This window comes from Cyclopterus lumpus, chromosome 8, assembly GCF_009769545.1.
Source record: "Cyclopterus lumpus isolate fCycLum1 chromosome 8, fCycLum1.pri, whole genome shotgun sequence".
In the NCBI taxonomy this organism is placed as follows: Eukaryota; Metazoa; Chordata; class Actinopteri; order Perciformes; family Cyclopteridae; genus Cyclopterus; species Cyclopterus lumpus.
The window spans coordinates 18,526,240-18,587,187 of NC_046973.1; the positions used below are offsets into that span (position 1 = coordinate 18,526,240).

At 41.6% G+C, this 60,948-nt stretch overlaps 6 protein-coding genes across 9 annotated transcripts in view; 3 read left to right on the forward strand and 3 right to left on the reverse strand.

The window, feature by feature from the left end:
• Nucleotides 1-2,097, reverse strand: part of asf1ba (anti-silencing function 1Ba histone chaperone) — a 4,197-nt gene extending 2,100 nt beyond the window's left edge. Inside the window, exons 1-2 of the mRNA XM_034540334.1 lie at nt 1,696-2,097; nt 697-812 (exon numbers count right to left, since the gene is read on the reverse strand). Of these exons, the coding sequence (XP_034396225.1) occupies nt 697-812; nt 1,696-1,804 (225 nt within the window). The 5' untranslated portion in view covers nt 1,805-2,097. The remainder of the gene's footprint in view (nt 1-696; nt 813-1,695) is intronic.
• A 1,776-nt stretch (nt 2,098-3,873) lies between these two features.
• Nucleotides 3,874-6,860, forward strand: crb3a (crumbs homolog 3a). Its single transcript, XM_034539198.1, is given in 5 exon segments — nt 3,874-4,016; nt 4,330-4,417; nt 4,419-4,539; nt 5,883-5,929; nt 6,013-6,860. Coding segments are annotated over 4 exon segments (429 nt in total). The 5' UTR covers nt 3,874-4,016; nt 4,330-4,366; the 3' UTR covers nt 6,223-6,860.
• An 890-nt stretch (nt 6,861-7,750) lies between these two features.
• tubb4bl (tubulin, beta 4B class IVb-like) lies at nt 7,751-10,435 on the reverse strand. Its single transcript, XM_034539197.1, has 4 exons — nt 10,264-10,435; nt 9,336-9,444; nt 9,078-9,188; nt 7,751-8,983 (listed from the first exon to the last, which is right to left on the reverse strand). The coding sequence occupies exons 1-4, from the start codon at nt 10,318-10,320 to the stop codon at nt 7,926-7,928; spliced, it is 1,335 nt and encodes a 444-aa protein (XP_034395088.1). The 5' UTR covers nt 10,321-10,435; the 3' UTR covers nt 7,751-7,925.
• A 1,536-nt stretch (nt 10,436-11,971) lies between these two features.
• On the forward strand, nt 11,972-15,355 carry LOC117734874 (zinc-binding protein A33). Its single transcript, XM_034539196.1, has 6 exons — nt 11,972-12,560; nt 12,749-12,844; nt 12,929-13,159; nt 13,268-13,290; nt 13,365-13,483; nt 13,589-15,355. The coding sequence occupies exons 1-6, from the start codon at nt 12,171-12,173 to the stop codon at nt 14,125-14,127; spliced, it is 1,398 nt and encodes a 465-aa protein (XP_034395087.1). The 5' UTR covers nt 11,972-12,170; the 3' UTR covers nt 14,128-15,355.
• Nucleotides 15,356-15,513: 158 nt separating this feature from the next.
• On the reverse strand, nt 15,514-16,482 carry LOC117734809 (G-protein coupled receptor 183-like). Its single transcript, XM_034539077.1, has one exon. The coding sequence runs from the start codon at nt 16,480-16,482 to the stop codon at nt 15,514-15,516; it is 969 nt and encodes a 322-aa protein (XP_034394968.1).
• A 12,500-nt stretch (nt 16,483-28,982) lies between these two features.
• Nucleotides 28,983-55,949, forward strand: gcgra (glucagon receptor a). 4 transcript variants are annotated; one of them, XM_034540474.1, is made up of 15 exons: nt 29,003-29,349; nt 40,753-40,804; nt 46,777-46,924; nt 47,386-47,482; nt 48,609-48,716; nt 48,824-48,918; nt 49,054-49,148; nt 49,490-49,679; nt 50,470-50,629; nt 50,794-50,854; nt 51,184-51,253; nt 52,865-52,953; nt 53,059-53,203; nt 53,915-53,956; nt 54,052-55,949. In XM_034540474.1, the coding sequence occupies exons 3-15, from the start codon at nt 46,871-46,873 to the stop codon at nt 54,415-54,417; spliced, it is 1,572 nt and encodes a 523-aa protein (XP_034396365.1). In that variant the 5' UTR covers nt 29,003-29,349; nt 40,753-40,804; nt 46,777-46,870; the 3' UTR covers nt 54,418-55,949. The 4 variants fall into 4 exon arrangements, with proteins under 4 accessions (XP_034396368.1, XP_034396365.1, XP_034396366.1 ...); XM_034540477.1 differs by lacking the exon at nt 40,753-40,804 and having other exon boundaries at nt 28,983-29,349; XM_034540475.1 differs by lacking the exon at nt 40,753-40,804 and having other exon boundaries at nt 46,781-46,924.
• Nucleotides 55,950-60,948: the final 4,999 nt, after the last annotated feature.

Genomic DNA, 60,948 nt, shown 5'->3' on the forward strand with positions numbered 1-60,948 from the left:
AAGAGACTGCTGGAGCCGGCTTCTCTTAGTCGGCTATGAACAGTGTTTTTAAGACACTGAAACGGGTTTTGAAGAAATCTGATGTTGAGATTTGAGATTTTAAAAATTTATAAAAAGGTTTTGACACGGTTACCTAAATAATTGTTGTTGAAAATATTTTTTTTTTTTACCAAGATGTCTACTGGGCAAGACTTTATATAGTAAAACAATAAACTTGTCTCTACTCTCTGAATGACAAACCATAAAATGGCAATGCATTTTCAAATCATATCTTTTCTACTCTTTAATTTCTTTTTCTTTATTGGTTGACATGTTTCCCGATAAAGATAAATCTACAACTAGCCAACATAGACTAGGTTGATTCTCGTAGTCACTTTCTTTACATGCAGCATATCAACATGTTTTTATGGGCGAAATAACTACTCAAAGTGAGACATTTCTAGTAACAGGTTGTGATCGGGGAACTGCAGTATAATCTCGTTGTTGAAAGATGTAAAATTGTCTGTTTTTAATTCAACTTGCAATGTACACATAGAAAAGCTATGTGGGAGAAAAAAATAAAATGTTTTTAAAAAGGCAAGGATACAAATTTAAATTTTCTGAAAAGTGTAATAACAAATTGTTATGAAATTACTGATCCCATGGCCGTAGCAAGACAAAGCACTATTTCCGTTAGTATACCGGAACCAAACACACCTGAAACACGAACATGTGCCTCCCAGCAGGCACCGGGCCGACCAAGACTGAGTCGAGGATTTGATCGTACTCTTCACTCTCTGCCGAGCCAACGTAGATGATCTTCCATTCCAGGTCTACAAAAAAGAAATAAAATGTTTTCATTTATTAGTAGTGTGTATTGAATGTAGTGCTGAGACAATTAGTTCATTAATCAATTATGTGATGAAGACAAGTTATTGATAAACACTGATCATATTTGTTAATCTAGTAAAAATGTGCTTATAAAATACAGTAAATAGGTAAATGCTTTTTATCCATTTTTACAAATCATACCACAAGTGATTTTGCTTTCACTTTCCATGGCAAGAGGTTGAAATACAGAAATGTGTCCAAATACAGTCACATGTACAGAGACAGATCAACATCTTTAAGGGAATGCATTATTTGTGCAAAGCAATTGTGTAACATTATACTCAATATGCAATTCATGTATGAATAATAATCTACATGCTACCATGAGCAATAGAGAATACAGCAAAAGTTAAACACCAACAACCATTGAAACAAAGTATACTGTACACCAATTTATGGACTAACGTTACGTGTAAAAGTAATCATGCTTATTTGTGGGATGTTTATAGTTGCATTTAACCCATAACAACGTATTTAGTTCAAATCGAAACGAGTATTACACACCTAGAAGGCACAAGATGAATGAACTTCATGCGTTTATGAGAATTGTAATAATCTGCACAAGCATATTTAGCTAAATTTCACCTTTATTAAAACCGATAAGTTTAAGATTTGTCCACCACAGAGACCAAATTACTTAAAGCCGTGTGAAACTATTTTAGCTATTACCTTGTAACGTGACGTTAACTTTCACAAACTCAAATTAAGAGTCAAGTTAGCTAACGTTAATGTAGCCAAACTACAACACCTTCGGATGACGTGAGCATTTAAGTGTGGTTACACTAACACAACTAACATTAGCAACGGGAATGTAACGTCGCTTACCTTCGGGAAGGTCCTCCATGCACTCAAACGTTATCTCAAACTGAAAAGGGTTTCCAAAGGGACTCGGGTTATCCAGGACAGCCACATTCAACACCTGTACCTTCGCCATTGTTGCTAAACGCTAAAAAAAAAACGGTCGCACCAAAAACAAACGTTCACACCAGGTAACTGGGAAAGCTTCAAACGCGACGACACAACAAGACGTTGACAGAAAGAGAGCCCGCAGTTTTATCTACCAAACAACTCCGGTTGTACCTAATTTAAGCCTTACTCATACCCCTAAATGCAGACTGCTACGGGCTTAATTAAAGTTAGGTATAACTCGCGGACATTACATTTGAGGATAAATATGATGATCCCGCCGCTTTCACTGTTCAACTACCCAGGATGCTTTGCGGCTACGGCAAGCAATAGGTATGCGCGCGGAGAAGGAGCCACTTCCATTCAGAGGAAAGCAAACCTGCCACAATCGCCCCCTAGTGGCACGCTACATAAACCTGGGTTTAAACAATCTCATTTACCTACATTATCGGCTGTAATTAATATTTTTACTAGACAATTAACAGATAATTCCTGAGTAGTAAAGTTAAGTTGGCGGCTTTACTGTAATATGGAATACACCTTTAATCTATCAACTCTCAAAACTCAGTCAATATGTTGCAAGTATAGGTGTGTGCAAATATTTGAGAAGACATGTACACATACTTACCTTGAGGTACAGACACATACACATCGTGGTGTCCCACCCAAGGAAAGGTGTACACTAGGCACATTATACAATACATCCGGATACAAGGAGATACAACAGTGCCACAATACAACCTTGGAAATGATCCTTGAAACAGTTCTCTACTGAATAAAACATATAGTAAACTTCACAAAGATATGATTTATTTGCAAGACTATATCTTCAGTTTTAGGCACATTTCATTGTCCATGTGATGTATACACGAATATAAAACACACTGCTAAAAATGTTATGTTTTACATGGAAACTGGTCCATACAAATAAATAAGTAAAAAAAACAAAACAAGACAGAGGTCTACAACTTGCGCATAGCTTTTTTATAGTGAAGACAATTATCTTAATTTTCAATTAATCTATGTTACCATGAATCTTTATTACATTTGATAATCATACTGGATAACATATACAATTAATTATTTGTATCACTACATATTAGCATCTGTCACTACCCCATTCCTTATCCATTAGTTACCCCATCGCTTTTTCAATTATAGGGTTATGTAATTGTCTGCCTGACATAACCTGTCTACTCTCATGAATAGAATATAAATCACACAGAAAAAAAAACATTCACAAATATTATATTGCTAAAACAATGTATTAGATCGTAGATACAATTTTTTTTTTAAACACACACACAACAATGGCATGTGATCTCCTCAGACTGCGGTGATATAGGAGTAATCTTTCTCTGCTTCTCAAGAAAGCCTCACTATATACTCTCACACACTGTCCAGAATGAAAACTATTTGTCCGACACAGATTAGGCCTGAAGCAGCCTACATGTTCGTTGCCCCTCTGAGGCTGAGAAAGGGAGATTAGGTGAGGATTAGAGCCCACTGGACCAGCTGGCCGCCGAATTCATCCCCAAAATATCTCAAGAATGTCGATACCCTTTCTCATGTGGGGTAACATGAAACCTGTTGGAGGCGCTGTTTCATGCCACCACCACCAGCAGCAGCAGCAGCCAGGTTGCTATAGGTAAGACCTGTAACATTGTCCTCCAGCAGGTTGGTGCAAGTGCGGGTCAGCCTGCCCTTTAGACTCCGTTCAGAGGGAAACAAAGTTCAGTTTAAAACAAGTAGTCTACCAGGAGGTAAATAGGCATAAAGTGCCACAGATGTGATTAAAGTGATCTTTTAGATAATATAGGGTGTTTTTTTTTAGTGTTAGGACTGCTGTGCTTCAGTTGGCTGAACTGCGGGTTGTTCTTCCACTGTATACAAAGGAGTATCTGTTCGCTCTGCTGCAGGTGGATAGCTGCTGCGCTCAGGTAATGTGACACGAAACTCAACCATGTGACCAATGGCGATTGAAGAGTAGACGAACAAAAAAAAAAAAAAAGAAGAAAAAGAAAAAACAACAACAACTGCTTTACATAAAGCACCAACGAGTCGTGCAGTCGATGATGTAGATACGTATCGGACCCGAGCAGCGCGGCTCGTGTCTGGAGACGTTTCCTGGCGTTTTCATTGGACTAAACCATCTGTCGCCGTTTCATTTTTTGACAAGGTGAGGCGGAAGCGAGGAATCCACCTGCTCGATGGTTCACCTGAAAACAACCTAAACTATGGTATGCCTCTAACACAGCTTGTGGAAAAAAAAATGTACCCGACAGAATATTGTATTTTCTACTATAAGTCATAATCGTGATAATACTGCTGCAAATGAAAAGGTCGTTGAACACTAAAGTGCTTCAATGTGCTATTCATAGCTTCTGATGTTCCTGTGGTGTGAGCAGGTTTAATGGTGATTCAACAGCAGGCTGAATGTGTGACTCAGTGGCTGAATGGTGTCCCTGACTCAACCTGGGAATAAGGATTAAGAGTGTCAAAGAAATAAAGGACACTTGGCCTTTTACATTTCTGACATTAATGTGTTTTCAGCTGTTCAAGATGCATGGGAAATAAAGCCACGCAGTGAATGTTGGACCCAATGAAATGGACCCGAGTTGATGCCCCAAAGCCAGAGTCCTGCCCTCACTTTGCCCTGCTGGTCACGGGTAGAGATGGCAGCGTGTCTGGATGTGCTGGTCATGCCTGGAGTTTTGGTCAGGAGTGTTTTACTGCTGGTACTGAGCAGTAATCCTGTGTGGGGTGAGTCAGTACCCATCCCTTCATCCTCAACACAACCACACAAATAAGACATCTGACCACACCTACAGCACACACACACACACACACACACACACACACACACACACACACACACACACACACACACACACACACACCATTATATCTTGCAATGATAAATAAAACAACAAAAAGATAGGGGACATTCCAGAGCAAATCTGAAACATGCACACGCTTGTCATCATGTTGGAAGAACATTTGACTTAAAACTGGCTTAAAACAGACACATTGAGTTGAGAATATTTACATCAGTCAATCATCAATACTTCAACATTCAAAAGAATCCAATTTAACAATCCTTTCTCTTTTGAGCATGGCGGCTCCTTCCTGAAACCCATGCTTCTTCTTATCAAGTTGTACTTGTGTCCTTGCAAAGTTGACTATTTGCCCCCGGTGAATGATTGACTCATCAGGTCAAACACACGTCTTTCTTAATAAAAATGATTTTCGGTGCCTTTTGTGATGCTGGAAACGATTTATAAAAAAACTAAACGAGACAAAAGTACATTTTTTACTTTTTTTTAAATCCGTATTTCAAAGAAATGTGTAGTTTGACTCAGCTGACTGTGTATAGCTGCAGCACACTGCATGCCTGAGCTTCTCCTCCTCCTCCTCCTCCTCCTCCTCCTCCTCCTCCTCATTCCTTCTCCTGGTCAAGTAGTTACTATTTAGTTTCGTGATGTCACTGCATGATCACATGGCTGGTCAAGGATAAAAATGGCCGGGAACGGCAACAGACTTACGAGACATCTGGCGAGTTTTCTGTTTGTTGCCTTCAAAGTGTGCTCTAGGCAAATAGCAACTTCGGTTTTTCCGTTTGCATTTGCCGGGTTTTTTTTTATTCTACTTGTGTGAAATAATGTTTTCCATTGCATACAAATAGTTTAAACGTTGATATGAATGAATCACACTGCCTCCTGTTAGTTTGTCAACTCAGAAGGTCAGTTCAACCTTTTAGTCTTATGATCAGTTACAGTTAAACCTCACTAACATGCAAACACATTGTGCGCCTTCATTCATCTGTGTGTGGATTGTTTTATTCAGCGACTGTGTTCAAATGCGCTGAAAGGAAAAGTTTAACATTTTTGAAATATGCTTATTTGCAGAGAGTTAGAAAAAACTAAGGTTTACATGTGCTCGTCAATTAAAACAACCGGTCAAATAAGTCCTAGATTATCATTGACCATTTAGTTAATATGTTACCAGTTACCAGCAGTTGGGGAAGCCCATACTCAATTATGTTTAAACTGCAAAGAGAATCCATTCTTACTTCATTGTTCCTGATGTTTCTGCTCTTTTCACAGGGAACTATACTACGCTTACAAGTGACACCCGTTCTAATAACACTGCTGTGAGTAAATCTTCAGAAAATGCTCCTTATTTTTTTTTAAATTCCACCAGAATGACCACTGTCCGGTAATTTTCCACTTGCAGGGACCCAACATCGCAGCTATCGTGGCCCCCACGGTGACGCTGGGTGTCCTGGCCATCGCGTTGGCCGTGCTCGGCTGGCTCCTCTGCGTGGTGAAAAAGAGGAGACAGACTGAAGGGACGTACAGACCCAGTGCGGAGGAACAGTCTGGTGCATGCAGCATGGCGGCACCAGATGCTCTAAAGTTACCAAAGGAGGAAAGACTCATTTGAGATTGTGTGCTTTTTATGTTTTTAGAAAATCCCGTACGGACAAAAAGCTGCACGCGTTTGCATAGCATCGCTCCCTGAGCTGGTCAAAGATAGAACAATCTCAAAAAGGTTGAAGAGAGGACAGATTTGAGCTTTTATTTCAACAAGCACTGAATAGTTCCTGCATGGCACCATGAAAAAAATGCCTTTGGATGTCTGGATCGAGCCCATTTTAAGAACAATTGAACATTTCAAGGAGGTTTTGAACATTTCCTCCGCACCAATGATGCTTCAGTATTTTATCACCACTAATAATATTAGTTTAGATATGTTTATCTTGTTTCAGTTGCCACTTACCATGTACAAGTACTTGATTTGATTCAGTTTATTATGAAATACTCTTCACTGACAAAATCAATACCAATCTTTTACCTCAAACTTATTTTTTGTTTTTTCTACTGAGTCCATTGTATCTTAAATCAACACGTTTCTCAGCCTAATGATGAGTGCAATTAAACATATTACAGTACACAAACTCAATTGATTTTATAAAGACAGATGTACGTTGAAAACAAGGTTATACTGAGCAATTGTTTACACTTCAAGTACTCTAACTAATTTAAAGTCACGTTCTTTTCAGCAGCACTGCATAACATGAGCTCAAGCAGATGTTTTACAATGTTACATGTTTATTTATGCTTTTGTAAAATAAACTTTTGAAATATAGTTGAATAATTAAACTTCACCACTTCATTTCAAAACCATTTAAAGCATCTCTTGAGGGCCTTTTAGAATTGAAAGTTTTCTTTAAAAAAAAAAAGCACAACGCTACTAAACGTATGATTATAAGCACAGTATGAAGTTCTAGTCAAAATACAATTTGGCTATGAAGCAGGAGAACACTTAATAAACATGTTTATTCATCATATCCCAAATAATCTATCCATCGGGAAAATATGGAAAAGGTCATAACGTTGTACTTTGTAGTCTTTGGCTGATAAAACCGCTGAGCAGATAAGGAGTCCCGGTACTCCGAGTTCTGCTTCTGCAACACTGAGGCCATTGTTAGTCTCCCTGGAAAAAGGTGTATTTATAATGTAATGAAGAACTGTAGACGGACTAATGTGTTATGTTCACACATTTTTATGAATCAAAAAATATTTGGAAATTGGAGAACACTTTTATCATTGAGTTAATATACCCATAGTTATTCTTTTGATTTGAGATAGCTATCAAAATCCAGTTTCATTTGTACGGTCATGGTGTCAATAAATTTGACCACACATTTATATAAAAAGAGAGATGTTGAAATTGAAGACTTTTTTTTTTTTGAATATTGGATTGACAATTAGAATTCTGGTCTGACTGAAAAGATGAAGGCTACAGCTCATTACAAGATTAGAACCCGTGGCTTCTCTCTGACTATGCAAATATGCCATTGATAAATTGTTCTTACATTTGCATTGTGCTTTACAAACCATATTTAGATTTCAGCGGAACGTCAGATCACACATGTGACTCAATAAAAACTCTGGAGGCAGTAAAAGTGGCCCTTTTAATACGATTTTATTCACCCTCTAATCTCAAGGCTTCACAGTTAAAATCACTTCCGGAAAGGCAGTGACAGGACAGATGCATTCACAACATACAAAAAAACAAACACGGTTTTAATTCATGATGGAGTTGGGGGATGGATTAAATTAGCAGCTGGGCAGGCAGAGGTTTTAGGCCAATTCCTCCTCTCCCTCTTCCTCAAACTCTCCCTCCTCGGTGGTGGCATCCTGGTACTGCTGGTACTCAGACACCAGGTCGTTCATGTTGCTTTCTGCCTCGGTGAACTCCATCTCATCCATGCCCTCGCCGGTGTACCAGTGCAGGAAGGCCTTACGGCGGAACATGGCGGTGAACTGCTCGGAGATGCGCTTGAACAGCTCCTGGATGGCTGTGCTGTTGCCGATAAAAGTGGCGGCCATTTTGAGGCCACGGGGTGGAATGTCACAGACGGCGGTCTTCACGTTGTTCGGGATCCATTCAACAAAGTAGCTGCTGTTCTTGTTCTGCACGTTCAACATCTGCTCGTCGACCTCCTTCATGGACATGCGGCCCCTGAACACGGCCGCCACGGTGAGGTAGCGGCCGTGACGTGGGTCACAGGCAGCCATCATGTTCTTGGCGTCGAACATCTGCTGCGTGAGCTCGGGCACGGACAGGGCGCGGTACTGCTGGCTGCCCCTGCTGGTGAGAGGGGCGAAGCCTGGCATGAAGAAGTGCAGACGGGGGAAGGGCACCATGTTGACCGCTAGTTTACGGAGGTCGGCGTTTAGCTGGCCGGGGAAACGCAGACATGTGGTCACCCCGCTCATGGTGGCGGACACCAAATGATTTAAATCTCCATATGTAGGGGTGGTGAGTTTAAGTGTGCGGAAGCAGATGTCATAGAGAGCCTCATTGTCAATGCAGTAGGTCTCATCTGTGTTCTCTACCAGCTGGTGGACAGAGAGCGTGGCGTTGTAGGGCTCCACCACAGTGTCGGACACCTTGGGAGAAGGCACCACGCTGAAGGTGTTCATGATGCGGTCGGGGTACTCCTCGCGGATCTTGCTGATGAGCAGAGTGCCCATGCCGGAGCCAGTACCGCCTCCCAGGGAGTGTGTGAGCTGGAAGCCCTGGAGGCAATCGCAGCTCTCGGCCTCTTTCCTCACAACATCCAGGACGGCGTCCACCAGCTCGGCTCCCTCTGTGTAGTGGCCCTTGGCCCAGTTGTTTCCAGCTCCACTCTGACCTGTAGTCAAGAGTTTCACAGTTAATCGATGTAGGAAACACAAAAAGAGCTATTTTCATGGATGCGAGAACGGGTACGTGTTCACAGAGCTTACCAAAGACAAAGTTGTCGGGTCTGAAGATCTGTCCGAAGGGACCGGACCTGACTGAATCCATCGTACCCGGCTCCAGGTCCACCAGGATGGCTCGGGGAACATACTTTCCACCTGAAATCAGGTCGAATAGCATGTCGTCAAGCATGTTGAGCACGATGAGTATTAATGTATATCACAAACGTAGATGGAAATCAATTATCTTGGAAGCAGAGCTGGTTAGAAGAGAGATTGTTCAGGTCAGTGGATTCTGTCACTTACCTGTGGCCTCATTGTAATAGACACTGATTCTGTCTAGTTGCAGATCGCTGTCTCCATTGTAGGAACCAGTGGGATCAATGCCATGCTCATCACTGATCACCTCCCAGAACTGAGGCGTGGAAGGAGACGGATGTTAATATAGGCCAAGAGCTCTTTTTTTTAATATATATATATATATATATATATATATATATATATAGATATATAGAGAGAGAGAGAGAGAGAGAGAGAGAGAGAGAGAGAGAGAGAAAATAGGCAACAGTTCCCGGATTCCCCGAAATGGCACATAGAGCTATTAATTCTGTAATTAATGCAGGTCGGAGGAGCAGTCTTCTAGTCTAAGAGGCAGATAGTCTCTGGAGTAATTCAAACAGATGGCAATAATCTGACAATATCGTCGATGCTTTAACACACTTTAATATACAACAATCTTAAATCTACTATATGTAATTATGCAAATGTCAAAATAACATCACGAAGTGGTGTTAAATCGTGAGTTTTACCAATTATAGGTCATAAAGGAGGAGGGGGAGGGGAGGCTGCTCCCAAGATTACATTACTACTAAGGTTGCATCACTACGACCGTCAATCCGTCATATAATTGCTTGCAGCAATCGACAAAAAAAAGAGTGGAAAACACAAATTGTTTCCATTCAATTACTAATTAATTTGCGAATGTGTTTGTCTGCTTCTCAAAAAGCAACGCAAATCAAAGCGTGCACGAATATTGAGTCCAACGTAAGCCCCCCCTGCGCAGAATAATGACGCAATCGCAAAGTTTACTCTTTGCACGACATTAAAATCAAGAGGTCGCATGTATCGGGTTTATTCTGGAGAAATTATTGGGAGGAGATTCTCGTCTGCATGCGCAAGTCTCACGAGAATGACAAAGCAAACAGAGAAACAAAAAAGGAAAGAAGAAGAGTACCTTTGCGCCGATCTGGTTTCCGCACTGACCGGCTTGCAAATGCACAATTTCACGCATTTTGGACAAATGTGGACAAATGTATGCGAGGATCGTCGAGTCGATGGCACGCCGAGCAGCAGATATTCACGGGACGACGGATGCTGCGGTCGATTGTCCGGGATCAGTTGGCACCGCCTCTGAGAGGCGTCTACTGGGCTATATAGGTGGTGCAACGTGACGTCATCGCCATGGTAACCAAAGACCGGAGGAGAGAGGGAGGGACCAAGACCCGTGGACATGGCGGATAGGGTGCGAGGGGCTGCATCAGTCAATCGATAAGACTCTCATTATTCTCACGAACTGAGTGCACTCACACACCCTCCAAAACACACACACACACACACACACACACACACACACACACACACACACACACACACACACACACACACACACACACACACACACACACACACACACACACACACACACACACACACACACACACACACGTGGTCCCACTGATGTGCAGTTTTTTGACACCGGCAACATATGAAATAGATCAACTGGAGAATGAGGAATTCTTCTGAAAATACAAACTTGATATATCATATCACTGTATGCATATGCGAATGTTTCGGTGTCATGAGGTTTGCATGTTCAAACATGTGCTTCCAATCCACACCTTGTTTTGTGCAATATTAATCCAGAGACAGACTGCATCGCCCTTTTCAAATCAAAAGGATATCTTTCAAAGTTACAGGCTATTTAGTACAAACTTCCCTATTTGTGTTACTTCCTCTCGACTGCAGCTTAACAGGGAAACCTGTGTGAACATATCCTTTCAGTCATTCAACCGGTTTTTAATGTTGGCGATGTTTACTTTGTACTATTTCCAAGTTACCACCGCAACCTGTTTTACTAGGAACGCCAACAATTGTATGTGAACCCTGCACTGCACATTATTTTTAAGATTTGGGATCAAGAACACCTCTAAAATTACATTACGCTACAAACCTTTGCAAATGCAATGTCACTTTCCTTCAGAAGAAGTTGGCTTTCAGGTCAGATTTTCACCGTTGTTCTATTAGTTCACATTCCGCGTTTCTTGGATTGCATTCTTTCTGTTATAGAGAAGAAGACGAAAATAAATCCTATGGTGCATAAATTGTGTGTGTTGTTGTGTAAATCGTCAATAAGGCCATAAATAATGTGACACGCGTGCACATTCATAGTCACATAAACATGTATTATCACAACCAATATGATCAATAACATGTCTTATATACAATGCAGTACGTTAGCAGACGTTTTGATAAGTTAAACATCCTTTCTTCCCCAGCTGGTTTAGCCAGTCTGAGTAAAAACTCCCTAAAAGACAGAAACCTTACTGTGAACACAGTTGGGCCACAACGCTGCAGTCACTAAACTCACTGATGTATGAAATGACCTGCAGTACATTGTTTTTACCTGACCGACCCCTGTTTAAATGCTAAATTGCTAACCGCACAGTAAATTATTAAGTACATAAATAAACATTTGCTAGTGTGCTGCTCACATGGATGTCACTGGAACATTCACACACATATCCTGAAATATGACATTCCAAACATGCAGTTACCAACCAGTTTTAAGCTCTCCAACAACTGGCCAATAGGGCTTTATTTCCTGTTTGCCGACACAGTGTTGTTTCACAGTGCTGCGTGATTTGAGTTACTCCCACAAAAAAGTCATGCACAGGAAAACCAAGAGCATTTGCCACTTTGAGTCAGGAACAATAGATAGGCTGTCTGTGTACTCTGAGGCTAAAGTTTAACGAGGCACGCTGAATTATTTGATGACGGAGAAATCACTAATGGCTTTAACTTGGAGACTTCTGCTGCTTTGAACTGTGGATTACCGACATTGTACATGATAAGCTGACGATCATGTCGCTCCCGGAGGAGGATCTCACATGCCCAATATGCTATGACATCTTTACAGACCCTGTTTTGCTGTCATGTAGCCATAGCTTCTGCAGGAGCTGTCTGAAGCGCTGTTGGGAAACAGGGTTACGTGAGTGTTCTGTATGCAGGAAAAGAGCCTCCAAGGCTAGTCCTCCCACCAATTTGGCTCTGAGAAATGTCTGTGAAGCGCTTTTGCAGGCCAGGAGGACTTCAGCTGTGGTGGAAGAGAAGATGAACTGCAATGTGCACGGGGAGAAGTTAAAACTATTCTGCCTCGTTGACAAGCAGCCTATCTGTGTGGTGTGCCAGACCTCCAAACTGCACAAAAGTCACGACTGCTCGCCCATAGACGAGGCAGTGCTGGACTGCAAGGTAAGGCAAATAATGATGTCAACGTGTTGCCTGACTGAGTGTTCAAGGTGACGCCTAAAGCTAGAATGCTGCCCCACTGCTCTGTCGTGATTGTGATACACAGTCGTATCTGTATCCAAAGCACTCAAAATACTGAAACATTGTGAAGATATCTGATCTTTGCTGACTGAGGCCTGCTTGATTTCCAGGAGGAGCTTGCTTTATCCCTCAAGAACCTGCACCATAAAGAGGACAGCCTCAAAAGAATTCACATGACCTCTGCAGATATGTTCAAGTACATCAAGGTATAACTGTGATGAGACGACAGGAGTTTTGGTTATGAATATGAAAGAAAAAGATAAACCACAATTTGCTATTATCTCACTCAGAGTCAGTCTCTGGAAACGCAGAGACGGATCAAGGGCCATTTTGAGCAGCTCCATCAAGACCTCTACCGAGAGGAGTCGGCCAGGATAGCTGCTGTGAAGAAAGAGGAGGATGAGAAGATCGCAGGGATGAAGGACAAGATGAAAGAACTTTCAGCAGAAGTGCTGTCGCTCACAGAGACCATTTCAGTCATACAGGAGCAGCTGAACGAAGACGATTTGATCTTGTTGAAGGTTCGCACAGGCACGCACACATCAACTTTTTAATCTTTGTCCCCCACCCCAAAAAAGCTTCCCACCATGACTGTGTTTTTTTTGTTTTTTTTTTCTTCTATTTTCCAGAATTTCAAAGCCACTCAGGACAGGTAGGTCAACAAAGTTGTGGATTTATACACTCTTTGTGTTGTATTCTCAGCGTAAGGTGTCTCTTCCATCACAGAGAAAAAAGCATAGCTCTCGGTTCAGACAACATGTCCGGGATACTGATCGATGTGACCAAGCATCTCTGCAACCTCGAGTATAAAGTCTGGGAGAAAATGCTGGACCATATTGATTATAGTGAGTGCATGCTATATGACTTCTTCAAGTTCAGAGGCCCGAAAGAGTAGAATGGTACAACCCTGTTTAATACGTCAACCTTTCTGCTCGCATCCTGTCTCGTAGCCCCTGTGACTTTGGACCCGAACACAGCGCACCCCTGCATCATCCTGTCCGACGACCTCACTTCCCTCCACTACTCAAAGGAGCACAGCTGTTGCCCTGACAACACAGAGCGCTTCCACATCAGCGCTGAAGTGGTAGGCATGGCCGCACTGGGCTCAGGAAGCCACCACTGGGTCGTGGAAACCGGAAGTAATCAGGACTGGCTCCTGGGAGTGGCCTCTTCCTCTGTGTCCAGGAACTCTGAGGTCTCTGCTCGACCTGAGAACGGCTTCTGGACTTTGTGTTTCCGGGACGGAGAGTTCAGGGCAATGACCTCGCCCCCCACTGCAGTTAAACCTACACGAGTGCCCAAACAAGTCAAAGTGCAACTGGATTACGACAAAGGGACGGTGTCCTTCTTTGACCCCGCTGACGACGCGCTCATTCATGCATTCACACACACGTTCACGGAAACTTTACTTCCATATTTTTATACACAGAGCAGTCATCCATTGAAAATAATTCCAGAGAAGGTACTTGTCACAATGTTGCGCCAATGAGTGGATGTATTAATTATGTAAGGGAATATGATCCCGGTCCTATTTTGATGGATGCCAAACAATTATTGGTTTGGTTGGTTTGTTATCGTGCTGCTTTCAAAAACATTTGTTTTTGTTATTTATTCCTCCTTTAAATAAATATTATGCTAAGAGCTAGATAAGAACATTAAAAAAAACTCACATAAGCTAAGCTAAACTAAGCTACACAGCTGCTGCCTCTAACTACACATGTACTGGTCAGTGGCATCAGGGTAATGTGTTGTACAGATGGAGGCAGGTTTTGTTTTGGGCTGTATTAATATTGACTTGACATCTAAATTAAAAGATATCAGCACGTATCCCAAAATGTAGAGCTACCTCATATAAGTGGGCTAGTATACATTGCTCACTGTGGTGGAATAGAGGAGAGCACATTTGTGTGGGATGAAAATGTTATATCAAGAAGTTTTAGCTTGGTCCATAACTGGGTTTTGGTGTGTGGGAAGAGCTTTCTTTATTTAATGGTCTTTTGAATTGTCTGCGACTTGCATCTAAATGATTGGTACTGCTGTGCAGCACCTGTTTAGCATCATGAACTTTAGGAAATGCACGTTACACACATCGCAATGTGTCACACATGGAGGGATTGGACCAAAGGTGGCCAAACTTGTAAATGTGTAGTTTTCAACCAGCTGCACTGACAGAAAATGAGTGTTAACAGAAGTTAATTGGAATGTCCATATATTTAAAAAAAATATTCCTTTGTCTGAAGAGCTTAGATGTAGCCCCACGCCCTAGTTATCCATAAAATATGATGGTGTCATGTGGAATGCTGTTAATAATTTTTAACTTAAACTTAAATTGCCAAAAACTGGTTTCTGTTCATGGCCTAAGGACCCACATAAATTATGCAAATGTTTATTTAAGATATATATTTGTCTAAAATGTAAAATATTGGTTTCTGTGCAAAGAGGTGAAGACAGAAAATAATGTAACTTTTTTTCAATTTGGTCAACATCTAGTGTTTAAACTACAAGTGTGAAATACAGCGTATTTAAAAAAAACAATATGGTCAAGCCATCGTCTAGTTTATTAAAAAAAAAATATAAACTCTATGATTATACTGTACTGCGCAGTTCAGTGTGTTGTTCTCTTGTACACATGGTGGCGCCAGAGTCTAACAAATATTTTGAAGGATTTCATCAAACTACTTTCAACCGTGTCAGCACTTTACGAAGATCATGTGGAAAAGGCAAAAATAATGAAATTAAAGACAAGTCACAAAAAAAAAAGGAAACATAGCATTTACAGTTGTATTATATGACAGTATTCAGTTGCCTCTCTCACAACTCTTCTCTATAGACACACACTGAACATCTACAACGTTTAATATGAGGTCTTCTTAACTTAAGCAGATATGTTTTCTGCTGGATGGGTTTTGTTGTTTTCTGCCGAGTCACCGTTGCACCACTTCTTAAAGCAGGTGTCTGAGAGGAAAGGCAGCTTCTCCAGTCGAGAGAGATAAACAAGCGGCTGGATGGTGCTGCTGATATTGAGGAAAGCGAAGCCCACGGGCTGCACGTAGCAGCGAAACATGTCAGGGGAGTAATAGTCTTCAAAAGGAAACAGCGCTACAGGTGGCAGGTAGTTAAACACAATGATACAGTTGAGAGACAGCACCATATTGAAGGCCTTCTTCTTCATGGGGTGCATCTCGTCTTTCCCTGCGCCGCGGGACTTCTTCAGGGCCCACAGGATGCACACGTTGCACAACACCATCCAACAAAATGTCGCCAGGATCTCACCTGTGAACACCTTCTCGAAGTTCGGGAGGCCTCCCACCGTTTTGGCTGCAGAGTATGCAAAGGTGAGGCATAACACCAGCGCTGTGAGGCTTAACCTGTACTTGACGGGTTTGAACTGCCCAAACATAACTGGGAAGAGCACGGCCACAAAGCGATCGAGGCAAATGCAGGAGAGGAACAGTGGCCCGCTCGTGTCTTTCACACCATAGGAAAACTTAAGTGCGGACCACACCTTTTTGCTGTGCCAGTAGTAAAAGTTAAGGAAGCTGAGGGGGGTCATGGTACCAAAGTAGAAATCCATGAAAGCGAGGAAGCCCAAGAACATGTCAGAGGTCGTGGGATTTTTGCAATTGCGGATGAGGATCACAATGACGAGTAAGTTGGCCGGGATTCCCACGATTACGTTGACGCATTGCACGGTCAAGTCGAAGAGAATGCCTTCTACCTGATGTTCGCACCCCTCGAACACACTGAAGGGCTTTTCTGTGGCATTGACGTGGGCGGCGATATTGAAAGGGTCTGGCGTCGGAAGAGAGGTCCAGTTGAGTGGTGAAGATACGTTTGCCTCCATGATTCTGTTACTGCAAAAATAGATCTGACGGGAGAAGAATAAGAATGGTGGTCAGGGGGTTTAACACACACACACACACACACACACACACACACACATACACACGCACACGCGCACTTTTCCTTTAAAGGCCGGTGTTGATCAAGGGGACTCGTACTTAATCTTGTTTTCTAGCTCGGTACAAATGATTCAGTCTGTGTCACGTCAATCAAAATGTTCATCAGAGGCCTTGTTTCTAATCTGCTGAGCAGTGTAATCTCAGTAGAGCTAAACTAGCCCCGGAGTAAATTGAGACGGTTCACAGAGAGCAACAAAAACACGTAACAAACACCCGTCAGGGCTTCTCTCCAGGCTGTTATCTTGTTATTGTTTCTGTGTGGACCTTCCTCTGGGAAGAGTGGCTCCCTGTATGCAGGGACATCTAACTCGCTTAAGGGACTAATAGTAAAGGCCCCGCCCTTTCACAGCAGAATAAAAGGGCAGCTGATCCCAAATGAAAATGGTAAGGTTCATATTACGCACGTAGACCATTACTTACTGCCTTCACGAAGGGGACGATTTGGTAATTTCCTGGAGCTCTTAAAAGCCTCTTTTTTTTGCTGTTGTTGTTGTTGTTGTTGTGGTTGTTATTTCGAAGGCTAATTTCTGACCTGAATGAATCGGAAAGAGAAAACACAACGTAACATCTGATCTTGGATGAAGCTACTTCCATTTGATATTTAGGATTCAATCAAAATACAATGGAACACTCTCCAGTGGGTCATCTAAACCTCTCCCTCTTTCTCCATTTCATGTCTCAAATGTATTAATGTGAGCAAAGGGGCACTGCTGCAGGAGGCGGTATATATATGAGTAATAATCAGGCATTTGCATACTTTTCCCAGTGAGTTTTATTTTCCTGTGCTCCAGGATTATTGTCAGGCTGATTTGTACAATCTGCACGGGTCAATGTTTCACACTCTGGTAGTATCAGTACTTAACTAGTCGTGCATGTTAAGTCATATTAAGTTCTGTATTAATACATTGTTAGCATGAAATGTGTTCACAGTACAGGTTTGACCCATGAGAGCGGACCAGAAAAGGACGATGATGTTGGAAATAAATGCATTAATGTCTGGATTGATTGGAATAATAACTGGAGTCGGACATGAAGGAGATCATTAGAGAAGTCCTGGGCCTTGAGCTCAGGGTTTCTGTCTCTAGAGGAGGACCGCAAATGGAAGCTTTTTATAATACAGACCCAAAATGAGATTTTTATTTCCCCCCTTCTGTCCTGCAAGATTATTCGGTTATGAGTCAGGCTGATTTGCATGGTTTTTCTTTTTACATGCAGTTCCCCTGAGCTCCCTCCGCGGAATGGACTATTGGACCCAGAGGCTGTGATTGTTCCTTGTACAAGCCATCAAGGGACCTATTTTGGTTTAATGTGGACCTTTGCTCCCCTCAGTGGACGGTGTTTCTAACCTCCCCCTGCTGACGGCTCCACCTCAGGCCACACACACACTCCTGTGGGGCTAATCACACTGACGGAGGAGTGAAGCTCTTGGCCAAGATGATCGTCCCTGGAGATGGCAGACTGAAATCAATTGTGTTTTTCTTCAGGCATATCAACTGAAAGTGAAGTCAACAAAACAGAACGATATACAGAGGTGCTAAATATATTCATCAAAGCAAAGTTTATGTTTGGAAAAAGTGACGTCAGAACACATATACATGTATATACACATATACATATATACAAATACATATACACATACACACATATATATATATATATATACATATTACCTGTTATTAATAAACACTTAACTAAAATAACATGCAACAAATAACAAAAATGATTGATCTGATTTTCTTGCATTTGGATTTGAGTAATATAAATGTGGATACATTTCGGCATAAACATCTTTGCAGATTTTGTAAGGTACTTAAATTCAAAGTGCATTGACTTCAACGACTGCAGACACATTGGATACTCTAATTTTCGACTCAGTATAAATGTTCCATGCATGAAGATTTCAATTTTTTTGTTCAATAGTGAGAAAATATTTCCTCGTCAAAGTGGAGTGGAACAAACACTCGATTTTGGTTTTCGTTCATCTCAAAAAGAAAAAAAGTATTTTTTATTAATCACAGAAAAATCATGTCAAACGGATGAAACTTGAAATTCACAAATTAAGCATTCCTGTCTCTCTTTTTAAGGTCACATATTGATTGAACTTTGCAAAACCAAAGTGATAAAATATAGTTAACCTGTGCGCGTATTGTTTCGACTCACCAGTGTGGACGACTCTTCTGCGCGGCGTAGCAATGCAGTGTGTGTTTCAGGGGTGCATTTATAAGTTATCCGAAGTGTCGTGACTTTGATGCTCACCGGGAGGGGAGGATCTCCACGAGTTTTTGATGTCATGAGGGAATATTGACTCTTCATTAAGAAGGCCCGATGCCCCCCTTACGGCCATTAAATCCTGAACCCTCAGAGACGTAACTGACATCTCCAGGAAATATGTGTGAGTGCGAAAGGCTGCAAGGGCTTGAAATGGTATAAATATGAATGAGACAGCACTCTGTAGTGACATATAATGCTTCGTCTCCCTGATTTCAACATTTTCCAGGCGTTTGCCTTTACAAGACAGGAGTTTTTTTGTTTTTTTTCCCCCAATCCATTATCCGAACCGCTTATCCTATTTAGGGTCGCAGGGCATTGGAGACGACCTCAGCTGACATTGGCCGAAGGCGGGTTCACAGTTTTGAATAAACCAGTAATATAGCTATTCCTGTAACAGCCATGTATAGCAAACAGAGGAGGACGCGCATTTGGTATTCAAATTTGGACAGACAAATTTTAGCATTTGTTTTTTTTCGGCAACAGTTAAAAAATGCTTAACAATCTTATAATGTCATATTACGTTTAGGGACGTTTAGTTTCTGCACAACGTGCACTTTTAGTGTTGATGCTTTGAGTACATTTTCTTCTGCGTCTATATTTTTCAGTAAAGCGTGATTTTAAATGTAGAGCTTTTACTTGTAATGGGGTATTTCTATATATATATTTTTTGTTACTTCTAAGGTTGTATTAGACCAGATGCTACTGATATGTTTGCCACTCCTTTCATTTCTTGGTCTCCCAAATAATAAATATTCAGGATTTCCTTGAGCAATATCCTCCCTCAACCCTCCATCCGTTGTTTCTGTTACTGGAGATGCTGAGCATGTCACCATTAATGCATGAAACACTGATGAGGAGGCGGTGTTCAGTGATTTAATGGTAGGAAAAATAACAAACATGGGCTGGAGTCCAAAAACAGCCAGACAATAGAGAACTTCACACAATTGAGGGACCGCAAACTGACAATGAAACAGGCAAAACTAAACGTAAACACTCAGAAGCAGGGTGACGTGACGCAGGAGGAACAGGGCGGGGTAGACACTCCCAAACGCGGGAAAACAAAAACTCAGGAAGTGCAACATGACACACGTGGAGTGAAACTACAAAATAAAACAGGAAACAGACTAAACGCAAATGAATAACACGAGACGAATCCCAAACGTCTAGAAAACTGATCACATAAAAAACAAAGATGGAGTCTTAGAGTCTCAGGGGGCTCCGGACACAGAGCCAGACTGTTGCTGACCAACCAGGTGCAAAAGAATAATATCAACAGCCAACGAGCAAATTATTTTTTTAATTTATCAATTCAATTTCAATTCAGTTTATTTCGTAGAGCCCAATATCACAAATTACAAATTTGCCTCAGAGGGCTTTACAATCTGTACACATACGACATCCCTGTCCCAGGACCTCACATCGAATCAGGAAAAACTCCCCAAAAATAACCTTTCACAGGGAAAAAAGGGAAGAAACCTTCAGGAGAGCAACAGAGGAGGATCCCTCTCCCCGGATGGACAGAAGCAATAGATGTCATGTGTACAGAATGAACAGCATTTACAAAGTTACATAAACACATTACATGAATATGACAATGTGATGCAAACAAAAACATCGAAGCTATGTCTCCTGAAGCCTGTCCGAAAACCAGCCAGTAAAGACTTCCTCCGAAGTGCTCATCAAGTGAGTATGTGACAAGGTGTGTTGGGATCGATGCTTTCGCAAGGTGGTTAATCGCATTTCAGCCTCCGCTTGGGCGGGTGGAACCCAATGTTCCGTTCCCTTGTGAACGCGAGACAAAAGCCAGGAGAGATCCTTTCGTCGCATGGACGTCTGAGTTACCAGACCACGGGCAAAGTGTCAGCTGTGTTACCTCTTTTCAAATCGAGAGGGTCTGCACTTCGCGCGGGATGTTCAAAGCCAACGCAAAGCAGAACACGAGCGTTTTATCGACATGACACGATGTCGACGTCATCTCAGCGATGACGTCGACATCGCCCCACGGTGTCGACGTGTGGCCATAACATACAATGGATATGAAACACAACATAACAAACTATAATCTTGGATACATCTACATCCATTTGATATTTAGGATTCAATCAACTATTAATATTAAAAAAATACACTGGAACACAGGATACATTCTGGCCATGCTCCAGTGGTTTATATAATCATTATGGCGTTGGATCACATCTTACATAAACACATTGTAAAATCATGCGGTTAGGAAACCTCTCCCTCTTTCTCCATTTCCTGTCTCAAATGTATTAATGTTAGCAAACGGGCACTGCTGCAGGAGGCGGTAATAGATCAGTCACGATCAGGCATTTGCATACATTTCCCTGCCGCAAAATGATGTATTTTGTGACTCTGTAATAGAAACCGCACGGCACAAACTGGAACACCACACCGTGACATGTTTTGTTTAGACGGAAGATATCATAAAATGCATCATGAAATACACTAGCACACACACACGCACACACACACACACACACACACGCACGCTATTTAATAGATTTCCATGACATTTTTGACATTAAGGATTTCGTTGATCTTTTGCATTTTGGTGCACGCAGTCACGTTCCCTCCAGGGTGAACTCTAACCACTTGATGATCCTTTACTTTGTTATCCAGCACCACGGTGAGGTACATTTCTTTTAAAACTTGATGGTTTATGACCAAATGCCCTTGCATTATAACATTCCCCACAATAAAGTAGTGTCGCAAACCCAATGTGATATGTTTTGAGCAGGCCTGCAGATTCTAGACGTAACCCACCATACTGTGTCCTACTGTAGAGATGAGGGGAAGTTCAAGGAGTCCGAGGCCAAAGGTCAGCTGTACCACCGGGTTGGTTGCTTCCTCAGTCCATGAACTTGACGGCCGTCCTCTGAGCCAATGCAATGGACCAGGCTGGCAACAGGCCTCGTCCTCAAGGAAGCACAACTCGGCCTTCAGACCGAATGCTGATGCTTCATGGTTTTTCCTCTGAAACACTGTGGCTGCGATTACATCCTGAAAAGACAGAAAGTTGCCGTCGTAGAGTATGCGGCTCATCGTCTGTCCAGTGTTTATTAAAATCACATGTGTGAAGGAATCCAAAGACAAAATTGACAGAAACGTGGAAGATAAATGATCCCGTATGGTCAGATACAAACAAACATCGGGCCTCATCCACCAAACACATTTAGGACGATGTTGCTGAATGAGGCACAAAGTTACACAGCTCTTCTGAGTTTTTCAGCCCCCTCTCTGTAACGGTTGTGAGAGATGAATTTGTCTGTAACAGAATTATATGTGCGTCATGGCAGAAAGAAACAGACAGCTGGAATCAGAGACAGAAGAAAACTGTCAATCAGAAACCTTGCTAATTATAATAATAATAATAATAATGCATTTTATTTGTAAAGCACTTTTCATTCAAAAATAATCTCAGAGTGCTGAAGCAGAGAAAGAAAAGAAACAAGGAGATCTTCTTTTCAAACAATTTGTCCAGCAATTGATCCCACGGCCGCAATTAAAGCTTTAACGTTATAGTTTATGTTTCGTCGTCGTGCGTTTAACAGATTCTCCAAAAAAATCAGTGCAGCTTTTTTTCGCTTTCATTTCGACACTCTGGTGAATTTGAGCATCAGCTGCATGTGCCGAGCTCCAGAGGACGCATAGACATTCGGGTGAGCCGACTCCTTTAATGGGATTTTTTTCGACGTAAACATAAACAGAGGAACTGACTGACTGGCGTGTAGCCAAAATACAGAATGGGCATCCAGTTTTCCACCCATTATTACAATTATGGCTTTCTAAATATGCAGTCATCATCATAATCATGGCCTTTAGTTAACCTTTTGCTAACAAACAAACAAACAAACAAATGAACAAACAACCCAGCGTTTCATTTAGTTCTTAATGGATTTAATGATGTAATCAAACAACAGGATGTCATTAAAACATGTTCAAAGAGCAAGAAGACAAGATTGTCAGTGTATCATGATAACAAGTTATTATTAAAGCTTAATCCAGATAGCCATTCATGTCAGAGGAATATACACAAGCACAGTTTTGTTTCAAGCACTTGAGAAAGACATGGCCCTTTTCAGGATGATTTATAGCATCATTAATAACATTTGCTAATTTAGAGACGACTACAAATAACATTTCTACTGAAGAGCAGCATTAGTCAGATACCCTAAACGTGGAATAGGGATTGGGTTTCAGTATTTTTATTTCTTTGACAGCATCAGCTTTTTTTTTAAGGACATGAGTTAATTGGTTCATTATGCAATTAATGATCAGTATCCTACATTTCAATTAGTTTGTGCTTTCATCTACTCTTACCGCTTTGCACACATAATGACGTTCTCAGTAATCACATTTACACGGAGCAGTGGCTCAACATGGGAGCTGTGGTTTACCTTTCATGAACGCAAATGTGCAAATCCATCCGAGACTTTAATTAACATCTATGTTTAACTGGTCCGACAGCCACACGTTGATGATTTTACACCAACACATATTGGCATTGTGGAATAACGAGACGTCAACTCTTGGATGTTTTTTAAAGATATTTTTTAACTGTGCTGTCGAGGAAAAACACTTAATATCGAGGAAAAACACTTAATATCACGGAAGTAAATTATTGGAAATATAAAACAAGGGTTGTTGTTTACTGTCTTTTAAAAGCCTGAACTATTCGTTTTTTGCTGCAACAGAAACACGACAGAATGTTTGATGCATATGATACAAACCACACACACACACACACACACACGCACACACACACACACACACCTGGAATATATGTGCATTTCTAAAGTGAATGTGGCCGTTAATGTTTCCTTTTTCCAAAAGTACATTACCTCATTTACATTTTGTTATATCATTTGCACATAATTATTTTTGCAGTTGTCTGCAATAGACTACTGAGATTTTTAAAATATTACATTATGGGAGCTTTTATCATCATTTACATATCATTTAAGAAAAATGTTGTTGTCGGAGGACTTTTTTGTATATATTTGCAAGTGCAAATTCTACAGGGCTGCTCTCCTGTCTGTGTTTGTATTGTTTACTGGAAGCTAAGGAACAGCTTATCTACGGTTGACTTCTTCTGTAATGTGACCCTCGCTGGATGTGAGAGAGAGTTGGTGAAGCTTTAAGTTTACAAGATGAAGGAGGAACAAGGGGGAGTCAACGATAGGAAGAGGGAGATAACAAATGACTATTTTTACACTCAGGGACATGGTCCAACTCTGGGACAGGAGCTGCTGGGTTCTATTGTACCGCCTCGGTCCAAAAGGAATAAACACCTCCCGCTGTTCTCAGAATAATTATACACACTGTTCGAGAGCTCAGAGATTTTCATCCAGAAAAGAAACCTTGTTTATTTCCAAAAGATGCTGTTCAATACAGTGGATCCTTAAAATGTTAACCGAAAGGTGAACATTAACTTTGTTTGATCTGAAAGTAGACACGTGGGTCCATTTTCTTGAGCGATGCGATCCTATAGAAACCCAACAATATTCGGGTCTGGTTTGTTTGCTTCTTTTGCCAATAAAAACACAAAAGCACTGTCTTGGTGTTAGACATCTCTACAATAATGCGACTGAGTATATTGTTATATTCCACACTGTGAAAACCCATGTTGTACGAAGAAACCTAATGGTTGTTTTATTTATTAGAATACTTTGTTCTAAACTCCACAGTGTGGCATTTGTAAACAATATGTAAACAAGTTTGAGTATTTTTGTGTTGTGTTCATTGGTAAAGAATGTCAACAATTTTAACTCCTTCTGTGAAACATCCTTTTTTTACAACTACAATGTAATGTGTTATAAGCTATTTATTCTAATGTTGTCTTGCTTTCAAATGACAAATAGGGCGGTTAAAGTGATGTGTTCCAGCTGCTCGATGGGTATAAGTGCAAAGTCAAACAACGATGACCCATTTCCCATTTTCAACCCTTTATTCTGAAGGGGTCTTGCAGTAAGTGTAGCGGCCTCCCCTGGGGGTGAGGGGGGGGGGGGGGGGGGGATCACGCTCCAGCCAGCTAGCTGTCAGAGGTAGCAGGGTGAGAACAAAGCCAAGAGCCTTTGGGCATGACTGTACATCTATCAGCTGCTCTCTCAACACCCTGCCATTACTGCTGATAGAGATCTGGATGAAAAACACTTAGGCCATCAGCACGTAAAGGCTTGAACGTGCGCCGATTGGGGGTGTTCATAGGTTGCCTTGTTTGGGAATGTATGCACGTTGTCGTTACATATTGCTCAGCCACTTGCATAAACTTACCTCTTTGCTACTGCAGTTGCTCCACTACGAACTAACTATCTTTTCACGTCAAACTGTTCATTTTGCTTTGTAGCTTATATGCTTCTGAATCTGTGAGAAAGTTTAAAAGCAAAGGAAATAATGTATCTCAAACGGGACATTGTCTTAATGCTGTATTGTGCAAAGCATCCCTTCTTATGCAGAATATTAGTTTATGTAATGGAATATTTTTCTAAACTATGTGGTGAATAATGAGGGAGTGAAGCGTGAAGCATCTATAGGAAGGTATTTACTTGTTCCGGATATGACCCGTATTTACTGCATGTACAGTAATTGCTCTGCCCAATTATATTATGAAGAAAAACAAGCCATTATATCAAACCGCCAATCAAAAAAACTAATCTATGAAAGGATTTGTGTATGTCGCGGCGCACTGACCTTACCTGACCTGCCAAATGCCAGTCGAATGGCTCAAAGAACGTGACCAGACTCTTCAAACTCGCTTGTCTCTGAGGGACCAGAGGCTAGTCCACAGCTGACCCAGACCCACAAGGCCCTGCTACACTGCACCGCCACCTGTCTGTTCCAAAAGCCCAGCTTTCTTTTATAGAACCTTTTCACCTCATCGCAAGGCGCTTCCAACTAAATTCAGCTAAATAAATAATGTGTAGAGATTTAACTACAGAAATTTGCACGAGCTGTTTATTCTGATGAAAACAAATCCCTGACAAACATGAGAAGGCATTATTTATTGACTCAAACTGTTGCTGTTGCAGCCTCATAAAACCCGCAGCGGACTGCTCTGTTATCCCGGCTACTCAGTTTGTTTTTGCAATCTGTTGCAAAACCAGAAAGCCATATAATTATCTCAACTATACATCCCGTGTTTACATTACCTTTTGCAGTATAGGACTAATCTCTCTCTTCAAACATTAACAGATGCATGTGCTGTAATGCGCCGAGATAGTGGTCCGAACATGTGGAGACAGCAGCCCGCAGAGACACCGAGAAAAATAGAAAGATAGAGAGTCATCTTTGTGTATGTGAGTCTCTTTATGCACCAGGAGCCTTATTTTAATGATATGTGTCTCATTATCAATTTGAATATGTCTCTCTGTGTTGCCATTGTCCCACTGGCTCCCTCTGTTGGAGGACCTGGGGACTGCTGCCCATGTAGACTATAGATTGCCTCGAGAAAAAAGATACAGATGGTGTCATGATGGAATTGTTGTTAAGCAAAAGGCGTTTGTTGTTGAGAGTCAAACAGAGTTTATACATAGGAGGCTTATTCAGATGCTGGTATTCATAATCACTCAGGAGTTGGGGGGCATCTGTCCAGCTCTTTGCTTCAGCGCTGCAGACTTTATTGACATATGAAGGTCCTTGGACCCTGTTTAGGGGCAAAGTTCGTGTAAAGGCTGCATGTGTATGTGTGTGTACGTGTGTCTGTGTGTGTGTTTTTTTTCAAGAATAAACACAATGTTTTGCTCAGAGAGTTACTGCAACAGCATGCAGCGTCTATGCCCGATATATCTTATTTGGATAAGCAGTCAGTTAACTGCAAGGCGAGGTTATTGATTACCACCCCCCCCCCCCCCCCCCCCCCCCCTCGCCCCCAGACTGTGTCTGTTGATACACTGTAAGGCTCTGGTGTGGGAAGCTATACGATTTCTTGATTAAGTCTGGAAATGCTGGTGGCATTCGATTAATTCTTAGTAGCTCTCCCATTTTGATCCTTTGTAAACACATCAATCAAACCTTATAGTACAACACAGTACACCATTATTGTGTGATGGATTATGTTCTTAAAACATGAATTCAGATTGAGTCTTTCACTGAGGAACACATTGATTAGTTCAACTTGACCCAATTTGCAATAAGGAACTATTCCTGCCCCAAAGCCCCCTTATTACAGTCTTGCCAAAGGTAAAAATGCACAAACATTTTTGCAAAATGAAAACTGAGTGCAGATTAGAGATGTGACTGAAACCTATTCATGAAATTGATCAGGAACACACAAACACACCCAATCAAATGAGGTATTATATTAGTATATTGAAGAAAGATTGTTTAAGGAAGTCACAAAATACAAACATTAGAAGTAAAGAAATAATATACAAATATTGTGGATGTCTCACAGACACACATACAACATTTGACCCACTCTGCTCAGTAGTTTGACATTTTGGGAAATAAATTTCTTTACTTTCTTGCCGACAGTTGGATGAGAAGATCTATAACTACAGCTCTCATGTCTGAACTGTTTGACACTCCAGCAAGCAGCTTACTAACTTAGCTTACATTACATTTTACATTACATGTCATTTAGCTGACGCTTTTATCCAAAGCGACTTACAATAAGTGCATTATTGTAGCTTAGCACAAAGACTGGAAGCACAGGGTGAAACAGCTCGTCTTGCTCTGTCCAAAGGTCATAACAATCCAGCTACCAGCAACTCTACAGCTTAGCATCTGTTTTTTTTAACAATGCACACAAAATGTACGCGACGTTTAACGGTAACACCAAGCTACTTCTTGTATCTGCTGCTGGCAACTGGTTCTGGCCAAGAAATTTAGCATGTCATCTTTTACTAAACAGCTAATTGTCTCTATAAATGTCCGTTGTTGTACGGATTGAAAAACAAGATACAAGACATTGATTAGTCTTTAGAGGTGCTGATGCGAGGCAGCATTTGAGACCTTTGGGCAGAGCCAGGCTGTTTCCCTCTGTTCAGACCTTATGCTAAGCTACATTAACTGGCTGCTGGTGTTACTCTCTGTTCAGTCCTCATGCTAAGCTACATTAACTGGCTGCTGGTGTTTACCAATGTTCAGTCCTTATGCTAAGCTACATTAACTGGCTGCTGGTGTTTACCAATGTTCAGTCCCTATGCTAAGCTACATTAACTCGCTGCTGGTGTTTACCAATGTTCAGTCCCTATGCTAAGCTACATGAATTGGCTGCTGGTGTTTCTCTCTTTTCAGTCCCTATACTAAGCTAAATGAATGGGTGATGGACATCACATTTATTGAGTCCCCCCTATGCACATAGTCTATCGTTAAGCTGTAGGCTACCATCCTCAACAACATTGCATTGCTAGGCAACGGCTTGGTCCATGTTTACTTCCTACCAGCTGATGTCATTCACATAAGCAATGGGAAATACACTGGGACAAATCTGGAATACTTACTTGAACTTGTCTGCAATGACAAAACAACTAACAAGTAAATAAACAAGACACATTCTACAGTGAATATTAATGAGAGACCTTCAGGCAAAACTGTTTTTCACTGATCAATACAGAGATTTTGGGCAACTTTGCTTCCATAACATCTTCTTTCAGGCTAGTGAAATGATAACAACCAGAATACAAAAGTAGGTGTTTATTTAATTACAATTTGTCTATTTGCATCTGTAGATATTTCCTAAATTCATTAAAAGAAGTCCATAGCATTAAATAAAACCTAATTTGAACATTTTTTATTGCTGTTGACAGTATTTTGGTAATGGAAATGGTTGCAAATGTGCACGTATTTAAAAAGACAGGACTGACTTTCATAGGTACACATTTTCATAACACTTGTAATACCAACAATGTCAGCTATGAACAAAGGGAGATTCATGGTGACATCTATTCCAAATTTGACCCTCTCCACCTGGGGGGTGAAGTCGAGCAAACATGGTTGCTTTCAATAAATTATGGTGGTCAGAAATCTGTCAATTTGTGAAATAAACACACGCAGACACACACACACACACACACACACACACACACACACGCGCACACGCCATACCCCCTGGTCTTGGGTCCGCTCTAACCCCCCACCCATCCATGTTACATCACACGGGTACAAGGAGCGCACATTAGCAGCGGTGCGGCTCGCGCTCATTCAGACCCCGGTTCCAAATACGACCAGAGTACAAAACGTGTTTTTGGAAACATTTCATTTCCATTTCAAACCGTTTTGTTTTCAAACGCAAAAAAAAAAACAAAAAAAACCAGTGAAGGTGTTCACTGCCGCTGACAGGACACACAGGACTTCCTCCTTACGTGAAGCATGAGCGCGTGCGGTCATTTATTTTGAAAAGTTGGATTACAGCGGAGTCACTTATTGAACTGGGAGGAAATATCTTTCTGCCAGATGCTGCCCAGAAGATGAGAAGTGCAGAGTGGGCACATCAGAGGAATCCCGTGCTGTCAACGGTAATTTTGCTTTCCAATTTTTTTTCCAATTATTTTAATCTGATTGATATTTCACACGAGTGTGCTTCAAGTGAACAGAAATATGACTTAACTTTAAAACAAACTACAAGCTGTAGTAAACCTCTACTTTATAGGGGGAATAGTAAACGATTTATTGAGTGGTGCAGAAGACGTTTTTGGTCACTTAAACTTGTGATTTCTTTTCACATTTTGGCTTAATTTCTGTAATCAGAATTCCAGCAGCTGCATGTCATGTCATTTATCGCTGCTGTTGAAATAGCTGTTATCTAAAGCAGCCTCTATCTGGGATCTGCACTTGGTCACACGTGTGTTTGAGTTGGAGTGGATGTCAAGGTACAGCCTACAATAATGCACTGTTTGCTATAATATCATCACATTGACTGTTTGTGGGATGAAGCACCCACGGAACACAACTGCACCACCTCTTCAACTATTTTAATTGCAGCCTGTGCTGCAAAAACGAAATATGGTTTGCCATTAAACATTTACAATGTAGCTGCTTTAACGAGGAGCAAACATGAATCAGGCTGTAAAGGGATGAAAGCACTTTATTACAACACGGGAAAATGCTACAAATACTAGGATGGAACTTTAAAGTGATTTGGATGCTGAAAACTTTGGCTGTTGCATTTTATTCTGAGGTAATGGGTTTATTTGACTGTGTAATGAAGGCTCTCGTTAGTTTGAATAACTCATTTTGTTATTCTGCCCTCTTTGTGCAATTAATGTAATTTCTTACACAGAATGATCAAACATATTAAAGCCTAAAACCACTGAGGATGTGTACAAGCTCAAGACTTTCAACAAATATTTAACAAAACATATTTACATTTCTTATTTATTCTAAGGCACATTGACCATGGGCACCCTGTGCTGTACATTAGAAACATTGTGCATAATCATGTACTGGGCAGAACAAACACATTAGTGCTTCTCTGAGTACACTTGGTACACTGAATACATACAAATAAAATGTTACGGGAGGGGATTTTTATCCGAATTAGAGCCGCTTGTGCAACATCAGATAGAAAGAGAACCACATGCCTCAGTCCTTCGTGTAACTTGTATTCCACCTCACAGAGTGTAGTTAACACATATGCCTATTGTTAGGTAAACACCTCTCACAGGCAGCTAAATAGACATATGCATCACCACCCTAACAAATATAGGAGATGCACATCAGCCCCTGTGCATACATATGCATTCCATGAATGAGTGATGCCTTCGCTGTATGGTGTCAAGGTAATTTACAAACATTAGTGGACGGTACAGGCGCTTCAATGCATACAGAATAGGCGTCAGTGCAGTTTGGGGATGCATGAAGTAATCCTTTGCTCTCTAAGTGCGACTTCAATCAGCACGGTGAACTTTTCTCAGTCGTGAGTCGTTCCATTATGCATGATGTGGAAAAAAAAAATGCAGATTTTTGGGGTCAGGGGTTGCATTTGTTCATTTGACCCTCATATGCATGCACAGCGCAATGTGCATCGGAAAAAAGCTCGCCGGCTAGATGACTGAGACTGTGATGTGGAGCAACGGGATCAAACTGATAGCAGTGAGTGCTTTTTGACCTCTTCACAAAATAGAGTGCTGTATATGTATCTCTTTCTCACAGAGTTCACTGGAGAAAAGATACACTGATACTCAGATGACTCTCCTTCCTCACTCGTTCTGTGTAATTTTGCACCTTAAGCAAAACAGCATCGGTATCATATATTGTGATCTCGGTTGTGATTTGTCATAAGGTGCGAATGCTTCTTATGTGCTTCTATGTGTTCTGAGTAATAACAGTTGATTAAAGTTGACGGACGTGACAGTTGTTGCACATGATGACGGAGCAAAGGAACCGCAGTCTAATCATCAAAGTGAGTCATGTCGTCTCACATTGAGACACATTTATTTTTTACGCCTCAAGAAATGAATGTTAAAATCTTGAAGAATCACAGTAGAATCAAGAAAATGGCACTTATAGAAACATATTGAAAGGAAGTGATTTGCATAGGACTCATCAAGGAGTGAAATAGTCGTACCCAGCAGGTGGATTTGTGCCTGGCATCTACTTTTACGTAAGCAATTGAAAAGGAAATATTAACTTCACATACACTCGTTTATAGAAGAAGAACATAAAAAAAAAAAAAAGATGGAGAGGCATCCAGATCCAGGTCCAACAGTACATCTCAGCGCTGTCTGCGGAGCACTTAAGCTTCCCTTGTCCACCAGCGTGTGCTTGTTCTGCACATCTTTGATCTGTAACTCGCTGAGTAGAGCTCTCAGGCTGCACAGACAAGAGTCTCTGTAAACATTGAGCTCGGTGGCTGCTGGAGAAATATGGGGAAGACGTGCAATGAGGAATAAATTAAAGATGGGGAGGACACGTGACAGAGATCAATGAGTCTCTGAACTCGAGTGCACATCTTTTGATTGCGGCTGTTCGAAACGTCTTGTCAAAGACTTTGAAATGCTTTTTTTTGTCGGCCCATGAAGATGTTATTGCACGTGATGATTGGCATCCTTCAAGATTGAGGTAAAAGAGAGGTGACCGTTTGAGAAGGGAAGAGAGACAATAGTTACACAACAATGTATTCGAAATAAAAAACAAGTGTATGAAAAAGTTTTGTTGGGTTAAATATAATTTTGATTCAGTTCTGTTTTTTTTGTTGTATTTTTATAAAGAAATAGATTTATTTTCATCTTTTCAGTAGCAGATTTTACATTTTCAACTTTCAATCCTTTCTTTGCAGTTTGGAATCTTATTTTTTCGGGGTTCAAATCTTTTTTTTTCAAACCAACAAGACTATTGGATCTGGATTTGGCTCCATAGGAGAGAGAGAGAGGACGTGTCTCTAATGTCTCCGGACAGTTTGAGCCATCAAACAAGATGATAGATGAGAAGAGAGAAACACTGCAGCTCTGTGCTTTCTCTTTCTGTCTTCCATTCGACTAGAGAGAGCTGAGAAAGAATGAGACATGAACATAGAAACAAATTAGGAAAGAGAGAGAGAGGTTCATGAGATCCTCAGCTGGATCATGGCCTGTGGTGGTGGACAGGTATGATGAGGGTGTCAGCAGCCGTCAAGTGCGTATGGATGTCCCGTGCGGCTCTACAGGCTCCGGTGCGAACGCACCCCTGCGACAGACCCAGGAGGGCTAAGAATAGCTTCCATTACAAATCGCTGTCACTCTGGATTGTAACCGAGTGGCGATAAGGGTCCGGCCGCTGGGCTTCACTTAGCCACGAGTGCCATTCAGCTCGTCTTTGTACCTCAGTAAACACACTCGCACTGTATGTGTGTACACATGGGGGACATCAGAATCAGATAATAACATGCAAAGACATGCACAAAAGTCATCACCTTAGAGGTGATGCGTGCACCTTTTTTTTGTTGCAGGGGACAACAATCTGACAACAAAAAAAAAGTACATTCAAGTTTTAGAGAGGACTTAATTCAAACCCTTGATTCAACCAATATTTTGCACTCTCTTTATTTCCTTCACACTCTCATACACACACGTGTACTGTGTGTTCATGTGCACAGTGTCTATGGACACGATTGAGCGCGAAGAATCAGAACCAATCCCTTCCTGTTCGCAGCAGGAAACATTATTAAATAGAAATCGAGTCCCATGTTGCTCGGGGGCCACGATTTTATGGCCGATTTTGGTGTCCGACTTTCAGGTGCGTGCTGGGTTAAACGGATACATTAAGAGTTTATTAAATCACACCCAACAATGTGCCAGTACCGTCAGTTCCTCTAATGAAACCTCTTCTTGCAAGGAGCTCTTTACCTCTAGACGGGAATCCAATTACCTTTTTTTTTGTTTTTTATTGAGCAATAAACAGACCCACTTGCTATAGCAACAGAAAACCACTTGTGATAATGGAGGACGCACACAGCGGTTAGATAACACCATTGTTGTTGTTTTGTTTTTTTATATATTGGGATCGTGTCACACTGGCTACAGGGGGAACGTGTCCTGGCTCGCTGGTCTCTGGTCAGCGTCTGTTGCTTTTTTTTCGTTCTCAGAAAATCAGATATGAAGTGCAACACATTCCATCACTTACGTTGGTCTGGGTGTCTGCCAATAAGCTTACCTTCCTGCCCTTGTGAACAAAATCCAGACAATGTTTGAATGCTGCTGCTGGCACTAAAGTGGACAAAACGACAAGATTAATCAAACTGGCTCAATTGTTTCTGCAGCGCCGATCAAAAAGGAATACGCACTTGAAAAAAAAACATCAGAAGACATCGTGTGATTCCTTTTGTTCCACTTCCGCCGCACGCTAAACATAAGAAACCTATTTTAATGTCATGAACAAAGTGGAAGAAAAAAAAAAAAACGAGACGCAGTGCTCTGAAGAAACCCAATTATTCGCTCTTGGTTTTGTTAACGGTTTGCTTTCAGCCAGACACCGAAAGCGTTTAGACCCTCAATCAGTTCAAAGATAATCACACGAGGAATAATTTGAGGATTATATGCATCCGAGAGTGTGTGAGCTTCACTTAAAGATTCATTTGACCATTATCTTAACTCGATACCCGCTCGCTCTTAATGTTGGCGTCATTAATAATGACTCATTCTGCAAAGAGAAGTCCAGTTTATTCACTAGTTGTTACAGAGAATGAGTTTCTGGAGTCGGTATTATTACATGCAGCACGATATGGTTCAGACATACAGTTAGTATTACTTATTTGTTGACATATTTGTTGAGACGGGTTTCCACGGTAGCGTTGGACTGACTTTTGAGGCTGTTGCTCGGACTGTAACGCCTCACGGTTCTTGTATAGCCATGCAAACGTCGAGTTAAATAGCATCGGTGATGTACGTCAGGCTCCTCTACACCAAACACTTGGCAGGACGTGCTAGTGTGATGTTGTATTTCACTCAGTCAAATGACAACAAACAGCGTGCGCAGATCACAGATGGTCATAACAGCAAAAAAAACTATGAACTATTTTTAGTGCCCGCCTACACAGACATTCGACCTATCGCATTACAGTACCAGCTTTGTCAGCCGGAACAAGAACATTCACGCCCACCTTTTTCTGATTTCTTCAGGATTTGATTTCTTTTTCTTAATTTCAGTTTGACTTCAAATCTGAATACACAACTCCGTTTTGGAGTTTGAAGATCGCACAGAGCTGATAGGAGTGAGATGTTATTGCAGGACATCATGCTCCAAAGTCTGCGTTACTTAATTTAATGGAAAATGTTTGTTTAAAACAAGACATTGGCTTTCTTACGGGTGATCTCAAACTACCCGGCTAGGGTTGCATGATAAAAACTTATAACTTATTTATGAAATATTTGATCTTGAAGTCTTCTATATTAAACTGTCAAACACCGTTGATTATATATAATGAACAAAGTATGGCACTGAGAGGGGAGAGCCAGAGGTATTTGATATTTTAACTCAATGCATTTGGACCAATAATAATGTAATTCTCCCCATATGTTAACACTTAACAGGACTTGTTGGGGTCTCTGGTAAATGTCCCTCAACCCATCAAATGATATCAAGGATAAGGTTTATACTTCATACTCTGGAGGTCACGACTGGACATGATATAGTCACGCTGACCTGGGAGCAGCCGGTGGGCTGTGATGATGACTCATCACTTGTGCTATCTTGTGCTCTACAATGAATCACACAATCAGGCTCAACGTGGCTTATGCGATTTCTCACTAATGAGCGAGCTACACGCTCCAGTGTTGACTGAACAAGGCGCGGGGCTGTTCCCGGGTCATTGTTGGTCAAGTCGTGGATCAGATTTGAGAGTTTGAAAAGGGGGCTCATTTAACCTGCACAGTCTTGTGGGATGTAAATTCCTCTTCAGTGTACACAGAAACATTTCCATGCAGGGTGGAGACCTGGGGATAAACATTTAGCGCAGGGTAATCAATAGCAGCAGAGGAAGATAAAAGAGCACAAAAAGGCTTTTTTCTTTTTCTCTGAACTGCTTTGTAAACCCCCGGAGGAGGTTACGGTATCGAGCCATTTTCTGTTTGCTCAGATCCACGCTGTGAGGCACTAAAAATAACCCCTCCTCTCTCACAATGTGCATGTAGGTCGAGGGTCAAGTGTAGCTCCTTTTTGCTCCCCAACACGGCCTATTATCTCAGTACAGAGCACAAACAAGTCGCTTTATCTCATCAACTGCTCAACTGGAAACTGTTGCAGCTATGTTTTTTCGCCATTTTGGGTCGCACGCCGTGCACGCGACAACTTCTCCTCCAGCCACAAACAAAATGATCTGTGAATTCTGGTCCACCGCTTATTATGGAGAGAACCACGTCTATATGCCGAATTGTGATTTTCCCTTTTTTCTTGTGAAATGATTACATATATGACTATATGGTATAGTCTGACTTAAATAGCAGGTGCTTCTGTCCCACAATTGGATGTGTCTAATCTTGATCACGCACATAAAACATATTCATTTGTGGTGAGGCTTCACAGGAATAAAAACACACAAACGAGGGTGTAAGCAAATAAAAGCAACAATAATAAATGTACCAAAAATTATAATTAGATTATCGTGATTTACATTAATAATACAGAGAAAGAGCAGATTGACATATTTCATGTAGTAGTTGTGTTTCCATCTGAATGAGTGAAGAGACACAAATCAGTTGGCAGTTGGCTCTAAATGAGGTCGTCATGCGACAACCACAGCTCAGGAGAAGCTTCCAGTAAAAGAAACTAAACAAGAAAAGAGGAAAAACATAAACAGAAAATAGCTGCTGATTACATCCGTGTAGTCAGAAAGAAAAACAATCTTTAAACTCCGAGACAAAAACATTAAAGATACTAAAACAAATGGTCTGACAAGGGTGATTGCTGCATAGTTTGGATTCTCTGACCTCAAAGGTCTAATCACAACTGTGATCTAGAACAACCACAAAAGTATGCAGCATATTTACTGTTAAGTTTCAACATGTTTGCTCGTGAAAAAATGGACCACGACTATATATATTATATGGTTTTGCTTCCGACTGAGCTCCAGAGACCTCAACCAGAAGATGTGCCAGTATAAAATGATGGTTTTGTCTTCCAGCTGCGAGGAAATGTGCGTTGAAAATACACACAAGCTGTGCACGGTCGCAGGAGTAGCGCATGTGAATTTAAATAAAACAAAAGCTAAAGTGTATGTGAGCGCAATTCATGCACTGTGAGCTATGCAGCATACAGTAGTAACAAGAGTGGAAATTAGTCCCACTGTGGGAGAGATTTCTTTTCTGAAACTTCACAACACTGCATAATAACTTCAGAAGTATGCTCTACATACACATATTGAGAATAGATATCTCACATGCCATATATGTGACATTAATTGATCATGTAAAACTGTTAATAACACTGTAACTTGACCTTTACCTTTAAGACCTTTACCAATCTTCAAGGGATAGTGTGATATTTTGGGAAATGCACTCATTCATAATCCTTTGAGTTCAAAGAGGACCCAAATGCAGAACACCAGGCATGCGGGTTGAATTGAACACAATTGGCTTTAATAACAAAAGCAGGCTGAAGCAGTATACAATGTACAAAGGAAATATACCAAAATGCAAAGCTGATGACAAACCGGTATGGCATGAGGAACACAGGCAGGACATCCAACAGGCAACAAACGCAGACCACCAGACGAGGGACGGATTATCTAATGAAACAGGGGAGATGGGACATGAGGAGAGTACATTTCAAAATAAAATAGGAAACAGACAAAACTAAAAGGAGTTTCAGGAGTTTCTCCACAGCTGAAGGGCTGCTTTTATAATTAGAGCTGCAACAGGTAAACGCTTCGGAATGAGGGCGGGATGTAAACGAAGGGATTTAAACTACAGACAGTGTCATATTAATGGAGTGTTTTTGTCTGTGTTGACTTTTAATGAATGAAGCTTTTTTTTCTCTTCGGTTTTCCTTTGGTGGTGATTGTTTTGGTCAGAGTTGAAAAACAACATGTCTGCCTGCATGCGTCACCGAAGAGACTGCTGATTCAGTGTGTTTCGGGGGCTCGGGGGGGACGGGGGGACGTGGGCTTCCACATGTTGTGTACACAGCGGGAGACATTGGCCTCCATTACACACACACACACACACACACACACACTGCTGAGAGGAGTGGCTTGAAATATTGTTTTCACTCACAAAAAAAGTCAAAAACAGGAGGAAGTCATTTATGTCTCCGTCAAAATTTCACGGCCGTCCATCCAATAGATGTCGAGAACACACATGTAAACATCGTGGTCGAGGAAAGGTCAGGGGGGGGTCACCGCATTCAGCCTCCGGGCACCATGAGTCCCATTTCATGGCGATCCCGTCTCATCCGTCCTTTGAGCCGTGGTCAAAACCAAAATAGCTTGTGATCTTCTTTTCGGGTCAAGAGGCAGTAAAAATAGGGTATGAAAAAACAAAAAAGTTCTTTCTGCATGTGAACAACTACAAAGAAGTGACACCAAGAAGCAGCTAAAAAGGTCACTTTGAATTAGAAACACAATAGATCGTTTGATTAAATACCAGCATATCGAGCTGATAAATAATTAGGCCAAATCCACGGGTTTTCTGTTGTGCATGCTCTAAAATGTGGTGTGTATTAAGTCTGAACTGGCTTTACATGCAAGACAGAGATACTTGTGTCTAAGTTATACAATCTGCAGAAGGGCATTTGTTCTTCTCTCACCTCTCTGTAGCTGCACGGTGATTCATGCCTGTCGGCTCCACAGCTCTCTCCTGCCAGACCTCATCTTCTCCCCTCCTCCAAAGAGCTGCCATTAGAGATGCTGAGTTGATGTAAGCTAAACACATCCAATATTCATTGCACACCAGCACGCTGCTTCTATGGAGTATTATTAATGCACATACCGCTGAGGGTCTTTCAAGAGCTTTAAAAACAGCCTCACACGACATCTTATCCGCAAACACACGAGTGGAAGATGGGACACGTTTAAATTAAATCCACCTCTCTTTGTAGTTCCCTTTTATAGTGTTTTGGTTATCAGGATATTATGACCCAGAGAAGATGCGTATACATCCAAAGTGAGACGTGCCGAAAGCTTTGCTGTCTGTGACTCGTCCTGTCTGTCAGAACCAGTTTGAGTTGGTGGGCGTGAGTGCAGTCAATTTAGGGTCCTCGTGAAGATGGACAAACAGGACTATGTGTGTGCATGTGTTTTACTGCCTAATTAGTCTCTGTTTGCTGATTGCATTACCTGCATTACAGAACCACCCACATGTTGTTAACAGGCGTGTACTGTTTTATGTTCTACTTGTTAAGCTGCTGTACATCATCCAGGGACCATCTTTTATATCTAAAATGTATCTGACTCTTATTTTGATAATCCGATTTTGAGTTTTTTCCTTCATTGATTTTTCTCTCGTTTCTTTGATGTTCTAAAGCAAATAAAGTTAACGTCTTGGATTTTGTTTTTGTTCTTTTTTTTAGGTCCTAAATACAGATAAATAAATAGAAGGTTGACGTCATTTTTTGGAGTTTTTTTTTCTACGATAGTAAACAGAATATATTGGTATTATAAAACCAGACATTTGAAGACATCGCCATGGGCATTTTCATTGGGATTGCTGACGTTTTTAGGACTAAACGAATCATCAATAATACAGATCATGGTTAGTCACACATTGTTGTGACATGACTGTGTTATAGCAGCACACAAACCCACAGATGGAACATATATACTAGAGTAGGAACAATGTTGACCTATATTACATCTGTGATGGGAGGCAGGATGTGTTGTACTTTAATTAAAATGTGCAGACGCGGGTAAAATGCTAAAAATGTGTGTATGTATTAAATGACATACAGTCCATATTCATGGGTCAGCTTTCTGTTTGGCTATTTACTGCATCTGATTCGTGGTCGTAGATAACGTCGGTTACAGCGACCCGGACTGTTTGTGTGGTTAATTCCTTCATAAGTGGGGTCATTTGTAATAAGTGAACCCTTAGCTCTTCATGGGAGAATACATGACACTTAAGGGCTTTCTGGGCATCTCAGAACATAACTGAAACGTTAGCATAGCAGCCGAACAGAGACGTCTCTTTAAGATTAAATACACCGAGGCACCTTTGATTTATTTTGTAGCCAACAGGCAGCTGGAGACAACAACAAAACAACAACTTAGTATGCATGGGAAAAAAACAGAATACAAACGAGACTCCTCTGGCGAGCCAACATTATTTTGGGAGCATGACAGAGCACTTGAGCCGAAGTTTACATAATGATGGCTTTAAGCATCTACTGTAAGTGTGCGTCTGAGAGGTGAGTGAGAGCGAGTGGCAGAGCACAGTGTGTGTATGACTGAGAAGATGGATAAGTTGCTAAGAGGTTGTGAGGAATGGAGTTCATCGAGATTGAGGGTGATACAGATGCAAAGAGGGGGAAATGGAGTGAGATAACGCAGATGAAGCATACCAGCGATAGAGAGGAGGAGGGGCCTGAGCTGTGGGAGCCGAGTGAGATAGAAACAAATCGCCACAATCTACTTTATGTTTCACAGTCGGAAATATAAATCTAGTTCAGAAGGTAATTAATTCATCAATGTGCTCATGTTAATGCCTCTCGCTGAAAACTGCATGAAAGCAATTTGTCATCCAGTGCAACGATCTTATAGCGATAAAGTTCTGGTGCAGAGGGCAAACCCGTTAGTGGCATTCATTCACTGTTTGTTATGGTCTCCTCAGAGGATTTTGGCGATAACAATAACAACATAAAACAATACCGGCCGTATCTTCTCCATCACAGCAGCGATTCAAGCATAATCCACTCGATTAATGCTTTTACGTCTCCTTGTTTAAAGCTTCTGTGGCGTAAAGTCTCTCTTTCCTGCTGGTTCGACAGAAGTTAGAAGACACCTATGAAGCCGTTATTTGCACCGGCTGGCTTTATGGTTTACTTTATTACCTGAACTGATGGTGTTGAAGATAGTGAAGTGCACCGACTAATAATTCCCTCTTTTTAAAGTCTGTGTTTCCAAAGGTCGTCCCCGCCCTCTTCTTCTGCAGCTTCTTCTTTGCAAGTTATGGTTTGTGCTGACTTGCGCAGCACTTTGAATAAGGGTTTAGCTATTTAGTATATCTATGTATGGGATTATTGCAGTTTTGCCACACTGTTTATGACAAACCAAGTGTTTGATAAATGTTAGGCTTATAGCGGACTGACGGAGGTGCATGGAGGAGCTCGGGGATTAGTGAACATAAACACTGCCTGCCAGCATCCATAAGGGGCTGGTTGTACAATAGAGCCATGTGGATACACACATAGGTCTATTTGGAGTTACATTACAGAGGGCATGAGGGCCTTTTGCGAGTTCTTCTTCTGAACATATTAAACATTTAGTAACATAGTTTCTTTTTGTGTCTGACTAGAGAGCAAAAATAAGGATTATCTCTGAATGTGGCGACATCGGAAGAAAGTCAAGTAAGTCACTGTACTTTGTTGTCTTCCTTCTCTTTTGCGTCTCCTCTCTCTTGTTGGTTCTGTTCTGGAGACTCATCCCACAGGCCATGCATCATCGATCAGCAGCAGTCTCATTAGTGTCCTCATGTCTCCGGAAAGTGTTGATTTCGTCTCTTTGAAGTTTTCAGATCTGCTTTGTGAGTCTGCCAAGTCGTATTTTACTCTCGGGGGACAAACTGTGTCCAGAGACGGGGAAAGGCATGCTTTATTTTTTTCTCTTCCTTTTAAAATGTGTATTTGTTTATCACCCCCTTAACAGATCCAGTCCCCATCAGACCTAATTACGCAGGTTTATCATGTGGTTCTGATAACAGCGTTTGTTTTTCAAACAGTGGCCCCTGTCCCTGAACTCCAGCCCTTATTAAGACTAAACGATGTCGTACAGTGTCAGAGAATCATTACAGATGTTTACTGAAGTGTCATTGAATCTCTCAGCTGATGCAACATTTATCAAGCGACATTTGTTCACACATAAAAGGCTGTTGTGTGAACCCTCAAATGATAATCAGGCGGGTTTAGCGTGATTGTTGGTGAATATATATCTGGTTGCAGTGTGTGAAGAAATATTCAGATGCTTTACTTCATGCATCTATTCAAAATAAAATTCAAAATAATAGTGAGCCGTCAGTGTCATATTTGTATTACTACCAATGAATTAAAGTATAGGCAGCATGTTAATGTTGTATAAGGTTTTAATAAAGCGCATTCTAACTTGGTTGGTAGTTTACATACTAATGTTGCATCATATTTTATAAACACATACAATATGTCCATGTTAAAGTTGAATATGTCCATTGTTAAAGTGTTAGTTAACAGTATGGCCATAACACAAGGCAGAGAGGTTAGATTATAAGAAGGTTGGAAAGCTTCTTAATAAGATTAAATGACGTGTTAAAATCACAAAATTAGCATGACAGCCACCAAAAAGGATCTGGTTTCTTCCACCTAAGAAATATTAACAAACTAAATCTGTATTATCAACAGCTGAACCACATGCGAGTATATCTCTTCTATTATTGACTATTGTAATGAACTGTTATTCTCACATTCGCAATATTTTGGTTTCTTAACAGCTAAAATTGACACCAATATATCTGCAATAAGCTAATATCAACCAAAATAGGTTTTTAAGACAATTCATCTACCCCTTTCTTTTATCTTCAAAGAGTCCAATGTGGGTTTGTCTTCTGCAGTGATGATTACGACAAATACATCTTTATGAAATGTTAAAAAAGTGTGTAGGATGGTGAACATGGTAACTGATAATCAAAGGCTCCCTGTTGGCATGTTGTTCACAGCGGGCACAGGTCAAAGGTTCAACACACCTCATAAAACAGTGTATGAAACAGCATCCAAATCTTCCCACACACCCGTACAACACAAAAAAAGCCCCATACACACTCACACTGATGCAAAACGGGTACATCTCAAACGTTACACAACCGTGTTGTCATTTTTTTCTCCCACCCACATATTGCAAACTTGACCTCTGAATATGCGAATGTTGTGAATAGCCTGCACTCAGACGATGCTGCGAGCATCCAGCTGCTGGGTCACTGGAGCCGCGACGCGGCGCAGGTGAGTCCCACTCTGCTGCTTCGCGCTGTCACCGGGGTCAGTGACACACGTTTTGAGCAGTTCAGAGGTTAACCACACAACCACGTGTGCTTTTGGGGCTCAACAACACCATCTCCGACCATGTGTCGTACACACACTATTGTTCCCGTCGTCCACGTTTAAATAATGAAAATAGTTTGAAAAGTCCTTTTTAATTGGCTATAAATACGGTATGTTTTTCTCTCAATAAAACGTCGCTGGAAGCTGAAGATGAACAGGTGATGAATAATCAGATATACTATTAACAGATCAAGATTCCCTGTATTTGTACAAATTGTATTATTTCATAAACGTTGGATGAGATGGACAGTGAACTACTTTCTGGATAGTGAAATATGATATATATGATTTCTCTGCAAATACTCTAAAAACTAATTGACTGTTTTTATAATCAAGTGAGACAAGTGTTGACACATTTCGACTTAAAATATTCAGTGGAGTACAAAGTCCCGTTGACCCGTTTGAGCACATGTCTAAAAGGCGTGCATGTAAGAGCAGCTCGCAGGGTAAAAAAAGGAACACTTTAGCAAACACTCACGTTCAGTGAGGCGTGGACAAAGTGGATGTTAAGGGAAGAACATGTTTTATTATGGAACGTCGCAGTTTTGTTCTAAATAAAAAAATCACAGAGACATTCACTCGTCACAACTTGGAGGAACCCGTTGCACGGAGAACACTCCACAAGGCACGAAACGCTGCTGCTCTCAGTGTGTGTGCACGTTTAAGACATCGACACTGGCAAACACTGCGGATACAAATGGGCTTTTGTTGCCGGTTAGAGTTTAATGAGCAGCTGAGGCAAAGCTTCATCTTTATTCTGTGCAATTGCTATATTTACAGCTCAAAGATTTTCAGCTACAAAAAGCCTCCTGCGAGAACTGAGATTCTTTTGCGGGTTTTTTTTTTTGCAACATATTTGATGCGATGCTGTAACTGCAAATCAAACCACTTTGATTTATTTTTTGCTAATGTGTCTTTCGGTTAAGTAGAACATCAACAGGAAGCTTTCGTCAGGATGAATTTCCTGTTCAGTCACACTGATCTAACTTTGTGAGGTCCTGTTGATTTTGCAATTTAAAAAAAGGTACTTTTAAAGAAACATCCTTCTCATAAACACTTTGCTATTGGCAATGCATCTTGTATTTTCTTCTGCTCAGAATGGATGCCCAATACAAAATAAATAGTATTACAACATATAAAATACAAGCAAACAATAGGCAATGTGTGGGGAATGTTTCGAAATCACATTACTGTAAAAGTAAACAAGGCAGATTAAAAACAAACAAAAAACAGCTGAAATGCAAACAATAGAATGGTTGCGCAAACGCTGACACAGAAAGAAGAAAAAAAAAGACCAAGACAGAGACTGAAGTTAGTTTTCTGGTCATCTTTCACTCAACTACTGCAAAGAAAAATACACATTCCAGCAGTTTTACCGTCAAATAGCGGAAGTTGACCATTTCCACAAAAATAAACGGATACGAGTGCTATCCACTGATGATGCACCGGCTTCCCTGCACGATGGCTGGTCTCCTCTGAACTCTGCTTCACCCTATTATCAGACAGTGAGGCTCTCATTCAGTGCGGTTTCTGCTCGGTGTAACATCAGCAGCCTTTACGGTATATGCTTTTCCATGGATTATTAATCCAAACACGGGAAGCACAGAATACAGTTTTGGAGTTGTGCTGCGTCTGTTCGGTGGATGTCTCTGTCAGATATTTCAGAAACAAAGCTAGATCAGTGAATGTCGTGATAATGAATGCCCGGAGGCCTCGTTCGAGGCACGGGGAGTTGTGTGAATTGGTGTGACGCAGGAGGGGTAAGACAGTTATTGTGTTTTCCAAAAAGGTTTGTTTTTTTAATCCTCGCTGCTCTCCCTCAACCTGCAATCACGCACGCAATCCTCCCCTTTTGTAATTGTATTTGTTAGACAGTGTAATCCAATGAAAGGTAAGTACTCTTGAACAATCACCAGTAATTGTTAGTGGTCATTGTATTGGGCCATAAAACATGCACTCGAACAAAGAACAGTTGTTGTGTTGTTTGGGACATGCAGGGAATTTGCGTCATTCATTTGAGATCGTCAGTGTATTTTTCTTTTTTACTCAAATAGAAATAAATGACGAGGCATCAGTCAAACAAATAGCTGTCTGTCCTTGGAATCAAAGGGGAGCAATGGGCATTTTGTATTTTCAAAAAGCATTATGTCATATTTCACAGACGCCAGGCAGAGGTGAACCATTTTGTCTGGTTAACTCAATGAAAAATCCTAAAAGGAAAAAAGGCCCAGACGGCCTGAGAGGTCCCTCTGGCTCTGCCGTCTATGTCTCTCGGCAGTCACCTCTTAAATCAGATGTGCAGCAATAGCGATAAGAGCTCGAGGTTATTTCCTGGAACAGAGAGCTCGCTTCTGCAAAACAACACGTTCTAGAGAACCTCGGTGGGTCTGAATCCAGAGCGGGCCGAGCGATTCACAGCTTCGTGGGAGCCCAGAGGCGTAGCTCTTGCAGGATACCGTAACCGCAAGTTAGTTCAACTCCAGCTCTAATCTCGATATCAAGATTCTGCAAGATTTTGGTATCGCAAGCACTCATAAGAACCCCAGAAATATAGTCTGTGTGACGGCCCCCCCCCCCCCAAGGCTAAATTGCCATCAGTCCGATTGTCCAGCTTCGACCAAATGGGTGCCGTGATTCCCATCGTCTTCCATCAAACACATCCAATTATAATGCACGAGGAAACGTACGAGCACATGTCCTCAGGGTTTATAAAAAATAATTCCTCTCATGTCTTTTTGTTGTTTTCTTTTAGCGTGCTCGCTTTAGGAAAAAGACGGATTTTGTGTTCAGCTTTTGGGGCTTCTGAAAATACACAAGAATCAAAGCATGGACACGTCCCCCATCTGTTACGTGAGACGGGAAAAATTATGTAGGATGGTAAAGGTCAAGAAAGGTCAAGAGAGGGGTCAAGAGAGGTGACTTCAGCGTGGCGTTAACGGTTAGTCACTGTGGCAGTGGGGTGTGGTTAGACTCAGCCGTAGAGTGGGTGGAGCGGGGGTGTGGCTCAGGGAACAGTGCCGGACTGATGTCTAATCAGTCTCAGCTGGGGCTAATCTGTCTGTCTCTTCCCAATAAAGAGCAGGAGGGACTGAGAGGCGAGAGGGAGGAGGGAGGAGGGAGGACGGAGGACGGAGGACGGAGGAGCCGTCACTGAGCCCGTATGGTGATTGTTGCAAATAAAAGCATTGTGAACTACATCGAGCCGTGTTGCTGCCTCTGTTTAAGTCCGTGACTCACCGGGTAACAGGGAAACTTGTTACACTCACCGAATTGTAAAAGATGCTTCACTTTAAGAAATATTGTTTTCATATAAAAATAATTTCATGTGGGATCTTCACCAAAGTGAAGGCCAGTGTTATGAGTTCAGTTATGAGTTCAGTGATATAAAAATGGGGTCAGCAAAAGTGTCTCGCTCTCTCTCTCTCTTGTCTTTCTTTCGTCATCCCTCCTGAAAGACTGATTTCGGGTAATCATTCCTCCTACTTGGTGCTATGTTGCAGAACATGATGCATGTGGACTGGTTTGTTAGGAAATGAGAGAGAGAGAGAGAGAGAGAGAGAGGGAATCCCATGGAAAACCACCACACAGCATGTCCTCACCCACATGTGTGTCAGCCTCTCTGCTGTACCCTCAACACATGCCTATGATGCATTGTGCTCTTATCACAAGAGCGCCGGTAAAAAGAAATGACAAGCGCGTCAACATGAACCCTCCTCCTCCTCCTCCTCCTCCTCCTCCTCCTTGTTTTCCTCCTCCTCCTCCTCGCTGCCACGAGACTAGAACCGAATGGAATTTGAAACGTTTTAGCCAAAAATGTTTCCATGGTCAACGTTGTTTTTTGCAGAAACGTTTCAGATTTCGTTCCGTTCTCTGGCTTCAAACAAAATCTCTCGGGGAGGGGGGAGGCGGGGGGCGGAGTTTGCGGCGTGAATCGATCACACAGGTGAGTGACCTCTGGCACACGTTGACGCGGCGCCTCGATCAAACGCTCGGAGATGACTTCCTGCATGGCTGCAGCTCTGCTGAGCCACAGCAGGTCTTATCGGCGGGACAAACAGCATTCTGGCCACGTGTCTGACGTTCTGGACACGTCAAGTTATGATTAGTCCACTTTGCTAACCCGGGGCTCAAATATTTTTATAATTATGACCCAACCCTTTCCTGCTTCGGGCCTCTTGTTTCTCGTGGAGCAGAGGGTAATAAGTGGTGTGTTTGCAATGAGCTTTTGATGGATTGTGTGTCTTTGTGTCATCCAGGCAGTGTGGCGAGCGTAGATAAGCCCCCTTATGAGGTGAAAACCCTTCCCCGTCCTGCAGTATCCCCTCCCAGCACCGACAGCAGGAATAAGGGATGTCACGACTGTTCCTCTTTTCGGCAATGCTGATTGTCTCCTGCAGCATTGAGGTAAGTCCAGAGAGAACACAAACACACACACACACACTTATCCCAGCAGTAAACAGCCTCAAGGTAAGTCTGCCAGTAGTCATTGGCCTTCACAGTGTGGGGGTGGGTGTTGTTTTGTTAGCTCTGCTGCCTTCTGAAACTAGCCAGAGAGTCGTGGTGTGGAAGGCTTAACAAACTGTCTGTCCTTGTTGATTCTAATCACACACATTCGTCCACACAGGCGCACAAGACCCCCCCCCCCCCTCCCCCCGATGCAGACAACACATTAGAGTGGGACACACACAGTGCCGTGATAATGGGTGGTTTACGGCTACTGTTTATATGAAGTGAAGTAAAACAAATGAATGCCAATTCACTTAATGCAGCCACTTTGTCTTCATGGTTTTGTATGCAGTTTCTCAGCATGCCTCTTGCCCAATTGCTTCATACATCAATGTGTTGCATGTGCACCGTTTCCTTAGGTGTCTCCCGCTGCTTCCTTGGATAAGCTGAAGGAGAGTTGGAAGTTGTACATGGAGGAGTGTGATCGCAACAACAGTCGAGACCCGCCAAGCACTAGTGAGCTAAAAAATAAATAAATACTGTAACTCATTATTTATGTTTAAACCTGCAATAACTGATGACTTGGGGTCTGCAGAAACAAGCTATAAACACAACGCTAACATACATTGTTGTCTTCTACAGTGGATATGGCAAACCTTTTATCCTACAGTTGTTTATTATTACTCATCCAGCAGATTTGGGGCAATTTATAAACATTAATTTGGAGTAGCGTGTCTAGCAAATTAAAGTCCAACATTCACTCTACTTTTAGTTCTGTTTTTGGTCTCCACCAAATAATTGTCAGTAGGTTACAATAAGGGACGACCGTCATGTGAGCGTTGTAAAAATTAAACAGTTGCTTTTAGTTGCTTTTACAACACTGGCATCCAATCCCCAATCAATACAAATGGTAGGTATTAAGGTTCTTATCCAGAAACAACAAAGTGCAACATTATAATAAGCTATGATTCCTTACTCATCTTTTGAAATCTGTTTTTTTTATATAAAAAACAACATTTACCGTCCTCTTGCGATGCAGTGTGAACTAGCTGGTAATGGTTAGGTCGCGCTCCCTGCTCCAAACATTGAATAATCACTCTGCTTGCAGCGTCTCACAGCTTATTTGCTGCACCACACTCTCTGCCTTCTGGCTCCGGCTCACTCCATCAACAGCGTTTTTTTTAAACTACATGCTCTTCAGGTGCATTATGGTCTGTTAGCTCGTGGAATGGAGATGGAGACGCTCCAACTTTCAAAAAGGTAAAATCACATATCCGTTGCACTCCATCCTCCGGTCCCGTCACCCCACCGAGTGTAACGGCGAATTAGCAGGAGCTGAACATCCACCAGTTCATGTCCACTAACAAACCGCACTGTTAACATCCTGTATTGAAGAAGATGAAAGCTGTGTGTAAGCAGAAGGTCACATTGATAGAGAACTTTTCTCCGAAGACGAGATGAAAGATCGAGATGTGTACAGATGTTGGCCACCAGAAGCCATCGCTTCAAAGACGTTACTCCATGACTTCTTAGACCTAGCCAGACCATACACACAGACCTAGATATAGCTTGTAAGATAAGATAAGATCTGAGATAGTATGATATTACCCATATTTCATGTTTGTTTGTTTTTTATTCCCAGGCCTCGTGTGCAACAGGGAGTTTGACAAGTACGCCTGTTGGCCTGATGGACTCCCCAACACCACAGTCAATGTGTCGTGTCCTTGGTACCTGCCGTGGCACCACAAAGGTAAGAGACACAAGGGTCAGCGGATACCAGCTGTACTGTCAAGTCGCTGCGGAGTACTTTGAAATGTCCGACAGCTGATGGAAACATGTCCGTCTGTGTTTGCTTAGTTCAACACGGCATGGTGTATCAGGAGTGTGATGCGAACGGCCAGTGGGTGACGATGAAGAATACCAGCGAGTGTGACTCTAATGATCCAAGTCTGGTAAAAAAAAAAAAAAACATCTCTCATAGTAGAAAATAGACAGAAATAATACACTAGTAACAGTTCAAACGGAAACCTCTCAAATAAATGCAACAAATCTAAAGTCTATGTGTTCGTCTGCGTTGTAATTTGCAGCAGTACTACGGCCATATTCGGATCATGTACACTGTGGGCTATTCCTTATCACTGGTGGCTTTGGTGTTGGCGCTTGGCATCCTCATATTCTTCAGGTAATAAGGATTTAATTCAAACACAACCGTTGACCTTTTGGAAATACACGTCTTCGCTCTCTGGTGGAGATTTGGATGAAATGACGGATAACGACATTAACGTCTGTCCATCAAACACAAGGATTCAGGGACCATGGCTCTATCCGATGCTCACAAAATGAACTAACTGTAGATTCATATTTGACATGATAAAGTATCTTCTCATCCAACGCAGGGTAAGAAAGTAAATAACCATATAACCCTAAATCTCAAACTGCTACTTTAAATAGAAAGCCCGCGTTGCAATTTTGCTGATGCGTGAATGATTATCTTGGAGACAATGACAGCCTCTCATTCATCAGGAAACTGCACTGCATGAGGAACAACATCCACATGAATCTGTTTGCCTCCTTCATCCTGCGAGCGCTGTCCATCCTCATCAAAGACGCGCTGTTGGAGGCCAACATCACGTCTCAGGACCTCAGCAGTGACCAGGAGCAGGGATTCCCACGGGCATCCATGCCTCCAGTGGAGCTGCTGGTCAACAATGAGGTCAGTAGGGATCGAACACGTCACAGAGTGATGGACTTTGTCTTTAGGTAGTCATTTTTTGGGAAAGTAGAGAAGGGTACTTTCTTTTCTTTCTTTTTTTTCAACAATCCAAACGTTATGGTGCAGTGGACCGGACAGGCAGGGAGGACCCATACGCAGAATGCAGAGACATGTGATGATATTTATGATATTTAAATAGCACAAAACGCTTCCCGATTCACACATGCAGGTGTAAGTAATATCAGCTGGAAGTAAGGGAAGTAAGATCAGCTGAGCAGGAGGTGATGTGAATGCAGGACTAACGAGGAACGAGTGAAACTGAACTCACAGACAGGATGTAGAACCAAACTTTCAAATTAAAACAGGAAACAGAAAGACAGTCTGTGCGGTCCAATACCCATACTACCATAATAGAGTATGTGTCCCTACACATAGTGTGTCAAACACAGTGCTGCAAGCAAGCCTGCTTTTCTGGCCCTGCTGACCCACAATCCTCTGAGCAAGAGGGTCAAAGTTCAAGTTGCAATGTTGTGACCAAGTAGTTTGTCCTAATTGAATGCATACTGCATGCATCAGTACGTGCCTCGTAAAAGGTAAGCTGTAGTATGTGTACTACCACCACGTGGTTGAGTTGTTTGGGGGTCACAGCTGGCTGAGGCTGGGTTAAAGGGGCTCCCATCTGCTGCAGCAATGATCTCACCATCCACATCACGCTGACTCAAACGGTTTCACATCAGACTGCTTGATATTTTATTCATCTGTGGACCAAAACCTCTCTGCTGTCTTGCAGACAGCGGTTAACTGTCGCATCGCCATGGTGATGATGCAGTACAGTATCATGGCCAACAGCTACTGGCTGCTGGTGGAAGGCATCTACCTCCACAACCTCCTGGTCATCACTGTGTTTACGGAGAGGAACTACTTCAAAATCTACCTGTGCATTGGCTGGGGTGAGCTAGTTCGCTAGGGGTGGGGTGCAAGGTTATGCGTTATGTGCATGGAAGGAAATTAAATTAGAGCAGATGTATTAAATGCATGATTAAATATTAAAATGCTGTAGCTCTGGTAGACAAAATTAGTGTTTTGCATTTAGACGGCTCTCATTTGTTTACAGGTACCCCGTTAATATTCCTCGTGCCCTGGGTGATAGCTAAACACCTATATGAAAATCAAGAGTAAGTTTCCATAGCGCTCCCTCTTTCTCCTTCCCATCTGTATCTGACCCGGCGCAAACATTTTACATTTTGACACAACCTCATATCCAGGAAAAAAAATGGCAAAAGGGATCTTACAGCTACACTTTCGAAACCACCGACACAGTGTGATGTTATGTAATAGATCCAAACAATTTAAGATCCCATCATGGTGCTGCCACATTTCATCAGCAGGGAGAGGAACAGTAAAACAGTGTCAGTGACATGTGTTTTCCGAGCCTTGAGGTGCATGCGAGGTGTTTCTGGTCGTCTAAACTGATCTTTCTTTTGTGATTTTCTTTTTTTTTCAGGTGCTGGGGGCAAAATATAAACATGAATTACTGGTGGATCATCCGTTCCCCGATATTGCTGGCAGTTGTGGTAATTTCCCCTTCCTTGCTCTAACTTTGTTGCTTTTTATTTTTTTAACCATTACATTTCCCCTTTTCTCATTATGATATGCTGTTTTACTAAACATTTAAATCCCAAATGCCATTTATACATTATTGTTTTGACAAAGAAAATTGCATTCGCTCTAGAATCCTACGTATTTATCACTCCTGCATTTTCCATTCGTACACTATTCAATAATCAACACCTTATTTATTCATGAAATGTAAAAGGCAGTATATGCTTTAGGCAAAACATCTGGAAAACATCTTCAAACTTTAATGCAAGGTTTTTGCATTAAAGAAATAGGATTTCTGCTAGTGTAGCTCACCCTTATCCATACCGAGACCAGGCCTTCATTGAAGGTGTTCTCTGCAAAGGTCAGTTCTGGATTTTTATATAAATCCCATTTGTCATGTCTCTAAACTTCAGGCCAGTTACACAGACATCCCGACATTTTCCATGCATTAATCTTTCTGCTAAGTGGCCTTGTATCTCACAGGAATTCCTGTGTTTGAGTTGTCGCAGGGACGGGAGGAGGGCTGCTTCCCATTCCAGTGTTTCCTTCTTTACCCTGACCACATGTTCATCAGTAGAAAGCTACACTCACGTGTACGCCTCAGCAAGAACACATGCTTTTGTTATTGTGAGGCGGTTTAGAGGGGCGGTGGGTGGGTGGGTCAAACAAATACAGGACTTTGGTCCAGGAGATCCCGTATGAAACTAAAATCACACAGTGACAATTTGTCAGTTAGTTTCTTAGTCAGTCACTCGTTAGTGATGCGAGTCATTAGTCAGCCAAGTTAACACCACCCCGCGCTCTTTCCCTGAGCCCAAGTGCTTTTGAAAAGACGCTGTGCATGTAACTAAAGCGAACGGACATGTCCTCCCAGGCACGTCCAACAGTAACGCAGTGGTACGTAGATGAAGCTTAGGGCCACTAACCGAGCGTCGGATAATGTACGCTTTGCAGCGTACGCATATAAAGTATGCATCGTAGTTAAATCCACAGCATGCTTATAATTTTGAGGATGTGGAGATGGAGAAAGCTGCAAATCATCCATCACTAAACTAAAAGCGATACGTACTATTTTTAGTTTAAATAATGTTCACATTCCAGCTCTTTACTGAATTATAATTATAATCACAACATGTCTAAATGAAGGACTGCACTGTATGTACATATTGGCCTATTCACTTCCTTTGTTCAGGCAATTTCTAGAAGATTACCAGCAACATCTTAATTACGAAGGTCACATCAAGAGTGATTTTCATTAGAGGAACTCCTGCTGTGTCTTGAAATGTCAGCTGCTATGAAAGGATTTTCTAATATCAGTGCACACTAATACCAAAAGTGGAAAGTGCAAAACATGTTTTTATTTTGTGATTTACCCATGCAGATAGTTGTGGTTTTCATTGGGAATACCTTTTTGCATGTGCAGTATGTGGATTATGCTTTGTTTTTGGAGAAACACATTGTTGTTGAATTTTTTTTTTCAAGTGGGATTTTTCAATGCTTTTTTTTTGGGGTGGCAGCTGAATTCACATAAACCTTTTTTCATGCAATTAAACACGTATGAACTATGTCTCCGACTTTTACAGATCAACTTCCTTATCTTCATCCACATCATCAAAATTCTCGTGTCAAAACTTCGAGCGCACCAAATGAGATACACGGATTACAAATTCAGGTGAGTTCAAACATAAAACAATGTTTGCTCTTTATTTTTTTTTTTAATTCTCTCCACTTCATCTGTCCTTTCTCTCTCTCTGTCTCTCATCCCCGTCCATCTCAGGTTGGCTAAGTCGACTCTAACCCTGATCCCTCTGCTGGGCATCCATCAGGTGGTCTTTATCTTTGTCACGGACGAGTCCACAAAGGCCACCATCGGACTGCGTCTCACCAAGCTCTTCAGCGACCTCTTCTTCTCCTCCTTCCAGGTTAGACTTGAACCAAAGCCTCTATTGTAATGTTCACAACAACCATCCCATTCATGAAATGACTCAGCATTGGTTCATAATTCCTTTTCTGTACAGACTAAACAAAAAGATAAAAGGGGAGAGATGTTAGAACTAAACGCAGGAGATAAGACATGTCTAAACAGGAAGTTCAAAGCAGCTTGAATCAATCGTAACAATGTATCCCCTAATCAAATACAAATCTCACAATTCGCTCTACGCCAAATTAACATTGAAAAGTTATGCTTTCATCTAGTCTAAGTGTCATTCCAGATGAGTTGTTTTCAGCGAAACAGATGTTGCTTCATGTCTGGGTTTCCATTTGAGCAGCGCTGCATGTGTCAGGAGGATTTTAAATGAACATAATGAGCTGTCTGTGCTGTGAAGCACACAATGACCTCTGCGATATGAGGACACAGACGACGTGTGTCAAAATACTGACGACCGTCAAGGGAGAGGCCGTGATGAAGAGCCAAAGACTGTCTTCAAAGACAACAGGAGATACTGTAACATGCATCTGATTGCATGCAAGTGCTTTTGTCATAAAGCAACACAGTTTGCAACTGCCCCATTGAACCAAAAAAGGTGCATGCGTTGATGCACAGCAATACATCGGATCGACAAAAATCATGTGTGAGTGAATATTGTAGAGTTAATGATAGGGGACTGACTCGGTATTGGTTGTCTCCACAGGGTCTCTTGGTGGCCATCTTGTACTGCTTTGTCAACAAAGAAGTGAGTCTCCTCATTTGTTGGACAAAAATCACTTTTGTCAAACAAAAGATGTTTTAAATAATTACGTCCGCTTTTGCCTCCGTCCTCCCCTTCAGGTGCAGTCAGAAATCCTGAAGAAGTGGAAGCGCTGGAAGCTAGGGAGGAACATCGAGGAGGAGTACCGCCACACCTACAGCAATACCCCCAACACCAAGACAGCGAGCCTGTTGAACCACGTCTCCCGACTGCCTCATCTCCCGGACATCGCCAAGACCTCTTCCCCGGTCTGCAGCCCTGAGGAAACGCACATGCTTGTGGCTGGATGCCACAACGGGGTGGTCAGCAGTAAGGGGGCGTGTCAGTGCGCCTCACCCCTTCACGAGGGAACCGTCAGCAACTGCACCCTACTGGAGGACATCAGCCTCACGGACAGGGTGCAGTGTTACGAGGGTCAGAGAGAGAACGTGGAGAGCCACCTGTGAAAGGTGCTGGGAAAAAAGAAATTGAAGAGGAAAGGGCCTAAAGTCGTCATCTGGCTCACACACTGCCCTGGGTTGCTGTGAAGAGCTGGGCTGATGGACTTATCCGTCAAAGCGTTTTTTTTTTTTTTTTTTGCCTAGAGACCGATGTCACTGGGAGGCCAAGCGGCACTCAGCCCTCTCCACAGTCTGAGCACGGAGAATAATACGGCAGACTCCCATGCTGAGACGTCTAATGCGCCGTGAGCCTCGTGAATGGATTTCTGTAGATGTTTGTCGGACGGCGAAAGGAACTGCTGCATTTTTAACAATGCCGATAAGCCATGCAAAATAAAAAAAAATAAAAAAACATAAACCTCAAATTGGAACAAAACAAGACAACGACAAAAAGAAACAGGGTCATTGCTTGGGCCTCTGCTTTACTTGTTTTTTTGTTGCTGTTTTATCAAATGTGTGTTTTGTGGTACTGGAGGTTTTCAGACAAAACTGGACATTGAACCTCCTCCAAAAACAAAAAAGACCGAACAAGTGACTCGAAACAAAAATGGTAGGGAACGGAGGCTTTTATTTCTTCTTTGCTTTGCTCTGATATCTGTAAATGTTTTCTCGTCTATAATGACTGCGGTGAAAATGTACAGAAAAAAGACAAAAACATTCTGCTGGCTGTAGCTCATACAAGAAGGTGAACACATTCAAGGGACATTGGAAAATGGCAGCTGCTCTCATCATATTGAGATAAAGAGACGCTATAGGCTGAATTATAAATAAGTTAAAATGATCATCGTTTGACTAGGTGTTTACAATAAAAAATATATGTCTTTATACCTTGGATTATGCCGAGTGTACAGTTGTGACTGCGTATATGTGCCGGGTGTGTTTTTCAAGGGGAACAGTTGCAGTTCTGTGCCATTAAATATGTTTTCCTTTCCCCCTCGCTATCAAGATGGTGTCTGACTCACACGCCCTGGCATACTATGTGAAGCTCTCCACGGTAGCCCACTCAACAAGTGAGATAGGGGAAAGCATGCACTCGGATCAAGGATAAAAAAAATACACAGCAAACAGACATGACCGCACATGCATGAAGTATGAATCCAACACTGACTCAAAGTAACGCGTCAACTCGGGCACAAAGGTGGTTTTTAAAAGTCTAAACATATGTGTATGTGGATATTGCATATTTGCTGAGTTTAAGTTGTGTGACTCATACATACAGTGCCATCCCATCAGTAGTTGTATTGTGCAAACGCCAGAAAATCAGAAAGCCTTTGTTAATGATGCATCCAGTTATTAATATTGAATATTCAGACTTGTCCGATGTGACACTTAGAACAAAACTCTGTCCCCTGAAAGCAGAACAAAACCTTGAATGACAAAGAAAGCTAAATTAGCAGCGGTACATTTGCTTCTGAATATGTTGCATTTATTATTAAAGAAAGGAAGCCTCCTGCAGAACATTAATCTCTGAGTTGATTAGAGACATTTTGCCAGAACTAACTCAACTTGTGTATGAATGACAATTTGCACAATATTAATTTATAATTGGTAAACTGTGTGTGTGTATATATATATATATATATATATATATATATATATATATATATATATATATATATATATATATACGAGTGTGTTAAACAGGTGATTTATTTGATTGCTGTCAATATTGTACTTGCGTGTGTGTATATCTTTTCAGGTGGGTATGAATGGGTGTGGCTTCAGTATTCCAGATGCGTGGATGTCGGATGAATCATCGGCTGCAGTCAGTTCAGCGATAGGTTGATATGAACCAGTGCAACTGGGTTCACGCAGAGCACAGGGGTCTAGCATATACAGTGTGGCAGCACATGACATTCCCAGAAGCCATGCCTATATAAAGGTATAGGAGGACACAGCCCTGTATTTCATGATGGAAGCTACTCTCAGTGTAATTGTGCAGTTTCACAGCTTAGAGCACGACAGCAGCATGTTCGTCGTCCAGATAAGGGCGCTGTGCATTTACATTTCAGCCGTTGAGTGTGTGAAAAATAAAATAGCAGGCTATTTTTCATCAACGTCTGCTGAGGATTGTAATAGAGCAGTTAGATATCCAATAATCAGAACTGAGCTGGGAGCTTGACGCACACACTGGTGCTGCTGATGCCCACAGGTGAAATTTTTACAGTGTTTTTCTCGGATGCTGACACAGTAACAAAAGGAATGTTGTGCACCTTGAGTAAAATTGTATTCAGTTGAGTATATATGTATGGTCAAAGTATATTGCAAATTTTATTTCAAACTAATACATGTATTTTAAGCTGTGACCATGACTATGTATGTTTTTAAAGCCAGCAGCTTGGGCCACTCCCCTTTCTGGACTAAAGTGGTTCTGTGTGAATGTATTCTATTAGGAGCCCAAATCAGAACGCTCTCCTTTATTTCCTTTTCAAAAGGTGGTTATGTACACTACATTTGCTGTGAGGAACCAACCAGTAAAAACTGGCCGTGTCCAGGTGTATGCTGTTCATCATTATATTGTGTCTGTTTATAACTTTGTCCAAACGGTGAAAGAATAAATTACAATGTATGTGAAAGAGTATTTTAACTTGACTGTCTCTTTTGTATTGGTGCACATTCATAATGTTTAAATAAAAGAAGATAAAGCATGCGCCGATCAACTTTCTTGGCTTGTTGGTGACCAGACGGCCATGTGGCTTAAAAGAGAGGAGAGTATTGATTTGACCCTGGGGTCAGGTGCTGTTTCATAGCACATACTGTGTCCTCGTGTGGCCAAGAGACACTGGACGGTTCAGCTCACACTGACTTATCGAAAACCCATCAGCTTCAACGTGTATCTTTAACCATTTACTGCGTTCTCTGTGCTGCACTGATCTCACATTTAGCCCCTTTTAACTGACCCTCCTGAGAGTGCAACCTCTTACAGATTCTCACTTTCAAAAAGGTTGAAGATTACTTGACTGCTTCTTCCGCAGTGCGTAATTAATGTAAGAAAAGTGTGTGTTTGAGCTCCACACGGCACTATTCAACCATGTTCAGAGAGAGAAATCATAGACTGTGTATAATGATGTGATAAGATCCAGTCACATAACATCCATTGAAGCCAAATTCATGTAGACTCAAATTAGATCCGGTCAGGTTTGTCTCATAACTCTGTTTTACACAGTTTTAAAGCCTAAAGTTTTTTAATTTACAAAAGTTATGTGTCCCATGTCCTCGGGAAAAATGTATGCGTTTGGAGTTTCCCTCAAAAGAAGATTGATGATATTCGTTTATCCCAATTGGACCAACAAAACAATTCAATGAAGACAATGAAAGCTAACTAATGTGAAAATGAATACGTTCTTGACTATATGCAAATGTAAATGAAAAGTTATTCCCTCTATTAAATGGACCGTGATGTTGTACTCGTACTTGTATAGCGCCTTTTATAGTCATCCGACCACTCAAAGCGCTTTAACACTACAAGTCCATTCACTTCCATCCACACACTGATGGGAGGGGCTTCCGTCCCATCAATCATTCACACAGCCTTCGAGAGCAATTTGGGACAAGGATTTAAATATTCTCCCCTTCAGAATTACAAATGGTTGTCACAATTTTCTTTTGTCTCGGCCTCTGAAAGCGTGGCACAACTTACGCATGTTCGTTTTCCTCGGCTAAATTAGCATAATGTATTAACGTAGAAGAGGGGCGAGAGAACCAGATGCATCGATTTGGTTGATGCCCGAGCGTCATCAATCAGGTTGTTAGAGCTCATTAGCTTTGCGTTATCGTGCTTTTCGAGCAGGGCAGACTCCCCTGGGTACACACACTCTCGGTCGAAGCAACGCAATCTACCATAGCTAGTACATCCGCATGTAATATGAAGAAGGCCCTCTCAGCTTACGCACGCACACACACCTCTGACAGATCCCCCCCCCCCTTCACCACGGCCTGATGGCCCGTTGTCAAGCATGCCAAATGAAATCAACTAAATGCGCAATCGCATCATCGTCATTAAACACAGAATAAGTCAAATGCGTTCAATATATCAGATATAGCGTGGCGTTGGGAGCGGAGGCACTGAGGCAGAGTGACTGACGTGGGTAGAGTCACAGGCCTGGATGGGGAGTCTGATAGCCAGACGCTTCTCTCTGAGGACGGTTAAAAGAGCAGCTTTCAGTGCGCGGTACATTTATGTGCTCCGCAGTATGGCTAACATTGCCAAGGAAATAAAAAAAACAGATCACGGTGGAAATGGTAGTTCAAATCTCCCTTTAAAGGAATTTGCTTACTGACAAAAAAGCTAAATACCACGGTCACGTCGGTGTGTTCACACAGCTAGCTAGGCTCTGTCCAACAGGCACGAAATACAAAGTGTAAAAAAAAGCCAATTTACCTTTTTACATGGGGTTATCTGCCAGACTATTTGCAGCCCAGACACCAGAATAAACACAAATAATATCTAAATTCGAGCATCGTGTCAGTTTAATAATGTGAAATGACTTCTACTGTCTACTTTGGTTGATCATCATTTCCAGAGGAAATTGGAATATGTACGTAAAAAAAATGATAGTTATATCTGACAAAACTGATAGGAGATCTAAATGCAATGCATCATTTATTGTATTTCACAGCATGCATGCAGTTACTTTATGCATTTCATGTGAGCAAAACACTCCATAAAACTCTGGTTCAGAAAAACACGTACATGGCCCAGCTTTCTATCACATTTCAATTTAGACGGATTTGTAGGTAGTTATTATTTACATGCTTTACTCATAATTACAAAACCTTGCTACAAGGAAATTGGAAATGATGGTGTATGGAAAAGATCCCTAAGAGTTTGGGAAGCCAAACTGGAAAATCATTTCTGGAAAAATGACAGTAACCATAATCGCCTGGAGAGTTTTCTTAAGAGACACAGGAAGTGCCAGTGAAACCAGTAAAAGACGTGTGCAGCTTACTTCTGTCCTGACCTTTTCTAGTAGCAGTGACCCACAGGCTGGCTGAATCTTGTCTGGCTGATTTATTTCCCATGAGGGTGATGAAGCCCAATGAGTGCAGTGAGGTGTTGGGGTGAAAAGGTTTATTTTGGCTTCCAGGAGGTAACATTTCCACTTAGCTTAGTTTGATGTTTCCTGTATTGAGAAGACATTATCATGATCCATGTCACTAGAATACAGATAGGCTGTTACTCCTGTGCTGCCGGTCACATTAGCATACACATGTAGCATTAACCTGCTGTAACTCAGTGATAAACTAAACACAGAAGAAAACTCATATCCTATTCAAAAAAAGCGTCAATGAAAGACATCAAGGGTTTTTTTCAAAGCTGAAAGTACCTTTTAAGAAAAATGTATCTCTATTAAAATGGGGGCCATTATGTGGTTTTTCAAAAAAACTCTCAAAGCCTTCCATAAGAAGCGTAACACATATGAGCATAAAAGCTTATCAAAAATGTCATTTCAATGCAGAAAAGGGCGAGGAGAGAAATAGACATTAATAGTGTTCACAGATCTATCTAGACTCTTTTATTTCATTGAAAAACAAATGTATACAGCATGGTTGTGTGCTTTTATAATCTACTCTTATTAAACGGACACTATTAGTTTCTTATTGTTAAATATAAAATATGTATCAGTTTTTGAATGTCATTTATACTCATTTTGCATATCATATTTCCAGGGGAAAATTGAAATTGTGCCCAAGTGCCCAACCCTTATTAAAACTCACACCATAATAAAGTGACATCATTGTAATTGTCGGGTATTGAATTTCAGCCGTATTATAACTCATCAGAATGAAAGATTACATCATTAAAAGCTCTGAATTGGATGTGAAGTACACACAATGACAAGATAAACCCCCAAAATCGGGCAGCAGCACCCCCAACTCGAATGGATTTTCATGCCTAAGTCGATAAGCCTTGTGACCAAAGAGTGGACTGCTTGACATCTGTTTGACCTTCTTAATGGGACTATGACCTTATTATTACAGTGTCACATCTGTGGATACCCCCCCCCCCCCCCCCGTCTTCGCCCGAAGGACCAAATGTAACTTCCTGCTCACGGTTTTCATGGCCTCCTTGATGGTCTCACCGAAGAGTAAGCGAGAACATACATGTCGTTTCCATCTGGCCCCAAAGTGCTTATTGAGACCGTTGAGCGAGAGGCAACACAGGGCATCACGCTGCTCTGCGTCATGATGCAGCTCCACTCTGAAGAAACCAGTGAGCAGAAGCTGTGGGAAGATTAAAGCCGTCTCTTCGGCTCGCTGCATATTAATTTACCCGGCAGCGCGGTGAGTGAATACTGATGCAACACTAAACCCCACCTGGTAGGAGATGTAAACACAGAAACGAAGAACTTAATGATACCTGTTGGGAGTTGGACTGTCTGCTCATACAAAATCAGCTGGATTTTCAGCAAAAAGACACAAACTCGCCTGCTTTGAATTCTGCTCATTAATCCTCGCCACATGTACGAGGAGAACTGTTGGCTTTAACGGTTCAGAGGAGTGTTGCAGACATGTGATAGCCTTCCTGAGACGCTC

Excerpts from the sequence above, each read along its gene's own strand:
- tubb4bl (XM_034539197.1), bottom strand. The coding sequence starts at position 10,320 with ATGCGTGAAATTGTGCATTTGCAAGCCGGTCAGTGCGGAAACCAGATC. Across the intron at positions 9,445-10,263 it reads GAAACCAGATCGGCGCAAAG|TTCTGGGAGGTGATCAGTGA; the intron begins GTACTCTTCTTC and ends TCCACGCCTCAG. Across the intron at positions 9,189-9,335 it reads CTATTACAATGAGGCCACAG|GTGGAAAGTATGTTCCCCGA; the intron begins GTAAGTGACAGA and ends ACCTGATTTCAG.
- LOC117734874 (XM_034539196.1), top strand. The coding sequence starts at position 12,171 with ATGTCGCTCCCGGAGGAGGATCTCACATGCCCAATATGCTATGACATC. Across the intron at positions 13,291-13,364 it reads TTCAAAGCCACTCAGGACAG|AGAAAAAAGCATAGCTCTCG; the intron begins GTAGGTCAACAA and ends CTTCCATCACAG. Across the intron at positions 13,484-13,588 it reads GCTGGACCATATTGATTATA|CCCCTGTGACTTTGGACCCG; the intron begins GTGAGTGCATGC and ends CCTGTCTCGTAG.
- LOC117734809 (XM_034539077.1), bottom strand. The coding sequence starts at position 16,482 with ATGGAGGCAAACGTATCTTCACCACTCAACTGGACCTCTCTTCCGACG.
- gcgra (XM_034540477.1), top strand. The coding sequence starts at position 46,871 with ATGTCACGACTGTTCCTCTTTTCGGCAATGCTGATTGTCTCCTGCAGC. Across the intron at positions 48,919-49,053 it reads ACTCTAATGATCCAAGTCTG|CAGTACTACGGCCATATTCG; the intron begins GTAAAAAAAAAA and ends TGTAATTTGCAG. Across the intron at positions 49,149-49,489 it reads GGCATCCTCATATTCTTCAG|GAAACTGCACTGCATGAGGA; the intron begins GTAATAAGGATT and ends CTCATTCATCAG.